The 72,089-nt window shown below is 41.0% G+C and overlaps 3 protein-coding genes across 4 annotated transcripts in view; 1 reads left to right on the top strand and 2 right to left on the bottom strand.

Moving 5' to 3' along the window:
* Positions 1-423: 423 nt before the first annotated feature.
* Positions 424-10,499, bottom strand: TIMM17A (translocase of inner mitochondrial membrane 17A). 2 transcript variants are annotated; one of them, XM_042465729.1, is made up of 6 exons: positions 10,392-10,499; positions 8,009-8,108; positions 6,133-6,196; positions 4,251-4,379; positions 2,542-2,652; positions 424-2,011 (listed from the first exon to the last, which is right to left on the bottom strand). In XM_042465729.1, the coding sequence occupies exons 1-6, from the start codon at positions 10,415-10,417 to the stop codon at positions 1,941-1,943; spliced, it is 501 nt and encodes a 166-aa protein (XP_042321663.1). In that variant the 5' UTR covers positions 10,418-10,499; the 3' UTR covers positions 424-1,940. The 2 variants fall into 2 exon arrangements, with proteins under 2 accessions (XP_042321663.1, XP_042321664.1); XM_042465730.1 differs by lacking the exon at positions 10,392-10,499 and adding an exon at positions 8,422-8,811 and having other exon boundaries at positions 8,009-8,166.
* Positions 10,500-19,611: 9,112 nt separating this feature from the next.
* Positions 19,612-54,139, top strand: LMOD1 (leiomodin 1). Its single transcript, XM_042465447.1, has 3 exons — positions 19,612-20,026; positions 47,531-49,060; positions 51,414-54,139. The coding sequence occupies exons 1-3, from the start codon at positions 19,766-19,768 to the stop codon at positions 51,438-51,440; spliced, it is 1,818 nt and encodes a 605-aa protein (XP_042321381.1). The 5' UTR covers positions 19,612-19,765; the 3' UTR covers positions 51,441-54,139.
* A 10,444-nt stretch (positions 54,140-64,583) lies between these two features.
* SHISA4 (shisa family member 4) overlaps positions 64,584-72,089 on the bottom strand; it is a 34,809-nt gene continuing 27,303 nt past the window's right edge. Inside the window, exons 4-6 of the mRNA XM_042464275.1 lie at positions 71,352-71,485; positions 68,985-69,164; positions 64,584-67,780 (exon numbers count right to left, since the gene is read on the bottom strand). Coding sequence (XP_042320209.1) covers positions 67,734-67,780; positions 68,985-69,164; positions 71,352-71,485 — 361 coding nt within the window. The 3' untranslated portion in view covers positions 64,584-67,733. The remainder of the gene's footprint in view (positions 67,781-68,984; positions 69,165-71,351; positions 71,486-72,089) is intronic.

The following is a 72,089-nucleotide window of genomic DNA, read 5'->3' as shown; positions in this document are numbered from 1 at the left end:
ACTTATAAGAGCAAGCTACGTAGTACAAATAGCTTATCCTAAAAGAGATCTCTTCCAGGTAACTGAATCCTACTGTGTTGAGAGCATATAAATATTCCATGCAAAACTAAAGCTGAGCTCTTACTTAGGTAATAAACTATCTGGGCTGTACTACTTCAGAGTACAGGAACCTCAATCCATTAACCTCCATCCATTCCTGTCATACAGAAAACCAATGTCAATGTTCCAAAGCAGAGAAATACACAGTTCTACCACTTCCCACCTGCAGTTTGAAGTGGTTCAATCCAGATACAGATTCACCACTTCAGAACTAGGCAGGCAGCCAACAAAGTTGTTTCAGTCCTCTCTCTTGCTCTCTATGTGTGTAACTTTAAATAACCTCCCTGAAAATCACTATCTAAAAAATAAAATGACAGGCAGATGTCACTGGATGACTCTAGTTTAATTTTAGCTTCACAAACAGAATATGTACATTTTGTTTTGTTGAATGGGCTTGTGCAAATATGATGTCCACTTTTTTTTGGTTCACATACCTAATAAATTGCCAAAACCTATACAGCCACTCAGCTTGTAAATAAATTTCTCTCTTCATTCACATAGGTTATAAACAAACGGTACATACATGCTTTGTACAAATGGAAAATGATAGTCAAGAATTTAAAAACACTATAACCAAGTGCCTGGACTAGCATGTGTATTCAAGCTAGTTCAATTCTGCACTATTATACAGGTAACTATCTATAAAGTTAGATTCTTCGTTCACATCACGAGGTGGGCAAAGTGCCACCTACCCAAGGATGTTTTTGCAGCTGTCAACTGCTTCAGATTCCCTTTTCCTGGGCAAAAAAATATGACCCCTCTCTCTTGAGAACAGCAACTTAACTTTTAAATAAAAAGTGCAAGGCCTCCTGAAATTTTGTATTAACAATTTTGGAAGTGCCCTTCTGGTTTTGAAATATATATATATATATATATATATATATCTTTCCCTTTCCCCTGTCATTTCAGGTAGTGTATGTTGACACCAGGGGCAAAAAAATAAAACAAAATAAAGCCAACACCACTCTGGATCCACTACTATCTGAAAAAGTATAAATACATTGCTAATTCATATTCAGGAATGGAAAGTTCACTTCAAACACCTCAAAATTAAAGAAACAGAGCCCTGAAAGCCTAGCATAACATTGCCATGGAGGTTAATATGTTTGTTTGCAGATGTGTCAGATTTATAACCAGTAGATTTTACAGGTGTGAATTACACTATATCACTGTCCACAATTCCCTTTACATTACTATGTAATTCATATACAAAACCTAATTGTAAGGACTCAAAATGGTCAGACATTAAATTGGGCAGCATTCTACCAAAGCACAACTTGGAAGAAAGCCTAAGCAAATCTTTAAATAAACAGATGAAAGACTCCCTTCATAATTTGTTGGGACTTCTACAGTAGTTTATGCCAACAGAAGAATCCATCAAGTGATAACATTAGAGCACTGTTATGATTTTCCTTAATATCCAGCCTCATATCTCATCAATGGTATCCCCTATACTCATCCGATATAAAACAAAACACAGTCCACTTCAACTACACATTGTCCTCTGATATACAGGATAGGCAACTCTTGGCAATGCATGGTTGTTCTGTTCCTTAAAATTTATGGCAGCAGTGTGGTCAGCACTATACTGTAAAGGCCACAGTTTCAGGTCTTTCTGTAACAGTACATTGCTTTTTCCTCTTAAGAAAAATAAGGAGTTTTTCAGGCATCTCATATCCACTTTACAATTATTGAGTTCTATGATTCATAACTTAAGCACTGTGAAAAATACAGAGGTGTATAGATCCAATGAAAAGTCTTCAAGTGATATTGTGTCTTGCTTGTCCATGAAAGGATGAAAAATTGCTTGTACAATATGGAGCAGAAAAAAATACTAACAATCATTGATACTGCCTATAGTCTCCAAATGGAGAGGGTTGTAACTGGGAGGGGTCTTCTGAAAACTGAGGTCCTGAAATTAAAAACAACAGCATGTTAAACATTCTGATCTCTTCAGCATATCACAACAGATATATTTTAAAATTAAACATTTCAGTTATTTATAGTTTATTCTATGTATGTGTTTTGAGAACTCATTAGCAGACTAGACACAAACTACAAGCACAGACTGAGGAATATGTTAGTAATACTTCCAGCAGTACGCAGATGTTGGAGGAGATTTTTTAAAAGACTAAACTCCTTAGTACTATAAAATTGTACTGGAGGCTGAGAGGAAAGCGACAGAGCCAGAGCAGCAAATCAGGACAAGATCCAGCAGAGAACCTCTTCTTTGCTTCACAGATTTGGTCCCAGGGGCCTTTAACTTTTTCTCACAGCTCACTAGTATTTTTCTTATAGTACACTAGAGTCTTCTGACATGTTTAGAATGATCTTCACTTATATCAAAACAAGTTAAACAGTTGACTAGTGACTCAGAGTAATACCTCATGAAACCATTATTAAATTTTGCATTGTGCCCTGAACTATGATAAGTAATCTTACCATTTGGAAACTGTGCAGATGCAAATCTTGTTAATAGGATACCTGCTCCTTCAATTAAAGCCAAAAGAATTCCTCCCATGGCTGCTGACCCAACCATGGCAACTGGTCCATCTGAAAGAGGTAAAACAGAAAAAAGCTGGTTTTTAAAAACTGCTTATAAGAGTGTTTCAAATTACATACCATTTCATTAAATAAAAATATCAAATGGATTACCAACTTTACACATCCTTGGGTGACAACTGTATGAGTAAAATATACTGCAAAGAAAAAGGTTTGGATGATTTACACCAAGGATGTGCAACTGTCAGGGGCTGGGGATCTGCACTGCCTCCCCCCACAAACGTTGGAGTGCCACAACCTCCTGAAACCCAAAATGATTTTTCATCAGTTTTTTGCAATGTCTTTCAAACTGATTGCCTTTCATTCCCTTAGGGCTCATGAGAAATTGCACAACAGGTAAAAGTATTATTTAAAAACCAATAAAAATAATACTTTAAAAACAAGTTGTAAACATGTACAATTAAAACCAAAGGACATACAAAACAGTAATACCTTGGCTGCCAGGGCAGTGTAAGACACTACTTCTAGCCCACAAATGTTTTTCCAACACCCCCCCCCCCCAAAACAAAACAAACAAACAAACACCAGTATTTTGGAGTGTGCTGGAAGCTCTCAGAGACATAAATACAGCTTTGGAGCCAAATGAGACCTATACAGTGCATTTCCCCCCACCACTGATTTACAGGAAAAACTGGAATTCTATGCATCTGTTCCTGAGTGAATTTACAAAACGGCATAGCTTGTAAGGGCCAATTTAGAGTAGTCGTTTGAGTGTTCACCCATAACTCTGGGATACCAGGATTTGAATCCCTGGCTGGCCATGGAAACCCACTGGGTGACCATGAGCAATGCAGACTCTCTCAGCCTCAGATGAAGGCAAATGCAAGACCTCTCTGAAGAAATCTTGCCAAGAAAATCCCATGATAGGGTCACTTTGGAGTTGTTATAAGTTGAAAACGACTTGAAGTCACACAACAACAACAACAACAGGTTATAAATATCCTCTTGACTGTAATGTAATATTGTTAGATTTCCATACAATTTGTTTTGTCTCTGTCTAAGATGTAATCCTGTTGCATTCATTATGTGCTACAGATTTTATTATACCTTAAATACCACATATACTCGACTATAAGTCAATCTATACAGTGCATTAAGTCGAGGGCAGGTTTAGGGGCCAAAATTATAGATTTTGCCATGACCCATCGATAAGTTGAGGGTAAAACTTGGAGGTTTCAAGTAAACTTCAGTGTGTGTATGTGTGCACACAGGAAGAGGGACTCTTAATTGAGTCTTTTTGTTTTAGCATTTCAGCCTTGGCTTCAGCCTTCACTCCCCAGACAGCAGTGGCGCAGGCGAGAGATGGACTATGTTTGTTTAACAGCAATCAATTATCCAGGACTCTTTCAAGAGAGAAAGAGCTATCACATTACCATACTGACCCATAAATAAGTCGACATGGGATTTGGGGGTCAACTTTTGGGCTTACATTTTTCAATTTAATAGATGAGTATATACTTCACTAGAAAAGAATAGTCAGAGATTTAAGACAGGGAATTCCCCTTATTTCAGTAATTTGACATACATTAAAAGAGTATTCAATTTTAATGAAGTTCTTTTAAAAGTTCTTTTTCAACTCAAATCCTTACTTCTTGCAGCTAATATGGCACCAGTTAGAGCTCCACTGGTGATGGAATTCCAAGGATCTTCTTTTCCTCTTGCTTTCACCATACTACAGTCAATCATGGAGAAGAGACCACCCCAGATAGCAAAGCTACCTGTTTGAAGGAGAAAGCTGTTTAGAATTAAGGACTGCTGGCTGAAATATAAACAGAAGTTTTCTAATTTGAAACTACTGGGTATTAGCGTCACATTCCTAATACAAGTAGAAGTTACTGCATTTCAAACTCACTGAAAAAAGAAAGGCAGTAATTGCAGAGAAACAAGAAATTAAAAAATGAAACAGATGTGTTTGCAAACAACCATTCTTATCATATTAATAAGTACAGACCTTGGGATAACATTTAACTCTCTCACCATATTCTTTTGCAAACAGAATCTCCAAACACACCTAATTTCCTCATAGAATTGCTGTCACTCCCCAGGAACCCCTTATTTATATTCCATTGTATTTGGGCACCACTATAACAATTATTTTAGTTAACTGCTTGTATGCTGCTTAAGTCCTCCACCACCTCCACAGTATTAATAAAATCCAATTTACTAATTCATAATGTTGTACACATAAAAAAGGGGAGTAGGCCACATTTTTTCTTGTAGGCTACATTCTCCTAAATTGAATTTGTCAGACGCTACATAGTGGCAATGCTTGGGGCCAGATCCAGTCCATGCATTCCCCCTCCCTCTAATTTGGAAACCAAAATGATGAGGAGCTGGAATAGTTCCCCTATTTTGACAGGTTACAATCATAGAATCACAGAGTTGGAAGAGACCACAAGGGCCATCTAATCCAACCCCTGCCATGCAGGAACTCACAATCAAAGCACCCCCAACAGATGGCTATCCAGCCTCTGTTTAAAAACCTCCAAAAAAGGAGACTCCACCACTCTCCAAGGGAGTGTGAACCATAGTCAAACAGCTCTTACTGTCAGGAAGTTCCTCCTAATGTTTAGGTGGAATCTCTTTTCCTGCAACTTGCATCCACTGTAGCAGAATACAAGCTTGCTCTATCCTCAATATGACATCTCTTCAAATAGTTAAAGAAATATTTAAATATGCAGAAGACTGGTCAGCATCCACTGCAGGAGAAGACTGGTCAACATCCAGATGACACCTGTAGTTAGCAGCAGTCATTGTTGAAACAAAGCTGAGTGAATTGGCAAGCCCTGAGTACTGAAGGCCTTGAAACTGAAATGCCGGATATTCAGCTTGGAAAAAATGACACGATAGAGGTGTATATTATGAATGATCTGGAGAAAGTGGATAAAGCCCCTCTTATAACCTACTGAAACTGAATATGGGAGCTTTAGGATAGATAAAAGGAAGTAAGTCTTCACACCGCACACTGTTACACTACTAGAATTTGTTACCTTATTGTGTATGATGGCTGACAACTTAAGATAGCTTTACAAGGACAAGTTCATGGAGGACAGGGCTATCAGCAGCTTCTGGCCATGGTGACTATCACTTCTAGTTTCAAAGTCAGTATCCCCATGTATATTCCTTTGCTGGACAGCATGAGTAGGACTGCACTGGTGTCCTGGCTTGCAGACATTCCACAGCAAACTGGCTGACCACTGTGTAACTAGATCAGTCCTTTGTCTGATCCAGCAAGATCCTTCTTAACTTCTCTCTTAGCATCACTACCACCCCACACTTCTCATACTTTTTCTCATATAAGAATTTACCTCATACACACACTCCTATCTGCCCCCACTGCTAGCACATATACACAGGGAGAATGTCTTCTGAAAGAACAGAGTAGATCCCTGCTTTCAAAGTACTCTTCTCTCCCTGCTCAAAGTAGGGAAAATAGAGTGTGAAAAGATAATATAGAAATAACATAATTACCTCCCAACTGTGGTGCTCTGGTTTTAATAGCTGTCAAACTACCCCGCAACCGGTAATTGACACCCTGCAAAAGATAACAGTACACAGTCAAAGCAATGTCAATGATTAATCTAGTTACACATCCTACTTACAATGCATTCAGCTTAATCTGCAATCTGTCTGAGCTAATGTGTTTCAGACATTAGCTCTCCCAACTTTGGCAGTCTCATGGGTAAAAGAGCCTGAAAGATCTCCCATGGCAACTACGTATATGAGGCACTGTATTTAGAATTTCTGATGAGACTCCTGTTCCAAATACAGTAATGCAGAAAACATGAAAAGTTGCCAAGGCTAGTGAAAGTGAATGAAAAAGATTGGGACACTAAGAGGATACCCACCAAGCAATCGTCTCACAGGTAATAAACAACAGATCACATTCATACACTAAGGGCATAGTGATATATAACTAGCCACTACTAAAAACAGAACTTTACTGTAGAGATAGACATGATACCCAACAATCAGGAATTAGAAATGAATATAGTCTGTTCACAATGCTTGGTAAAGTGGATAAAACTTGGTAAAGAGAAAGGCAGCAGGAAATGAGGAAGATTCACTAAAGGAAGTCACCATCCAGAAGTTGCAAGACCTGAGCTGGGCAGCTGATGATCAGGGATACTGGAGATCTCTCATTCATACAGGCATCATAAATCAAATCCAACTTGATGGCCAAGAAGAACATTCTGCTTGAGATGTTCCACATCCTTGCATGTGTGAAATCTGATCATCCCTCGCTTCCATGGTGACACTGCACTGTGTCTAGACACAAACTGCTGCAATAATATTTTAATCTCATTCTTATAGTTATCCTGCTCTCTTCTCTCCCCACTCAGAAGTCTTAGGAGATTATCAGATGGGCAGAAGTGATGGGAGAGAAGCGGGATGCTCTCTCGTTAATAAAGTAACAGGACATTCCACTTCACTGACGGGAGAAGCACGGGATGAACATGACATCGCATAACGTCGTTTGATATTCTTCGTGGCAATAGTGACGGGAGCATCCCGCTTCTCTCCCATCATTTTTGCCCATCCAATAATCTCCTTAGAATCCCAATTTCTTTGGCCCTAACCCTTGTAGCTCCTCAGGGAAAAAAAAAAGACAAAACAGTCCCATGTCCCCACATCACCTTCACACAGCCATCACCAGCTAAGCTACCCTTAGTTTAAACATTGAGTGCACTGACAGCAACAGGAAGGCTACAAAATCTGGCAGCTATTAACATGTTCCACTCTTCATTTGATTGACAGAAATTTCCATTTAGTTGCTTCAGCCCATTCCTGTTTAAAGTGTGTAAGATTGTGTGTGTGTGCCTTCACATTGCCTGTCGACTTATGGTGACCTCATTAATTTTATTGGGTCTTCTTAGACAAGGAATGTTTAAATTACTTCATAGCAAACTAGGATTAAAAAAATAAGCGTAGGCCATAAAATGTTACACTTATACAATTTTCTCATATTTGAGCAAAAACTAACATCCTATATTTTCTCTCTAAGAATGCTCTCATCCTGTAGTGCCCCAATATGTAGCATCAGGCCTTTAACAGGTCAGTAAAAGAAACTGTATGACGTTTTTCTCCATCTCGCTGTCTTGAACCAAAAAAAAAAAAAAAAAAATATATTGATTTTGACACGGTACATCTCCCCCCCCCCCCCCCCCCCGGAAAAATGGAAATTTGCAGACATTTAAGCCCCATTGGCTTGAATGGTCATGGGCACATGCACCATTTTAACTCTCCCATCTTGTCAGTCCGTGAAGGACTGAAACCACGGACTCAAAGTCCGCAAAAATGGAGAGACGACTGTATAATCTTATTAACAAGTAATTTTTTAACTCACCACTGGGGCATTTCTGAATCCTTTCACTGCTTGAAAGATGCCACCACCAATAGCTCCCATTGTGAAGGCACCGCCGCAGTCGTCCACTATTCTCCATGGGCTGAAAGAATGAAGACACGCTTTAATGTATCCAGTCTTGCAAGCATAATATCAGAGTACAGTGGTACCCCGGGTTACGAATTTAATTCGTTCTGCCGCCGCGTTCGTAACCCGAAAATCTTCGTAAGCCGAAAAAGCCATAGGCGCTAATAGCGAAAGCCGCGATTTCGTGCGAAAAAGCACCAAAAAGCACCAAAAAATTTTTCGTAACCCGAAATAACCTTCGTAACCCGGAACAGTTTTTTTCAATGGATTTTTTTCGTAACCCGGAAATTTCATAAGGCGGCGCATTCGTATCCCGGGGTACCACTGTAAACAAATTCTTAACTTTTCATTTCTTAACATGACTCTTTTCTTTCCTATGACTGAATGCAAATAATTTCATTTTAAGTATGTCCAGGAATCTGTTTTGCAATTATTTGAAGTTTTATCTTTACATCCAGTCTGCTTGCCCCACTTGATTGACAGCAGAAATGTATGTCTACCTCGAATTCCCACTGAGTTCAATTGGATTTACTCATAGGTAACTGGGTTCAGAATGGTAACCTAACTTCCAGCAATGATCTGATTAATCCTGCATTAAATCTATCCCTGTATCTCTCTTTTCTAAAGGTAACACTATTTATAATGTATATGTAAACATGAATCTGTTATAGAAGCAATGTGCCGAACAAGCTAAAAAGTTTACTCAGTCCAGTACATACCTGGTAGATTCACAACAACTTGGTTGCTTTAAAAAGTTCTATAAATCTCTGGGGATATGAAATATTTTGGAAGACCTGACTCATAAAACAATCTCTAGAGAGCAACAGGAGATAGGACACAGCGACATATTATATGGGCCAGGTAAGTCAGGGAACTATCTTCCCTCACTCTGCTAAAATTACAATCTACATTCATTTGGAACCAGTATGCGACATTTTCCTCCATAAAACCTTGCGAAGAACCAGAGTGCTTTATAAGTATAGGCTAATGTTAAAATCTTCAGTACTGCCCTCTTTATATTCTTGAATCAACATAGCATAATGCTATGGAATTCTGGGAACTGAATTTTGCTCTGTTCTGGTGCCACAATAAACTACCATTCCCAGAATTCCATAGCATGGAGCCATGGCAGTTAAAGTGGCGTCAGATTGGATCATTTCTGCAGTGCGGATGAAGCCCAAGAAATATGAATTTATATCCAGATTTATGGGGTTTTTAAAAACATTTTATTAGGTCGTGTCCTTCCATTTTCTGGAAGGTCCTTCATTTTGCAGTGTCTTGTTATGCTTTGCGGGCAGGACTTTGTCATCATGTCCTCCCTTTTTCTTTGCAGTTAGGACATCCTGGCCATGTCTCCAATGGAATGGTGTGTAGAGAGATCTTGTAGCACCTTTGAGACTAAGGGCCCATACAGACAGGCCAGAATAAAGCTGCTTCAGGTCACTTTGGAGGTATGCTGTTTAAATGACACACACATCTTAAGAGGCCAGAAGCTGCGCCAAAGCAGCACTCCAGTGCTTAGGACTGGAGTGTGACTCTGGCACGGGTTCTGGTCACTTTGGATGCAGGCGTCATTTAAACAGCATACCTCCAAAGTGACCCAAAGCAGCTTTATTCTGGCCTGTCTGTATGAGCCTAACTGAAAGAAAGAAGTTGGCAGCATGAGTTTCATAAACTTCCGTCTGCTTCCACAGATGCTGAACTGAAGGCTAAGAAAGCACATGCTGCCAACTTCTTCCTTTCGGTTAGTCTCCAAGGTGCTCCAAGAGCTCTCTCCATGCTGAGTCTACAGACTAACACAGCTGTAGCTTTGAATTCCAATGGAATGGTTAAGCGCAAAGGAGGACGAGGCTCTGCAAAATGTAGGCCCTTCAAGAATAAAGGCAGGACATGAGCAAACAAAAGCTCAAAGCACTCATAGCGACAATAAATCCATGCTTCTTAGTCCTGCTCAGAATGGAAGGCCTTTTGACAAGAAGGCTGGAATGGAGGACACGTCTGGAAAGAGGAGGACGCCTGGCCACCCTGTTCTTGGTCCTACTCAAAATGGAGGACGTTTCGGAATCCTCCTGGACAGACGGTGGAAATGGAGGCTATATCCTAGAACAGGAGCACCTCTGGCCAGAATGGAGGGCATTTTGGCCTCCCTTTGGACTGAAGGTTGAAATGAAGGACATGAATGGGGAAAGGAGGGCTCCTGGGCCAAGGTCACGGCTGTCCTCTCGGAGGAGAAGAGCAAGGGGCCCCCGCGGAAGGACACGCCTCTCCCCGCCCCTGAGACAGGAGAAAAGAGGCTCACCAAGGCTCGCGCGCGTACTCCTCCATCTTGGCTCCCGGCTTCTTCTTCTTCTCCTACACGCTGCCGGCATCAGGGTCACGTGGCCCAGGGCCCCCTCGCCCCGATTGGACGCCCAGGAGGAAAGGGGCGGAGTCGAAGGGGAAGGAGGAGAAGGAGAAAAAGATCCGGTTGCCTAGCTCGCAAAGCGCGGCGGAGTGATACTCCGTACCTGAGAGGAACGTTTGAGAATCTCTGAGGAACTATTTTGCAAATGAAATTAAAGATTCTGGTCCAAGCTACACTGCAGAAATAATCCAGTTTGAGACCACTTTAACTGCCCTGGCTCAGTACTAGGGAATTCTGGGAACTGTAGTTTATTGTGGCATTAGAGGTCTTTGACAAATAAGGCTAATAAATATCTCACAAAACTACAGTTCCCAAAATTCCCTAGCACTTGAGCCAGGGCGGTTCTTAAAGCAGCTTCAAACTGGATTATTTCTGCAGTGTGTTTGGGACCTCTGTTCCTTGGCGGGAAAAGTCGACGTTCATGTGGAAAACCTGTTTAGATTTAGGCTGCATCCGCACTGGAGAAATACAGTAATCCAGTTTGAGGTCGGTTTAACTGCCGTGGCTTCTGGGAATTGTAGTTTGTTGGGGGCACCAGCGAAGCCTCTGACAGAGAAGGCTAAATCCCTTCCAAAACTACAGTTCCCAGAGTTCCATAGCATCGAGCCGTGTGGGTTGTTTCTGCAGTCTCAGACTAGAAATACAGGGATCTTAAGGATGCTGGGAAACAAACTGGAGTTGGTTGTAAACTGGGCGATGCCTAAATAATGTAGTTTTACAAGGTCTTTAGCCTTCTCTGGCAAAGAATGCTGGCGCCTCACAAAACTTCAAATCCCAGGATTCTGTAGGATGAAGCCGTGGCAGTTAAAGTGGTGTCAAACTGCATTGTTTCTACAGTGTAGATGCACAAATAAACAAGGGGAGACTGGTACCCTGGACCAAGCTGTTATAGAACAGACTGAAGACAGAAAATGACCCATTAGTGCTCACATACAACTCCCAGTTGAGATCAGACATATCATCAATGAACTACAGCCTTTTCTACTCAAGGGTCCAAAACACACTGCAGAAATAATCCAGTCTGAGACGACTTTCACTGCCCTGGCTGAATGCTAGGAAACTCTGGGAAGTGGAGTTTTGTGAGACATTTAGCCTTCTCTGTCAGAGAGCTCTGGTGCCACGATAAACTACAATTCCCAGGATTCCCTAGCATTGAGCCAGGGCAGTTAAAGTGGTCTCAGACTGGATTATTTCTGGTGGCAGACCTTACTCACCTACAGACAGCTTTCGAAGCTCAAACAGTTATTTGCTCACAGGAGGACACAGAACGCAGGTATGGACACGGGTACAAAGCCTTGCTACAAACCCAGATGCCAACTCTGCCCACACATCTATTCAGGAAATATGAGCGGGCCTTTAATTTACTCATCCTCCTGTGTGATTTATGCCATACTATGGAGTTTATCACACGGGAGGCATCCCATGCAAAAATGGGATTTAAAATCTGTAAAAAACCTAAGAAGATACACAAAAGCGCAATTGATTTTCAGACACATTGGGGTTAGCGCAACATTGAACCGGCTAGAAAGTTGACAAAATGCAATATTTTTTTACTTTTGGGATTTTCTGGAAGTGAAAAAGAATAATGTTTTGTCTACTTTCTAGCCAGGTTAATGTTGCATTAATGCACCTTAACAGTGACGTTGTCTGAAAATCAATTGTGCTTTTGCGTGTCTTTTCTATTTTCTGCCCAGATAGGAAAGAAATAGCAGAATTGGAATATATCCACAAACTCCAGTCCATTAATAATGGAGACAATAATTTCCTGGCACACTTCACACATTATAACACTAGCTAACACCCCTCCCAGCCTCATGGACATGCTCTCAGCCAGTTCATCGCATCTGTTTTTCGGTTCCCACACTGCATTCCCAAACTCATATGGTTATCGACTCACCTTCACTTTAGGCAACATCCTTCCTCCTGCCTTGTCCCACTTAACCATCCAGTTAAAACTGAACTTGTCACCTCATCTCCATACCCACAAGGTTCTGCATTACTATGGACATTGGAGATTTTCACATGGGGACAGGATAGGAAAGGGGTCGCTCCCCTGTCCTTATCCCATCCTTGACCCGTCTGTGACTGCAATGGCGTGAAAGGCTTTCAAATCATAGTGCCAGTCCTGCCATTAACTTGTCATTAAAGTGGCATTGCATTAACGCAAACTTCTGTTAATGCAAAATGCTGGCCAATGTCGCTTTAATGGCAGATTAATGGCAGGATAATGAGGGGATCTGCGCGAGTTCATTCAAAAGCCTGTGGCGTGGTTGCCGTCATTCACACTTTCCAGCTGGGATTAGTATGAATCCCATCTGAAAGTCCTTCCCACAATCACATGGGAAGGACGGGAACATGACAGGAATGGAACATCCCTCATCTGATAATTTCCAGTCTCACACACACCTTGCATATATAGGCCTGTCCCTAGACTTTCTACTCCACCCCATGCATCTGAGGAAGTAGGCTCAAGTCCACAAAAGCTCATGCTACTACCTTCTTTCTTTCAGTTAGTCTCAAAGGTGCTACAAGATCCCTTTGCATATTATACTATGCAGTAACAGAGGCTACCAGAAGATGGGGCACTTAGAGTGTAAAATTTATACATTTAAAAAGAGATTGTGGCTCTTCTGGGGCCACAAGTCTATGGCGGGATATAGACCGCCGCTCCCGCCGGCGCCATTTGCTCCGTGAGGGAGCTGCAGCAGCCAAACCGCGCGGCTCCCGCGCGGAGCAAAAAAGAAGCTCCATTTCGGAGCTTCTTTTTGCGGCGCCTCTATGACGTCGCGAGGCGCCGCTGGCGTATTCGTGACATCATAGGCGCCACGACACGTCTGGACGCTATGCGTCCAGTACGTAAACATGGCGGCCCCTATGTGGAAGGGGCGCCGCCATGTTGTACGTATTCTATACGTACTAGGGTTAGGGGGGTGCGGAAGCACTGCCCCTTCCTAACCCTAGTACGTATAGAATACGTACTATATGGCGGTCTATATCCCGCCTAAGTGAAGAATAAATAAATGTCCATATTGTTGTTAAGACTTCAACGGTGATAGGGAACTCCTGAATGATCAGACAATATTTGGAAAAGTTAGGCTTTGTTTTGTTTTTCAATCACAGCTCCCACAGGGAAGTTGCAGTGAAAAAAGAGGGAGGGGGAAAACACTTCTCTTTACTTTCCCAGCTTTTATGTTTAGACAGGTCCAAAATTCACAAGAGTCTACCTATTTAAGACTGGTGCCACATACAGTACCTTGCACCTTTATTACAGGCAAGAAAATTACATTTTCTCTGCTGCGCAGTACTAGACAGGCATAAGTTGGAAATGACTTGAAGGCGCACAACAACAACAGTTTAAAACAGTGCTACTCAAAGTGGTCATCCATGGACTGGTGCCAGTCTGAAAGCTATTGGTTGCTTGTCTGTAGTGAATTTCCAGGAAAGAAGCAGCTGTAGCCAATGTGAATAAATATGATACCAGTCCCTGGCTTATTAGAAAAAAAGAATGCTGGTCCCGCACAACAGATAATCTGATAAGTACTGGTTGAAAGAATGGTAATTATTGAAAATATCACAGTGAGGAAGAAAACTGCATTCATTTTCAGCAGACCTATATATTTATTTAAATTATTGTGGAATACAGTAAAGGAAAAAGTGGAATCAGTAGCACTGATAAAAGCTGAATTGCAAATGCTATGTCTATTACTAAATTATCTAAAAATCACACCAAATTCTTATCAGCAAAAAACTAAAATATGTAACAACTACATAAATTTGCTATATTTTCTGGAAAAGTATATACTTGTACTAGCAGGCGGATCAGTTTTAAGTGAAGGAAAGAATGTAAGCAACAGACTAATAGTTTTTTTCACTGGACTTGAAGATTATTCACAAATATTGGAACAGTGGGGCTGTGCAGACAGCCTGGTAAGGGGCAGCTCTGTGCCACTCTGGAAGCGCTGGATTTGGAACACGGTAACCACACGCCATGCTCCCAAGCCCTGCAAGCCCCACCAGACCCAGAGAAGTGGCACAGGTGCGGAAGCAACTTGGAGGCCAGGCGGAGAGGAGGAGGCCAGGGGCAAGGCCGGGGGGGGAGGGAGTGCGTAGACTGGGGAAGGGGTCAAGGCAAGGCCGAGATGGAGCGCAGAGGCTGGGGGAGAGAGCCTGGAGGAGGAGGAGAAGGAGGATGGGGGGCTTTTTTTAAAAATCAAAATTAATCGCAAAATTGGTAGAATGGCTTAGCAGCTACTTGTCTTGCCAATCTATCAATTTTGCGATTGGTTTTTTTTTTTTTTTTTAAGGACCCAAAACAGTGGCACTGGGTGTCTGTGTAACATCTCTGGTGATGGATGGCACACACCCCTCTGCCATTTGTCCTTCCCCTTTGTCCCCAGAATCGATTGTGATCTGGCGGGTCCCACTGTTGGGAATTGAGTCAGAATCGATTCTTCCCAAAAGAACCTCTAAAAAGCTGCTATCAAATTAACCCAGGTTTTTGGCATTTGCTCCGAATTATCCCCACTGGAATCGATCAAATGAGGATCAGAATTGATTTCCAGTGGAAACTAGGGGCATATAGCTCAAATCAGGATTTGGAGCTTTTGGTAGTGGGAATAACCCCCTAGTCTCCCTTCTCTTTCTTGTTCTCAGCATCAGCATTGGGAGGATGGTGAAGGAGGGCTGGAGAAACACAGTCTTTGTGTGTTGCTTTACAGAAGCATGAGCATAGTAAACAATGCAATAAAGCTTGAGTGGGGAATGAGGAGGATTCTGCTCTAGCCAATCCAACTGTAGCCACATGTGTCTGCTTGCAACAGGTAAGGCAAACACTCAGCATCTACCATTGGAATCCCTTACTGAACATGTGTGAACTGCAAACAAAGAAAAGGGGAAACAGCAGTATTGCAAAGTACTTCAGCTCTTTCCCCACAATAGCAGATAAAAGTTGAAGGTTGGTGAGAGTAAACATGGAAAAATAAGACAAGAATTATAGTTCCTCTACCCTGTTTTGCTTTTAAAGGCATTTTAACAGTGATGGACTCCACATGAGCCTGCAGGACCTGAGCAGAGAAATAGAGGATAGGGGGGCTTGGAGATGCCTCATTCACAAAGTTGCTATGAATTGAGATCAATTTGAAGGCAGTTAACCACAACAACATTCAAGTCTTTTACTCCAAGTCTCAAGTCAAATCTCAAGTCTCTACCTTCAGGTCTCAAGACCTTGCAAGATACTTTCAGGCCCTATTCCCACTGGCGGTTTTGCACTGGAAGGAACTGGGCAGATTTGGGGGGGGCCCTCCCGAATCTCTCCATTAGCAAGTGCCCACTACAAAAATTGGGGCATTTTAACCCGAATGCCTTCTTACAGAAATCGGCTTTAACATGAAGGCGCCTGCTGTCAATCAAGCGATCATCATAGGTGACATTTGCAGCACTCTTTGGGGCATCAGAAGTATGCTTTCCCCCTCCTTTTTTTAAAAAACCAGGCACAAAATGCACCAAAATGCACACATTTTGTCAGATTTAAAAACCTTGTGTGTGTGTGCATGTGTGTGTGTGCGTGTGTGTGTGTTGTGGGCATTTGGGTCAGTGCAGGTTATGATCTGCCCTTGGCCCCATTTTCAACCCCAAAATGCAAGCTAATGCATCCTGTATACCCAGCTCCTTGCCACACCAGAATGCCTCTTACACATGTAATAATAATAATAATAATAATAATAATAATAATAAAATCCTCACCTCGGAAATGCCAGAAAAGGATGCGATTGCCTTGCATTCTTTTTTGCTCTTAAAAGCAATTCAGGGCTACCCCTGAATTCCTTGGAGACAGTAGCAAAAACATGTATCATTTTGCCAATTGGCCAAATTGACAAGAGCAACAAATGTAACATTCGAATTGTAGCATTCCATTCGCAAGTCTTGCCCCTTGTAACATTTCCCATTTGCTGGGAGCAAGCAAATGAAAGGGAAAGGGAACAGGCCGCTGCTAGCCACGTTCTATCCATCTATATATCTGCCTCAAGAAAAAAACATGTGCACATTTTGTCAAAAATAATTTTAAAATATATAAAAGGGGGGGAAGGTGCCTGATGCGAGCTCCATTCATGCTCTGCCTTTGACCTGAATTGAACTGACCCCTTTCCTCCTGCTTACATTCTCTTCAGAGGAGGTTTGCCATTGCCTTCCACTGAGGCTGAGAGAGAGAGTGACCTGTCAGTTCCAACTGACCCATGGAATCAATTGGAAATAAAAGGGAAATGCAGCGCAGGCATTCTGACTGTAGCATCCGCATATAACACTACTACTACTACTACTACTACTAATAATAATAATAATAATCCAGGAGCAAGAGGAAATGAAAGTAGCGCAAGCAAGCACACAGACATGTCACCCAAAAAATAATGTGCATAGATTGTCAAAAATAAAAGAGGCTCCTTCTACAGACTGAGTTCCCTACATCCCTCCTCTGGCTTGGCCCCGCAGCCCAATTTCCCTTGGCAATCCTCCTCCTCCTCTTTCCTCCCGACCCTCCCCTCTCTCTGAGCTGCCCTGGCTCCTTCATCCTCCTCCTCCTGCTCCGTTATAGAATGCCCTCCATGGCTCCTTTCTTCCTGCGGCTCCTTCATCCTCCTCCTCCTCCTCCATCACTTTCTCCAGTCCCCCCCCCGCCCTCCCTCTGACAGTCCTTTGCAGCCCCGTCAGTCACCCTGATTTCCCCTTTAGCCTCCTCACACCCAAGCCTCCTGTCAAATTCCCCCTTTTTGCATCCAGGCCCCCCTCCTCCTCCACCCCCTCCATCACTTTCTCCACTCTCCCCCCTCCCTCTGACAGCCCTTTGCAGCCCTGTCAGTCACCCAGATTTCCCCTTTTAGCCTCTTGTCACCCTTTTGCCTCCTGTCAGATTCCCCTTTTTCCTTTGGCTATTTCTTCCTCCTCCTCCTCCTCCCCCTCGCCTCGGATGAGGGGAGGGAATGCTCTGACCTCTGCTCACCCTATGACCTTAATCCTTCCCTGAATTTGTCCTGCTCATGATCGGGGGCAAGTTCATATTTCATGGAACCTGAGTCTTTTCAGAAAAGACGGATTTTAGCCCGAAGGGGCATTTCCTTGTGCAAGTCTCGACATGGATTGTGACAGAATCAGGCCCAATATGAACTTCACGTGGAAAAATCGATTTCAAAACCGGGATAAAATGTAGTGTGAATGGGCCCTCAAGTCAAGTCTGGGAACTTTAACAGAAAAAGAGGATGAGGAGTGGACTTGAGGCAGAAAGATCCTGTTAAAGCCTTTGAAAGCTTTAGAAGGCTCCTCCATTGTGCAGCAGGAAAGGCTGCTGAGTCGACCTGACATTTGCTGTTCCCTTGAAAGAAATGTGCCCTGTGCTCTGGGCTTGAGACAAGGATTTAGGTTTACTCCGCAGCCAGTCCCCACTGCATATCTGAGGATCTTTCTAAAACTTCCTAAAAGCCACAGAAAAGACCTATCCCTATAAAGTAGGGTGGGTTTCTCAGAGGTGAACAGCAAACGCATTAGGCAGTGGGCTTGAGGTGGAGTCTACAGTACGGCAGATGTTATAAATTGCTTGTGTTACATGCGTGGTAGGCAAAAAACAGTGAGATGGAAGCATTGTTCAAAAGGTAAACTGTTTTCCATTCTGTAATGCTTCTGGATGAAGATAGAACAGCAAATCAGTCGCTAAAAATATACAAGTTGTGAGAAGAGTTGAGTTGAGTCAATGAGGCCCGTTACAGATGGGCTCTTGAGGTGCCCCCATCATGTGCTAGGGGTTGGCCGGGGACCTAGCGTCCACACCAGCCTCACTCCTAGCACGTGACGGGGGCGTAATAATGGCGGCGCCCTATACACACAGACGCCGCCATTATTACGTTCCGGATGCATAGCGTCTGCACGTCGCGCGGCGCTTATGACATCGCAAGTGCGCCATTGGCGCCTTGCGGCGTCATAACCACACTGTGGGAAGAAGCGCCATTTTGGGGCTTCTTTTTTGCTCTGCGTGGGAGCCGCGCGGTTTGGCTGCTGCGGCTCCCTCGCGGAGCAACCAGCAGCGCCGGCACACCGCTGCTTTTAGGTAGTCTGTAATGCACCTAAGTCATTTACTGTGGAGTCAAGTCACTGAAGCAACGTGATTCTGAGGCAATTGGCTTGAGTCTAAATCTCTGATTTTAATGTAAAAACTGACAACCCTATTACCAACAGGATAGAAGATGCCATTTTGTTTGCTCTTTGACAGAAATAGTGAGAAGACACTCTTGTAGGCCCAAGAAGCTATTGGGGTGAGGTGTCTTGGCCCTTTAGATGTTGGGGCTACAAGAACTATAACCCCTTATTACTGGTCATGCTTTGTGGAGGTGATTAGAGTTGTAGATCAAAACATCTGGAGGGCACAGGTTTCCCACTTGATGTGAAATAAATTGCAGACAGAAAAAGTAAAAGCTCTACATTGTATGTTCGATGATCAAACCACTACTCCACACTGGCTCTCTGTTAATCTTTAGCACATACACATATGATAGTGCTAACCTGCATGCTTATAATTTGCATATGTGTGTTTAATTAGTTGCACTTTGTATGTGTACCATAGTTTTTGGAAGCAACATGTATGCTGCTTTAAAAAATAAGCAAGTCAAAACTACAAGCATGTCCCAATCTTCTATGCATTTATTGTTAAACAAACAACGGAGAGAATGCTGAGCACCAACAATACTCTTTCAGTGAGAAGATGAAGCAGGCAATGCATTAGGAACAGTTCAGATGCATTTGTAATTAGAACTACAAGCATTATAGGAACATCCTAGATCTTGGGATCCTCACTCCCAGCCAGCAGATATTTGGGTTTTGTTTTCTTTTGGATTTTTTCCCCTTCATGTTTCTCTCTTCCATTGCCTTTAAAAAGCTAAATGTTCAGGACTAAATTTGGTCATGCAGCACTTCAAGATTCCCTGGAATGTCCTCAAGTTTCAAACTCCTCTGATAGACACCAGCCCCACCTCCTATCTTGTCTAATTGGCCAGACTGAGCCAGGCAGCACAGCTGTGATCTCTCATTGGCCAGCTGTTCTTCATCTGCCTAACTATTATATTCCATGCTGGAGGGAAGTTAGTTCTTTCTATGTAACATTTCAGCACCTCTGAAAAAGAACGTGGTTTCCTTAGATTGGTCTTACAGACATCCTGCAATTTGCTCCCTATATTTTTTTTCATTTTTTAAAAAATATAACATAAGTGCTTGACCTGCAAACTGCAAAGATGTCCAAGGTAGCAAAATACAGAAGGCAAGTCAGTGAGGATCCAGATATTGACAGTTTATTATCCACTTTGTCTGCAGAGGAGATGGAAGAGCTGGAAAAAGAACTGGATGCATCTGATTCAGACGGAAGCATTCCTGTGGGGCTCCGGCAAAAAGACCTAACTGAAAAGCATCCAAGTGGCAAGTACAACCGAGAGGCAATGCTGGACTATTGTGAGAAAGAGACCAGGAAACTTATTCAGAGGGAGCAGTCACTGGATGTAAGTTATTATATGTTGGGGCGGGGGGGGGGGGGGGGGGAGAGAAAATTATATTTTTGTGCTACAAAGCAACAACAAGCAGGCCCACCCTGATTTGCAATGAAACCCACTTCATGGACTGAACAAGATAAATCAGTTGTGAGTCAGAAGGTGAGATCTGCCCTTCTAAAATAAAGATGCCAAATGTGATAAGGTTCAAAAGTTTTAAATGTATCCATGTTGAATATTCCAAAGAGGAACATCAAGGGGGTAAACAGGGAATCAGGGAATGTTACTTTGTCAATTTATTGTCCTCCATTGTCATAAATACATTCTGAGAAATCTAAAAAATAAAAATCACCATTACAATGAACAGTGATTTTTGCCACTTTGTCAGATTGGGCATCTGCTGTCCTTTGCCCTAATACCCAACAGGGGACATGTTTCAGCCACCTTCTTACTCCAACTTCCCAAAGGTAGCAAAGTTGACTGTAGGAATCCTGCCTCTCATCCTCTGTGCATTGTAGATCTGGCACTGTTGCTCCAAGTGAGGCAGAAAAGAGGCTGAGGGGAGATGATGGTTACAAGGGGTGCTAACAACTAACATGTTGGATAGGGTGGGAGGCTTTGCTTATTTGGCATCAGCTCGGAAATGTGGTTGGTGAAGCTGTTCCAGTGATCTTCATGCTATGTAAATTTTCACATACTAACTTTCTGTGTTTTGAAAGTCAGGACTGGGATGAGAAAAATATGGTGGCAACCATAATCTAGTACCACCTGACCAGCAGAGATGTACTATGTAATATTGTATTATTCATCTTCATAGTGGGGAGACTAAGCCAACAAGTGTCTCTCTTCAGTAACAACATCTGTAGCCTGTCAGTATCTAGCAAGCAACACAGACAGAAATGCCCCAAATCTGTTTGCTACTCAGAACACTCTTGTGAGCTTGCTACTCACAACAAATTCACAGTAAGGCCAAAACCTGTCCCTAACACCAAAAGGTCTAAACTATGCTAAAAGGGCTAGCCAGGAGAGAATAAGACTTCATGGCAGGGCAGCCCAAGACATTTTGTTGCCAGAGGTGAAAGTTGAGAGCTTGCACATACACACAGATAGGACAAATTGGAGCTTACTTCAGCATTGGTGTTGGAACACAGTTCCCACCATTCTTGAGAATAGCAGGCTAATGTAAGGAGATGCAGCGCAGCCAAATGGCACACAAATGGTTCTCTCCTTCAGCTTCTAAATGCTGCTCCACACACTCCATCATCTGCTGCCTGAGGTAATCAGTTCACTCTGTCCAATAGTGTGACTGGGGCTGGATTAAGATATTTTGTCTCTGATGGATGGACACAATGATGACCCTCCAGTTTGCCTACAGAAGTTAGTCAGACCAGTGGTTGACCCTTAGTTCAACACTGGGATAGCTTAAAGGGCACAAGGATGCCTTGAACACATAACTCTGTCCTCTGAAAGAAGAGAGCAGCCAGAGTGCTATCACAATTTCCTCTTCCACACAATCCAGTGTTTAGTGCCCAAGGCAATTCAGCACCTAATGATAGAGTGGGTTGCACTTCATTTCTACCTGAAGTCCTTAGAAGCCTGCTCATGACCTCTGCTTGTCTGCCTGCCTCTATGCCTCTCTTCTGTTTCTCATGTACACAAACACACATGCAATCAGTTTTACTGGATTCTTTCTTTCTGCCTTCCTTTTTCCTTCTTGTGGGATGTCCCCCCCACAACTTTTCTCTTCCTCTCCCTTCCTCCCTCCCTAAAAAAAAAAAAAAAAAAAAAAGCCTGGATGTGAAATATTTTCAAGGACTGGCTAAACATCTCTGTCCTGCTTGTCTTCCTAGATGAGACAATGTTGCAGAATAATCTCTGGTTCTGCCACAATTAATACTGGAGGAATAGGAATGGGCTCTTTGTTGACTGTACAAAAGAGAAATTTTCTCATTGATATGATAAAAGCAAATATTGAAAAGTTGGATTTGATTTCTTCCCCCTCCCCAGGAGTACAGTTAGCTCTCCATATAATGGATTCTTTACCCATGGATTCAACCATCCACAGCTTGAAAATCCCAAAAAGATATAAATTCCAAAAGGCAAATCTTGAATTTGCTGTTTTATATAAGGGACATCATTTCACTATGCCAGTGATGGTGAGCCTTTTACATACTGAGTGCCCAAACTGCAACCCAAAACCCACTTATTTATCACAAAGTGCCATGTTCCTCTGGCTTTCTAGTAACAAACTCTGGTGAACTCTGTGGTGGGATGACAGAGTGTGTGCCCACAAAAAGGGATCTGAGTGCCACCTCTGGCATGCGATTTGAGCTTCCATGGATTTTTGTAGAACCAAACTCCAGCAGATACCAAGGGCCCGCTGTATATTAGAAACTTCACATTGATCAGAAATATACCAAATCGTTCTCCCCTTATGCCTCCACTGTCTGTTGTAAGGCTAATGCCCTTTGGAAAAGTTTTATTGTATGAAGTTTTTTTATCTTAGTGTCATGAACAGACTCCAACACTGGTCCTCTTAGGCCATTAGTGTATAGTCCAGCTAGCAGCTGTTCTCCAACATCTCAGGTGAGCTCCAGAGGCCTTTCCTGCCCCTTCTATCTGATGTCCTTTTAACTGGAAGTGCCATGAATCAATCATATCTTGCACTTTCTGTAAGCAAAGTGTATGCACTTCCACTGACTGATGGCCTGTCTGTTTTCTCAGGGCATCATATATACACAACTCCCATCATCAGTAAGATTTTTACTTTTCATTATCTGTGCACTGAGTGTTCAGGGTCCATTCCACTTAAATGCAGAGTATGCATACACATTTTGTTTTGAACAAATTAGGTCATAATAATAATGATGATGATGATGATGATGATGATGATGATGATGATGATTTATTTATAGCCCGCCCAATCACAAGGAATCCAGGCGGGTTACAATAGTAAAAATAAAGATAATAAAATAAAATACAATAAATAAATAAAATGCAATAAAATTAAAGAGAGCAAAGTGAGTACATTCACAGTTAGGCCTAATGGAAGTTGGGCCTCTCTTTTTAATTTCCTCCCAGGTCTGATGATGATGTCATGGAGGGAGGGCTCTTCTTCTTGAGACAAGGATTTTATTTTAATTAATTTTAATTTAATTCTTCTCATTAAATTTAAGAGAAGAATTGGTGGGCAGAGTGACATAAGTCACAGTCATGACTTTTATTGGTTACAGCTGCACATAGGTTTACAACCACAGCAGCTCAGATGCGGGCACCAATCAGCTTGTGTGCCAATCAATTCACTGCAATTCATTGTAGGGTGACTACCAGGATGAGAGAGATGGGATTCCACATGTGTAGATGCCACTGTATCCCCCGTCACCAGGGTGTATGGCAAAGACAGACCCCATCCATCTGGATCTGTCCCTATCTGCCTATATTCCCCCAAGTTTCATAAGGGGACACGCCCTCCTAATTATTGATGAACACATCAACCCTGAATATCTCCCTCAGGGGTCCAGGTCTCATAACAAACTGTCCCAAGGAGCACACAGTCAGTGCCACACAACTGTATACAAACTGATTCTTGGGAATAAAACAGGCTAGGGGAGGATGGAGAGAATGAAGCTTTGAAACCAACTGAGAGTGGAGTGTTAGGGACCCACTTTATATGGGCCGATACTTGTTTGGAATTAATCCTACGTCTAGGCCATTTTGTTTCTCATCCACTAGCCAAATAATGCACATTCATTGGCTGGGACTTCCTGCTTTTTTCAAAAAAACAGGAAAAATTGCCTAAATCTGGGAAGAAGGTGTATTGTGTGGTGCACACATGGCCATGGACATGTCACCCTGAAGAACAAACCTGCCCTGTAGGAAGTCACGGAGTGCTTTTCCTTGCAGTTCTTCACATCTTGAATTTCAGTAGTGCACTCTAAGCATTGACTGTGTTGGTACTTTGTACACCATCCATCCTTTTCACATCCTCTTGGATGATCTTGAAACACAAATATAGTGGCTAGCATTTCTTAGTTCCTGAAGCCAAAATATATGTTTCTTTGCATTTCCTGTGCTCTACGTTTTTAAAACATGCACATGCATGTGGAAGTAACAAACATCATATGACTTTTGAATTGCAGGTTCTGGTTTTGCTTTAATTTAGAATTCAATTCTGTCCCAGACGAAAGGCTGAGGGAAAGCAACAGCACTTTTAAAAAATAATTTTAAAAAAGTTTCTGTTCTGGGCTGTACTTCAAGAAAGCCAGGACAACAACAAACATTCTGGTATTTTAATGGAATAGCCATTTGTGCCAGTTTATTTTTCTGTCCCATTCTAGGTCAACAGGAAACATTCTAAAGTTCAAGGTTATTGAAAACTTAGGAGATAAACAGGAAATGAGGCAGACTAATACACCAGGCCAGCGCAACTTGCAAACAAACCACCAGGCTGAACGGACTGAGCCTGTTAGCCATTCCTTATGGCCAGCCACGAACTTGATAGTTCCCGTGTTTTTGCAAACTAGGTAACAGTAATGAAATCTTTGTTGAGCCCCTGGTCTCAATAGCTGTGGAACTGTCTTTGATCTGATTCTTATGTGGGTCAAGCCTTCTAATAGTGTTCTAGTCCTACAAGCAATTGTGCAGTGATGTTTTTTACCCCTCTGATTTTCTACTGGGCAAAGTGAAGCACATTGGCTGTAAATCTTTGCAAGCATAGAGTCAAAGTGTCTACAACAGCATTGCCCAACCTGCTGCCTTCCAGGAATGTTGGGTGACAGCTCATAACATCAGCACAAGCCAGCATTGGCTTTGCTATGGTTTGTTGACTAATCAAAATAGATAACCATGGAGAGTACCAGGTTATGGAAAGCTGGTCTAAACCATGAGCAGTGGTTTGGTTAAAGATCTGACTGGGGCCTATAAACACACATGGAATGCTGAATACCAACATGATAAACAAACAGACCATCAGAATAGACAAAATGTCAGGATATTTTTGTCATTTCTGGTTAAAGATGACTTGAAAGAAACGGTGAATTTTACAGCTCTCCAAATAGTATGGAGAAGCCCTCTCTTTTTACAGGATGTTCCTTAAATACTGGCAAGGTCACTCTGCCATAGTGGCACTGAATTTGGCAGTGGAAGAGAGTTTAGTCCCTAGTGGATTTAGGGGTAGGCGCAGTGGCATCATTAGGGTTGGCATCCCCCCCCCCCCCCCCATTGACCTCCTCTTATAACACATCGTATAGAATCCTTAGTAATGTTTTTGTACTATTAGTTGTAAATTGTAATTCCTATATATCACTGAATGTAATGACAATAGTTGTGACATAAACAACTAGCAAAATTAAATTTACACCTTTAAATTGCAATATCATGCACACAGCCTAAATGTATTTCCATGTACATTGTTTCATGTGGTTAAAATGGAAATTTAATAAGATGTGATGTTTTAAAAGAGAAATTTAAAAGAATTTAAAAAATAACAAAAAAACTAAAATTTAAAAATTTTAAATACCTGGGTCCTCTCCTTCCTCTTTCCACTGACCCTCACCCCACTCACGCCATCTCTTCAGTGTGTTAAAGGGAAGCAGGCAAACATCACTGCCCATTTCTGCCCAAAAGCATGTTTGAGGAACAGAGGTGTCACCCGCCGTTAGGGAATCATCTGGTGAGATCCTATCTCCAGCATCCCCCTAATAACACCCTGACTATGTTCAGTGCACCTCTCCAGTCCTCTGAAGTTGTCCAGTCTTGTCTAGAACATAAGGAAATTACTCCCGTTTAAAACTAAAGGCCCGCTTTATGCAAAAATGGGGAAACTGCAGCTGTCCAAATATTGTTGGACTCCAGCTGCCATCAGCCACAGACAGATAAGGGCCTTTTTGGTGGCGGTAGTCTAGTTGTAGAATGTTTTTCCCAAAGAGGCACTTTCTCTGGTTTCTACTTTGTGATTTTCCCCCCATTCCAAGTAAAAACCTATTAATTTCTCCAGACCTTTTAATTGTTAATGTTAAGCTTCTAATATTTTTAAACTGGTAGACCTCTGATTCAAATGTGCCAAAATGATTTCCATGCTTTCTGAGAATGTTGATATATTACAGACTGGGCAACTGCTATAGGGACTAATTTTTATCTTTGCAGCAGGCTGCACTACCAATTTTAAGCTGGAAATCACAATCAGAAGATACTTATTAGGTTTGGTGTTTGGATTGTGGTATTTGGTTGCAGGATTGTAAACCACCATTCCAGGGGCTGCACTTTCTTGATCTTGAGTCATTTCTTTAGACGGTCCTACCTAAAATAAACACCTGGGGTCTGCATGTGGTCCATAGTCACACTTTTCACACCCAAATATATAGGTTTTATTCTTTACAGCAGAGACTTCATGCTATTTTTCTTTTTATGCTTTATTTTTAACAATTGTGTTTTAATGGTTTTCAGTGTTGTGTTGCAAGCCATGCAGAGACGGTTACTGGGTGGGATATACAGCCACCGCTGATAGAGCAATGACATAAATAGGAGCCAGTGTGTGTAAAAGATGCACCAACTATAATTGATTGGGTAATTTTTTTAGTTAATTCATTCAGCTGGTCAACCTCCCTACTATTTTTATTGTTCAGAAGGACAAGTTGTTTACCTGTAACTGTGGTTCTTTGAGTGGTCATCTGTGAATACACACAAATGGGTCTTTCTGTGCAGGTGCAGAAGACCCATTCACAGAGAACATTAAGAAGTTAGCTTTCAGTGAGATCATTTTCATCTATGATGTGAAAGTTTTTAAATGATTCTGTGAACCGCTTTGATCGTCTCGGAAGAGCGGTATATAAATAAAGCATATTATTATTATTATTATTATTATTATTATTATTATTATTATTATTATTATTATCATCTATAGAAGTGCTAATATTTTTTATTTATTTGTTTGCTTTACGGAGATTTTTATTTTTTACAGTAGTATTAATGTTTCATAAGATTAGTGGTGGAAGAAATGTGTCATAATATCAGACTGGAGATTCTTGCAAAACTTCCATTGCTGTACATCTTTAAAGTATGACATTAGTTTTCAGCGCGCCCAACCAGGGACGTAGCCAAGGGGGGGGGATCTTGGGGTCCGGACCCCCCCCTTCCATTAGAAAAATGAATGGTGTATGCTGCTGCGCCGCCGCACCCAAGCCCCATTATAATGGTGGCACTTAGTCTGGCCTCCCCCCCTTCCTAAAATCCTGGCTATGTCCCTGGCCCAACTATCTTTATTATTATTATTATTATTATTATTATTAACCTTTATTTATGAAGCGCTGTAAATTTACACAGCGCTGTACATGCAATCTTTTTAGTTAGACGGTTCCCTGCCCTTGGGCTTACAATCTAAAAAGACATGACACAGAAGGAGAAGGGAGTGGTGGAGGGAAAGGGTAAGAGGTCCAGCAGTTCCTCTCAACCTCCGAGGCCTGGACCAAGGCAGATGGACTGGAGGGAGGGCTTGGCTTCATAATGGATGGTTAATCATTTTCCAGGGAAAATACATACTCTCAAGTAGGATAATGCATATACAGTACATAGCAATACAGGAAATGGTTTGATAAACAGGCACCAAAAGAACATCAAATAGTAAGCAACAATTATGCAATGCTTGGGAAGGCTACTCTGAACAGGATGGTTTTCAACTCTGTTGAAAACCATCTTAGCGTATTGACCATGGTGACAGTTCAGCATGGGTTAATGAAAGAATGGAGGCATTTTGAAAAGTCTGACCTTTGAAAAATTTGACTTGTTTTGAAAAGTATACACTTGCAAAGGCCATCTGTACTTTATTAAGAGGAGTACAATGTGTTAACTTTTGTTAACCTTAAAATATGGCAACTTGAAATGTCTCCATGGTTTGCTTTTACATCCATTTAATAGGGATCTTAAATTATTTCAAGATACCATACAGCTTCACTAATCTGGCTTTCATAATGCTGCAAAGCAAGTAAATACTTGATCAAAGGACTTCTTCATATTGGCCTGTTGTCCTGCCACAATCACGCTAGTTTAAGAATGGATGCATACTGGTTTGGCATAATTTCTTATCACAGTTTTCTGCATTATAGCATTTTTGGTGATCCATGGTAATGTAATCTGTTTTTGCACTGCCAAACACCATCACCTGGGAGGAAGGGGGGGGGGAGAGGAATTGATTGTGGCTACCAACCACCTCCCTAAGTTGGCTGCTGTGTGAATGTGCACAGAGCAGCCAGCTTTGGAAAGCTGTTGGCAGCCATGATCAGTGTGAGAATGGGAGATGGGGAAAGGAGCAGAAGTACACCCACTCACATCACATAACTGCCTGAGAAGTAGAACTGCAATAGAAGGGATCTATCCCACAAAGGTGGTAATGAAATAGTAGCAAGATTGAGAGCCTATTGATGAGTTTTGCCTGCCAGTGAAAAGGTGCACTATAGTAATGAATGGAATTCAGTGCAACAGCAGGATGGACATGCTGTTGTGTGATAAGTACCAGCCAAGGAGGCTTTTATCCTGTTAAGATTCCACTTTTATAGCCTCATGTGATAAAGTCCAGAGTATTATCATTGTGATGAAAAGTAGAATTTTTTCAAGTTAGAGGTCTTAAATTTTAAAACACATTTTTTCCATGTTGATAGACATTTTCAGATAAGGGGTATTTTCACACTTAATTTAATTTTTCTGCAGTGTTGAATTGTAGAAAACAAATCATTTTGGTTGGTGGTGAAATTGTCTCATAAACTTGGCCCTTTAGATGGCATTGCAGTAATAAGATGCTGAGCTGACTCTTCTTTGTCCATCCCTGGAGAGAAAGTGAAAAAATATCCTGTCCGTTCCCTTTCACCTTCTCCCTCAGCTTGTTAGTAACAAGTGAGATTAACACTTCTGAAGTCCAGAGTCCAGCAACAGCGCAGGCTGCACTGGGGTCAAATATATTATGACATGGAGCTCTGTTGCACACTGGGGGGGAGATAATCACCTGATCACAGCTTTCCTCTTGTCCCCGTCCTCCTTCCATAAGTAGTCTGAGGACTTACCATTCTCTCTTATCATTATATAGTTTTAGAACATGGGATATGACTGAAAACTTGTGGGGATTAGGAGTTCTGTGTTAGTTGTGTATAACGTTGTTCTGAGTTGCACGGAGCTGTCCATTGCTCAGATTAGGGCTCCTAAACCTCAGAACCTGTCCTAGACTATTTTTTCAGGAAAAGAGAGAGGAATTTCCAGGAACTCTTTGAAAATACTTAGTGTGTATATTCTGAATTACTTAAACGTTGTGTTCTAGTTTTAATGGAATATTTATTGTAATTGTGATTGATTATTAATTGATCATGTTTAATGGCGTCACTAGGGGCTGTCCCTTGTAATATTGCCAAGGCCCCATCTCCTAAGACATCAGAAGCAGGTCAGCCCTAGATCTTAGCTTTTGGCCCCACTATCTCCATACCTGGGATAGTCCTAATCTGGCAGGGCTAACTGGCACTGTTTTTTCATTTCCTTCCAAGTATCTGGTACTCTCCCTTCCCATCTTGGGTCATACAGAGTTATGAGAAATAAACGAACCAGTTTTTGTCAATATCCTAATAATTGCAGGATTGTGTCATGGTCATCTGACACACAGGACTGTATTTGGAGCTTTTTGTGCCTCAAAGGAATGCAACTCACAGGCTGCTGCTCACCATAACTGAATAATTTAATGAAAATAATGCCATAACAGATGTTGTAGTTCAAGGCTAACGGATGGTGTGAAGATGTTAGTAATGGACAGTAAAGGGAGCAGCAGTTGAGTTTGAGATTGCTGGCAATTTAGAACCAAACTAGACACACCAGAAGTAATCCTCCAGCAAGAAAGTGCTGTGCTATGTGATGTTCTGTATATTTTTCCTCATTGTGAAAGCCTAATGGGAAAAGCAAGACTCTGTCTCTACTTTCCTTTCCTTTGTGTTGCACTTTTGCACTTTCAACTCAGTTGGCAGCAACTGAAGCAATTTGAGGACAAAGGACCTTTCCACACAGGGCACAGAAGTAGGGTCAGTTTGCATTGGTCGATGCGTATTTACATTATATCGCATCGTTCATTCACACTCGCGCTCTCTGAATATGCTTTGCCGATTCGTATTCGCGTCATATCACGTTGTTTCACACCTGGGCGGCCTTCCGAATCAAGGTTTTGCGAATCAGCCAATGCGTATTCAGGCAAAGTGAGACAAGTGCAGATTGGATTACCACACCAGCCCAATACAATGTGTATTGGCCGATTCGCATCAGCAGCCTTGCGCATGCTCTGTGGGGCTCTGAACGGGGCGCAACATTTTTAACTTCCGGGGTGAAGAATGAGGTCACTGTTTAGCGCGTAATATCGCGAGAATTGCTGCCTTTAGCCACTTACAAAAGGGGTATGCACCATCTGTATATATGTGTGTGTGTGTGTGTGTATATATATATATATGCACACACATAAATACATACATACATACTTATATATATACATACATACTTATATATATACACACAGCCAAAAGTGAGATGCCTTTTTTATGTGTACACACACATTTGTCTGTATGAGTGTATATATATATATATATATACACACACACACACACACACACACACACACATACATACATATATATATAGATATACACACATATACACATAGTGGTACAGCCAAAAGTGTGATGCCTTTTTTATGCGTACACACACATCTGTCTGCTTGAGTGTTTGTATATATATGTGTGTGTGTGTGTGTGTGTGTATACACACACACACACACACACATATAGATATACACACATATACACATAGTGGTACTGCCAAAAGTGTGAAGCTGTATTTATAAGTGTACACACACAGCTGTCTGTGTGTGTACAGTCGGCCCTTCTTATACACGGATTTTTTATACACGGATTCAAGCATACACGGCTTGAAAATGTTCCAAAAAAGTATAAATTTACCTTGATGTTCCATTTTTTATAAGGGACACCATTTTGCTATGTCATTATATTTAATGGGACTTGAGCATACACAGATTTTGTTATACACGGGGGATCTTGGAACCAAACCCCAGCGTATAACAAGGGTCCACTGTGTATGTATACACACATATACATACACACACACACACACACACACACACATATATATACACACACACACAAACTGTGGAGCAGCCGAAAGTGTAATGCTGCATGTATATGCTTACACACACATCTGTGTGTGTGTGTATATATATATATATATATATATACACATACATACATACATATACATATATACACACATACATTCCCCACCACCACCACCACCAACACAAAAGGTTTCTGCTTTATCTCGTTCAGAGGAAAAATCGCTCCCCAGCCCTGGCGGTTGTCCTGAAAGGGGAAAGGGCCAACGGAAGGAGATGGGGGAAATTCCAGCGCAGCATCATGGGAAATTTGCAACCCAGTGGTCTTTAAGAGAACCAGCAGATTGGATGTACACACCAGCCAAAGCAGCAGAGGTTTCACACTGGCCATCAATACGGATCCTGTGAATCCACTATTTTTGCGGACTCGCAAAACGGAGGAGCCGGCTGCCTTCAGTTCGGAACCCAGCTGTGACTACGCATTGGCCAAAGCGTATTCACGTTATATCGCATTGGTCAATACGTATTCTGAGCTCACAACCTCTGGAGCTCCCTTCTGCATGAGGTTAGGCTGGCCTACTCCTTGTTTTCCTTTCTCCGGCAAGGAAAGATGTTTCTGTTTAAGTAAGCTTTTAATATGTAAGTAGTGAGACTTTTGACTGGGGATATTTTATTTCTCTTTTAAACTTTTGGTTGTTTTTTAAAATGATATTCATATTTTACGAGGTGATTTTAATTTTATTGTATAAGTTTTAAAGTTACAATTTTTGGAACATGCCTTGGGTCCCACTCTGGAGGAAAGGTGGCAAATAAATGAAATAAATAAATAATAAACAAACAAACAAACAAACCTGACTGTCCCTACCAAATAGGGACATTTGGTTTTAATATTTCTCTTCCTTTCCTCCCCAATACTCATCCGTGCTTTGCAACTACTTCATCTTTCCTGATACCTTTTAGCAAATTAAAAATAGCCTGGCAGTCCCATTTCTATGAAGTTTTGCATTTTAAACTCATAGCTTCATTACAGGAATAAAATTGAGTTTGTTTCAGCAGCCCTGATAAACTGACTTCAGAATAAACACAATTTTTGAAATTTAAAAATATATTATTTTATAAAGTAAAGATAATACAATGAAGGTTCATAGACATGTACAGCCCTAGCTGCCCCAGCCCTCTGTCTGTAACATATTTTTTGGGGGGAAAGGCCAGCTAGCTGCAAATGGCAGATCTCTTTCCTGCTGTTCTTTGGCTAGTCCTGTGCAGAAGAGGAGGGAAGGCCATTTGGCCCAATGGCCAGTCGTAACTGTCCCTCTGAATATGATAGAAAAGGAGTAGGTCTGTATAATCTTGGCTCTCTATTAAGTCTCAGAAGAGCAAGTTATATTTGGAAGAATTTTAACTACATAACAACACGTATTCTTTTTCTGTGCTGGTTAGGACAGCCATAGGTAACCAGGAAGCTGTTTATAAACAACCTAAAATAGAAATGAGTGTCCCTATGATTTCTTCATACTTAAGGAACCAAAAACTCAGATCAGATGACATTAATTAATCTTTATTTCCTATTTCTAGTGGGCTCCCCATTTGCTCCCCAACAGTAAGAATCCATCTCTGTAAAGGAGGGGTGTGAAACTGCACAGAGCCAGAGGCCAGTTTTTAATCCTGCCACAGAACACAGTTCCACCAGAAATCCATTGAAAATGCATCTGGAAGGGATTTCTAGCCTTTAGGACAGATTTTTCAGTCTTTATAAAAGTTTCAAGATCATGGAAGATGGGGTTGATTAGATGTTTGATGCTTCTCAATATGGCATTTGGGGGCATTTATTGGGTAATTTTTTTCAGATGGATTTTGTTTTAATTTATGGGGACCTGAAGGGTTCTAGAGATAGCATACAGGCAGCCTTTTCCCATTCCTGCTATAAAGGGATGATGACAGATCTCAGACCTGCAAAGAAAGTCATGGCCCTTGGGAAACCTGAGGATTAAACTACAGATTGCACTTCTTGGGCTTGGCAAGATTTATTCAGAGGAGATTTCCCATTCCCTTTTTCTAAGGCTGAGAGTGTAACTTGCCTAAGGTCATCTAATAGGTTTCCATGGCTGAACAGGGCTTCAAACCCTGTTCTTTCAGAGTCCTAGCCCAACATGCAAACTGCTATAATGAACAGGCTCTCTACTTCTTTACCAAAAGCACAAGTTAACTGACCGTCTTGTGAAACAGCAATAGCAGCAGCTCTAAGTCTTTTCTGTTTCACCTGCCTTACAGAAGCTCCATCTCTTGCTGTTGTGCACCTTCAAGTCATTTTTTACTTATTGTGACCATGGGGCTATAACTATATTTGCCTATCATAACTTGTATATCATGAGGCTTTTTTGGCAAGATTTGTCCGGGGGGGGGGGGTTGCCATTGCTTGTCCAAGGTCACTCAGTGAGTTTCCTTGGCTGAGCAAAGATTATGAACTCTGATCTCTAGGGTTCCAGTCCAACACCAAAACCACTACACCATGCGCTCTCTCTCTCTCTCTCTCTCTCTCTCGTGCTGTAACTCAAGGGAAGCAATGGGCTGTGCTACCTTCTTATTCTATTGCTTTCCATCTCTCTTCCTCATATGTTCTGCCCTTGATTTGAGATGCAAATAGACTGGCCACACACACTGGTTCATTTATGAAGAAACTGATAAGCAGCACTGTGAGTTGTCAATAAGGAGGCAATTCTATACAGTGTCTGTGGCTTGGTCTATCTTTGGGGTGTCCAGTGGTTTTATGAGATTTCTAGCATTTCACAGTTAACTATGAGTCTCCCAACCCTGCAGTCTCCCAGATGGACTTCCAGTGGATTAGAGTTAAGGGAGAGTTTAATTCCTGCCATATTAGGAATTGTGCTCTAAATTCCCTTGTGGTTGTCTCTTATCTTCAGGGCTTTTTTTCATTCTGAGTGTGCCTTTGACAAAAGAAAACATTGCTTTCCTCATTTTGCTTCTATGCTGAATGCATGCAACTCAGTAAATAGCAACCAGGGATCCCTTAAGAAGGGCATATTTTGCAGTCATAGACAGAGATATTTTATTTTATATTATTGCAAAGGTCATGTGAGGTGATGTCATCTTCTAATATGGCCTTCCCACCTATGAGGAAGATTTATCTCTTATGAGGTGGAACTCACCAGAAATTAGATATGCTATTCACAGTCTAGTGTTGTCAACATAAAAACTGGAGACATACTGGCTATGTAAGGGGAATTTCAACAGGTGTTACTTGGTGACATCACAAGCAACACCTGCTGAAATTTTGTCATCTGTACAATCATTAAAGAGACAAGAGCCATCTTCAGTTTTGCACCTAGCAAGCTTAATCCACACTATAAATTACAGCACTTTGATTCCATTTTAAATGCCATTGCTCTATCCTGTGGAATTGTGGGATCTGCAGTATGAGGAGGATTTAACATTCTCAGCCAGAGAACTCTAATGCCTCACCAAACCACAAATCCCAGAATCCTGTAGAATGGGACAATGGTGGCTAAAGTGATATTAATCTATTATAATTGTGCAGAATGCAAACACTCTTTCATTCATCTATTGATATAAATCTACTATAGGAAGAGACAGTCTAAGCAAGTAATTGAGTTTTGTATGGCTTCAGCTATTATTCTTTACCATTACATGATACTGAATAAAAAGATGTGTACATTCCCCACCACCACTCCCTTCTCCTTTTGTGTCATGTCTTCTTAGATTGTAAGCCTGAGGGCAGGGAACCGTCTAACTAAAAGATTATAAGTACAGTGCTGTGTAAATTTACAGCGCTATATAAATAAAGGTTAATAATAATAATAATACATAATTTACTTCCACCACCCCCCCCATCATAGCCTCACTGACAGAGAAATCCATTCACAATAAATATTTTTCTGTAGTCTCATCTGATATGTGGACCATTTCACCATGTTATATCTCATTACTAGCATTCCATCAATATTTGCAATTTATTTTTTTCCAGAAGGCTTTTTGACATCTCAGGTTTCCTGGTTTAGTATTCAGAGCTTTTTCACTCTGGTTGCTTTTTGCCAGATGAGAAACAGCAACACAGATGTATCTATTTAATTTGCAGCCTTGTAAAGTGGGAAGAACACAAGCTTGCAGAAAAAACATTTTATTACAGACACTGAAACTTCCTTTGCAAAACATGTAGAGAGCTAGTAGATTACAATGCTTGTTACTGTGCATGAGAAAGAGATCTAGGAGTCTTAGTGGACCACAAGCTGAACATGAATCAGGAATGCGAGGCAGCAGCTAGGAAAGCCTGTATGATCCTAGGCTGCATCAGTAGGAGTATAGTCTCTAGAGCAAGGAAAGTAAGAGTTCCACTCTATTTAACTTTGGTCAGACCTCGCCTGAAATACTGTGTCCAGTTCTGTGCATTACAATTTAAGAAGGATGTGGACAAGCTGGAACGTGTCCAGAGGAGGGCGACCAAAATGATGAAAGGTCTGGAAACCATGCCCTATGAGTAGCTTAGGCAACTGGGTATATATAGCCTGGAAAAAAGGTTAAGAGGTGATATCATAGCCCTCTTTAAATATTGAAAAGGGATGTTATACTGAAAAGGGAGCAAGCTTGTTTTCTGCAACTCCAGAGAACAGGACACAGAGCAATGGGTTCAAACTACAAGAGATTCCACCAAAACATTAGGAAGAACTTCTGATGGTGAGAGCTATTTGACAGTGGAATATGCTGCCTGAGAGTGTGGTGGAGTCTCCTTTTTTGGAAGTTTTTAAACAGAGTCTGGATGGCCATCTGTCAGGGGTGCTTTGATTGTGTGTTCCTGCATGGCAGAGAGTTGGACTGAATGGCCCTTGTGGTCTCTTCTAACTCTATGATTCTATGATATAAATTAGTATTAGTAAATGTACGTTAGTAAAGTGTGCAACACTTTCAACCTACACTGGAAAATTTATTCAAATTGTATCTTCTAATGTGTTAGTATAGCTACTAACACATACTAGCCAAAACAGAACCCACATAGTAGCCAGAAGAAAACTGCACTATGTCTGAGAACTAAAAAAAAATGTATGTATCAGGTTTAGGGAAATGTCAGGATTTGCAGAAATACCTTTTTTTAAAAAATGGAGGAGGTTGATTTCCAATCTCCCATCGCTCAATTATTCTGAGTATCATTTAGGAAAGAATAATGGAATGAGAAGGTATGACTCACTAGAAAAGACAATAATGCTGGGAAAGGTGAAGGGCAATAGAAAGAGAGGAAGACTGCATACCAAATGGTTACACACAATCAAGGAGGCCACGGATCTGAGCCTGTAGGATGTGGGCAGAGTGAGGACAGGGGGCTTGGTGGTTTCTCCTTTATGGGCTCACCATGAGCTGAAGTCAATTCATAGCCAGTTAACAACAATGGAAAATCAGGGAGAGGAGATGGAATGGAGTATCTGAGGTAGAGCATAACTATTAGGTTACAACTCAAGGCAGAAACAGTCCTTAATAGAAAGTAAGGATGTGCTGCAACGTTTCATTGGAGATCTGCTTTTCTATCTTCCTTTTTGCAAACAATGTTTGATTAGGAGTAGGGACAGAATTGCCCTTTACTTTGGGAAATAGCAACATATAAATTCTCTTTTCCTTGATGAAATTCAGACAAATATCCAAGGAGTACCAGAAGACTGATGTTCTGAAATTCATGTCTTCTTACTTTGTGATTCAGGGTCAGAAAGAGGAACAGAATCTAACAGCTTCAGTGGCATCTCTGGCAGATGTTGAAGTGACAATCAACATAGATTTGGCATTGCCAGAGTCACACTATGTCTCACCAGAAATTTCAAAGTAATGAGTCAGATGCAGCCTGGGAATCGCCTTCTGGGGGAAAAGAGTCCATAAAAGGAAACTTCTCTAAGAAACAGTAGAGTTAGGACTAATACTTTCAGAGTGATAGCAACAGCATATAGATCTTGGAGGACAGGGTCTATGTAGCTTGGATTAACTACTTTACCAACAGGTCAAGGGTGTGAATCTTTAGCCCTGGAGCTGAATCTAGCCTTCCTGAGGCCCCAGTCAGCCCTCTGGGTTCTCAAAATAGTCTCTGTAATATCATCATTTAGTGGTTTCTCAGATTCTGCATGGCTTTTGTTTCTATCCTAGAAGACCAACGTGCCTCATCTCTTAGATATTGGCACAATTGGCTTTACAGACTGCTCTTCACATTTGTGGCTTTGACTTTTACGGATCTGATTCTTTGCAGATTTGACTAATACATCATTTCTAGGAATCTCTAGCTCAAGCCTGTTGGATGCTGACCACAGAATCAAGCTGATTCCAAGAGAAAACACTTCTCTGGACATTTGTAGGTCCTCCAGCATGATTCCATGGTTAACCTCTGCTGGATGTCGACCATAGAGTTGTGCTGGAGGACCTAGAGATTCTGAGAGAAGTGTTCTCTCAGATCTAAAAAACAGCAGTTTTTTATTTTCTGTTTTTCAACTTTCACTGGGGTCTTGCACCCCTAATCCCAGCGAATGTGGAGGGCCCACTGTATACTAAAATGTGCTGGCATTTTTGGTCCCACTTTTTTTGCTTTTGATCCCACCCATGACTAAAATATGGCCTCCCCAAGAATCCCTCTGAAATTGAATTCAGCCCTTGGGCGGGACAGGGAAGAATGTAATAGGTAGGTTCATATGGGGAGATCCAGACATCTGATAAGGTGGACTAGAGTTCACAAAAGCTTATGCTAGAATGTCAGTCTCAAAGGTGCCGCAGGATCCCTTTATATTCCTTGGAAAGGAGTTCATGACAGTTGGCATTGCCATCAAGAATGAACTCAACAGACTCACCTGTTGAGCTTCAGATACCCCAAATTCCCAAAGAGAAGCTTCTTCAGATTTTCATAAGGCACATGCTACAAGTGTGAAATGGTACCCCAGACATCCAAGGCCCAAATAATGTTTTAAGCCTTCACTGCAGAAGTTTAGAGATCAAAAGAAGCACATCTTTGATTAGAGCCCCAAATCTAACTGGTAACCAATGCAGGTTTCTGAGGACAGGTATGACATTATCTCTAAAATCACCCTGATGATCAAATGTCTTCCAAAAGCAGTTCTACCTACATATTATTTACCTGTTAAATAATTTCAAAATATATTCCTTATTTTTCATTTCAAAATGTTTGAGGCAGCTTAAATAAAAGCTAAAAACAAACTTAAAATCCATATCACATGCACTTTTAGTTGCCCTTCAAATGTACTTCCATGTTCTCTTCTCCAAGAACTGTCAGTCATTCATTCACAGAAGATTCAGTGTCACTCTTGATGTTTGGCTAAAGTGTACAGCTCAATGGGCAAAAGATGCCTGGCAGCTAGGATCCTGATGTCCTGCATAATTTGTGGTTCGTTGGCCTGTATAACTGCTGAGGGCTAGATAGCCCTCTCATCTACTGTAGGAATACTTTCACCTCAGACAGTAAAGTTCCAGCAGCAGCAAAAATTGCCAATTTACTCGTCCCACCGCATCATACTTTGGCCAGACACACTTGCTTTGTGCAGTTCTCCAAAGCACACTGTTTCCTAAATGCCTGGCTCTGGGGGATCCTCAAAGAAAGACAGTTGGGAAACAACTGGTTCTATGCACAGAGCCATATAAAAGCTGACAGTGTACCAGAAAGCAGCAAGTGGTGCAAAGGGGAAAGCAGCAGCACTTTCTTCTTGTTGTAGGCACAAGAAAGCTTGGGACATCCACCCACCCACCCCAAATACTGCTACAGAATGCAAAGTTTAGGACCCAGACGACCCACAAGGGTAGCTTTAAATTGGTTGATGTAGAGATTTGGAAAGAAACCCAATCTAATCCTGATACATCCTTAATACAGGATATATCAGCACTTAAGGTATTACCTTGATCCAGTATTTAAAAAGCCATGGCATTAGATACTGGAGTGAACTGATACAAATGAACATTTTTATTGTTTAACAAACTGCAGTTTTCCAAATTTAATTTACAAAACCTATGAAATAAGTGCAAAAAAGGATCTATTAATAATTGTAAAAACAAAGTATCATAAGAGATTGTCACCCAACTCCCATTTTATCTGCTGGTCCAACTCAGAGGGTTCCTAGTTCAGGACTATCCCAGGCCCTGATGCCATAGGCTCTGATGATGTCACTGAGCACAATACACTAAGCATTCATTACAGTTGCATAGAGTATGCCATTCTGTGAAAAAGCAACAACACCAAGGGTAGGTTCCTGTTGGCTAGTCCCAACTAGAGAAGAACTATTTAATCAGTTGTTGAATAGTGAGTCATTACATAGGTGCATCCAATTGATCCAATGACTCTGCTATAGTTGGGACTAATAGTTGGGACTAATAATATAGGCACACTTTTCAAGACAGAACTCTTGACCTCAGATTATGAGAACCGATGAAGACTGGCCAGGCCCTGAGACCTGAAAACCCTAATCAGTTCCCAATAACTTTAAAGCTGCCGTTTTTATGTGGACGCCATCAAGCACAGTTGCAAACTGGATTTCACCACGTGTAGCTGGCATGGTCCACTGAAGTGATTTATAGTGGCAAAGAAAGACTGGCCCAGTGTAATAGCTGGTATCTGTCTCAGGTTCAGGTACTCTGTTACCATTTTTACTATATTCATTGCATGCAAAATTGTGATCATGGAATGAACAAGCTCTATCAACAGTGGTAAAGGCAGATTCAGAGAGTAGACAAAGAACAAGCCAGTTCTGCATAGTGTGAAATGACAAATGCATTTGATCATTTCCTCAAGTTTGTTCTTGGCCAACAGTGTCTCTCCATTATTTAGCCATATTTCTTTTTCACACTGTCTGAATGTTTTGCAGGATATATGTAACAATATCAGTTGACACTTCAGGAACTGTTGGCACCTTTGAATTAAGAGATGCAGCTGGCAATATATAGTAAGATGTTGCTAATTGCATAATCGTTCTGCAGTTTGACATCAACTGCCCTACAGTCTGAAAGGGAAAGAAGCACAATTTATTTATGCATTGATCTGGTATGATTTGTGTGCCATCTTTTTCCCAGAACTGGAATCCAAGATTTGGAATTGCTTGTCTAGTGGAATAGATTTTTTTTACTTGTGCAAAGCTACTACTATGGTCAGTATTATGTATAGTCACATTAATCAACACAACTTTTTCCAAAAATACTGCAGAATACTTTAAAGTCTCAAGTTGAGTCTCAAGTCTGGGAGGCACCATTAACGGGGGGGGGGGGGTGAGAATGGGATGGAGTTTCAATAACTAGAAAATCAAAAAGATGTGCACAAATTTAGGTAAAAATAATTAAATTATCATAGGCAAATTATCAAGCTGGCATTTTAGAAAAATGAAGTCTACTAAGCAGCCTGCCTCCACTATTCATAAGAGGAACCTTCTAAAGCTTATTATTTATTTATGTACTTACCTACTTTATTTATATGTTGTCTTTCTCCCAGGATAGAACCCAAGGTAGCTTCCAGAACAAATTAAAGATCTTTGCAGGAAACAGTTTTTTCTTTATAAAAGATATTATTTCTGTGCAAAAATATGATTTTCTCCTGAGAAAATGCTGTTTCCTCAGCAGAAAATACTGTTTTCTTTGCAAAAAAAAAAAAGTCCAAATTTTGCACAGAGTGAGTCCTGAAATTTAAAGATCATTGTCGGTCTAGGGAGATTATCAGATGGGGGGGGGGTAAACTGGGAGTAAAAGGCATGCTCCCGGCCTAATCATGTGATTACGCTGAAGATTTTCAGATACATTGTGCTTATCCAGGATTTATCTCCAGATCCAGGAATGCTCCTGAAACTAAACCATTCCTAGGACTTCCCCATGAATGGTTTGTTGCTAGAACATTCCTGGATCTTCACAGGATAGGTCTTGGATGAGTGCGACATTGTCTGAAAACCTTCAGCGTGATGCACGATTCTGTTGGGAGTATGCCTTATACTTCCAGCTTTCCCCCCTATCTGATAACCTAGGATTCTTTTCATCAGGGTTTCTTGATACTCAAAAATTTTGCTACTTGACCATTACCCCTAGTGATGCAAATACTCAACTATGTATTTATGCTTACTTAAGCTAAGCATAATGAAGGGAGGGGCTGATGGGGAAAAATACAGAAATTAGTAAAGCACAAAGCAGTTACTGTACAGTGATGAAAGACACTGAACTAAGAGTATTTCCAAATGGTGAACTCCTCTTGCTAGCATTCAGTACGTATTATAGAACTATTCCATAATTTTCCCTTTAATGGCTTATCCTTGGTGAGGGAAAGTATCGAAGAAATGTGGGGGGGGGGGGGAACAGGAGAGGATTATGCACCTGGTAGATAGTAACATCTGAAATGCCTACAAAATTCAGTGAATCAGGCAAGTTGTTTATGTAATTTAAAAAAAACGTTAATTTACTCTGGAATAGCTCAGTACCAACTCCTTGTATCTGTGTCTGTACCAGTTTACATAAAAAAAAACTGCCAATGTTGCTTTGCTCTTAGGAGTCATGTTCACACATGTAATTTTTGTTACTGATTATTTGCAAGGCCTCTTAGAGAGCAGAGGTTCTGTTTATTATGTTTTGGCTGTTAACAGTGCCTGAATCAAAGTTTACACATTATTTGTTGAACACCTCCTAGGTTTTGCAGTTGAGTTATGGTAATTAAATCTGTTGATACCTGTTGAATTGCACTTGTGCGCAATGACCCCAGGCAGAAATCCTGGAAGCCAGGTACACTAGAGAAAGGACCAAAAAGGGATCATTAGTATCTCAATGCCCAAATTCCAAAGCAGAAAGTTCCCAAGTCTCCTTTTCCTTTTAAGGAAACGTCTGAGTGGGGCTGAGGACAGCAATTGCCAGTGAACACCAGCAATACTCATTTTAGTATGTTTAGACAAACTAGCGGCGTTTTAGTTTGTCAAAACAATTGTGATTAATTGGCACAAGCAACCAGGCTGTTTCTTTTTAAAGAAAGGTCAGGGGCAGAGCGTCAAAAACCTGTGCCAATGCTGCAAGGCATGGGGACTTGGGGGACATTTTGTGCACTAGTGGAATGGTAACAGAAGGGTATTAGAGGCACAGCAAGTCCAGAACTAGAGGGGCTTCCCAAATCTTGAAGACATGGGTGCAGCTCTCCAGATATTAAAAACTATTGTTCCCATCCAGACACTGATGAAGTTACTTCTTTGTTTACCTACTCCAAGAAGTTGCCATCCAAATAATTACTTCTTCAAACTCTGTCATCCCTCCCATTGGCCAGGTTGGCTGTGGTTGATATAAATTTAAGTTCATTAGCATCTGGAAGGCCACAGGGGTTTGGATCTCTGCTTTAGGAGTTGCCAGATGCAAAGCGAAATGACAGCTCCTCCTGAATCTTTAATATCTGTATAAAAGAAGCTGAAGAAGAGCAACACAGCAAAGCTGTGTAGAAGAGGGATGATCAGCATCAGTTGTTCACAGGGATCATTCAGAGTTTTCGGCAATTCAACTTTCTCTTGCTCCAGTAAGGTACCTGTAGCAAAGTTGGCATAATTTCATCCCAGCAATAGGATGTTGAATGTTATGGAGTGCAAGTTTATTTTATCATACTGGTAAGTGGAAGTGCAAGTGTGTTTCCTTAATGGAGTGTTCACTTTTGAGCCACCCCTAAACAGAATTTGTGTCTTTCACAGAAGGATGCTGGATAGGAATTAGCAGATGACAAGTGTTATAATAGCTCCAAGACCTTTCTCTTCCAGTAGCGTTTGGACTGATCTCTCTCTCTTCTGCGGTTGTTTTACTCTTGTTCCACCATAAATTTTATTGTTCAGTTATTTTAATGTTGTGAACTGCTTTGAATTATTTGAAAAAAGTGCGATAAAAATTGATTTCACCTTGCGAAATCAAGGCAGATTACAAAGCAAAGGGAGCAAAATACAAAGTACACCCCCATACCAATTACATCACAGCAAATATAATACAATAAATGAATGATACAAGAAGTCAAAAATACATAGAAAACTACAAAGCAGAAAAAATCCAAAATACATGACATAGCGTAATAATTGAGCATAATAATCTAAATGACAATCCCCAACTCTCTCCTAGCAGCAAAACAACAATCTATTAACAATTACATGTCTAAAACAGTTATCCTCTAGGCTGGTGCAGCCAGGTGTTCCAGGGGCATTGGAGCCAGCATAAAATACTCTGCTGCTCTTGTCCTCATCCTTCTCTGGGCCAATGTAGCCAGGTGGTCCAGAGAGGGGGGCCAGGAACCAGCATTTTAAAGGTGCTGCTCTCCGAGGGTGTCTCCCAATTAGATGCCTCAGGTCCACTGGGCTTCAGGTGGTCTTTTAAAAAAAAAAAAAAAAGAATGTAAACATTTTTGTTTTGGAAGTCACATTGGATCCTGCCTTTCACTCTTCTCTTCCTCTCACAGCTGGAGCCAGAAGGTCTTTCTCCACTGGGGCTGCCTTGGCGTTGTTTTGGGAAGGAAGGACAGACTTTATACCTTCACCACTCTCTCTCACACACAGCTGGAGCCAGAAGGTCTTTCTCCACTGGCTCCACCTTCTGATCAAGTTACTAAAATTGTTAAAGATACAGCTCAGTTGAGATCAATTTTCCCTCAAGGCAACCCTTTCTGAAAGATTGCCTCCAGAATCTTTTGAAGAGAACAAAACTCTGAATTGTATATTCAGACTGTATATTTATGAAATATTGGTTTTGGCCAATAGACCACCATTTGGTTACCTGTGTGCATAAGAAGACACTTATTTCAGCAGATATAGCTCTTCGTTCTGAGGAGCAAGCTGTGCCTATCAAACCAACTGCACATTTCTACATATAGAAATATAATAGGATTGCTTTTCATCTGAACATGCCATTTCTACAAAATTATTTATCTGTTTGGCCAAGCATAGCTTTTCCCCACCACTGTCCTTGAGTAGCAAAGCAAACTGGGAGGGAAGTAATTACTTCTGTAAAGCATTTCAGCTGAATAGCTTTATATGTTAAATGTGTAATTGGCAGTCACATGCACATATGATTGCAAGTTAAAGTGTCTAGGTGTTTTCCATAGTTTTGGCTAAATAGCATAAACAAGGAGGCTTCCCAGGTCCTAGGGCCTCCCTCCTCTCAATTCTCCAGTCTTCAGGGTAAGGAGGAAAAAGCTCCTGTAGACTCTTTTCTGTTCCAAGTATAATCTGGAAAACGTAACCTCCTTATGCCCTTAAAACTGTGCTTGTAAAGATGTTAAAAATATTTCTGGGGAAAATATGTTTTTCTGTTCAGTGTAGACCTTGGAAATATTTTCTGATTTGTTAGATGTGAAACAGGAAAATTCCTTCTTCTATTCAACCATTAAAAGGACAGGAGCCCCGTCCCTTATTTTACCTGGCAACCCTACTCATTCCAGAGTACATGTTCATACAGTTTCTCGCATACTAGTGTTCTACACACTTGATGACAGGAAATAATTAGGAACTTTTTTCACTGTGCAGTTCCTTTCCTTTCTCTCTATCTGCTTCTATTTCCAGACACACCACACTCTGTGGAATAGGTGGTCATGAAATATTTGGAATTATGCCTCTTGTTTTAATTTAAAAGCTGTTTTCCAGAAAAGCTTGAATCCAGAATTTGCAATCTAAATTGCACATTAAAAATTATTTTATCTAAGAGAGTGAGAAAGTGATGTTTCTCCCTCTCCCCCCCCCTTGCCCCCAATTGACTTAGTGCACTGCCTTTATAATCAAGCATGAAATAATGCCCTGCCTGGCACAGTTGAATGTGGTTTTCCCTCATCATTTTGTTTGCATTCCTGACTAGGAAGAACAGCATTAGACAGTTAGGACTCAATTGATCCCAGTAATCTCTTAACTAAATACAGAGATATTTGCTTTCCTCAAATGGAGCCTGTTTATTTCCATGCATAAACAAAAATTTAAGGCAAAGACATTTCATCTCATGCTAGATCCCCACCCAACACACACATTATCTTAGAGCAAAGCCCTGTAAGAAGTTGCTTTTATGTGGGGGAAAGCTGGGGCATAACATGAATGAATAAATAAGAAATAACATTTAATTCTAAAACAAATTATGGTTATTTTTGAGAGACATTCGTTTTCCACACTTTAGGTCTTGATGTTATCAAGCAGGCATTATGTAACAAGATGAATGAGTTGGATACTGTCTTTCTGTTCCATCTAATCTCCATGAACCAGGGTTGTGGGCAGCCTTGTGCAGCCCCTATACAACCAGGGAAATGAACTGGGTGATGTTTTGTATAAATCTACATTAATTAAAATTAATTTCTTGAATTATCCCAGTATCGTGTACCTGGTAAGCATATTTCTTCTGCTTTCTTGAATTTTTTATTTCATTCTAAAATTTAAGTGCTCACCTTCCAGAACCAGATGAAAAAAATTGGATCTGGAATTTAAAAAACAACTGAGACCATTAGTTTGTGTTGAGTTCCAGAATTAAATGGGTCTCATAATCATTCCCCACAAAAATCCATTTGTCAGCATCTTTCTTCATTTCAGCAGTACAACTAGAACAGAGATGATTACACTAATGCCCTCGTACACCTTCTAAGCCTTGGAAGTTGCTTTCAAAACAAAGACTGAACTTAATTTAAACAAAAATCAATTTCTGCTTATCCCACGCTATCTTCATTTCATTAGGTTAGTTTATATGGGAAAAAATCATTTTGTTCTTGCTGCCATTAAACAACTGTAAGCCTGAAAGACTTGCCCATCTATTGCCAATAAACCTAGAAACCTAGTAGTAGATCCAAAGCTACCTTCAGCTCATCCTTGTGCTGGAGACATAGGACCTTATCACACTAACAGAATCTCACTAAGAAACGGGATTTAAAGTAGATAAAACCCACGAATAAGGGAAGTTCCAAAAGTAAAAAGGTGTCACTTTTGTCCCCTTTACATTAATACTAATGTATTATTATTAATGCATTTTAGCATTATTGTTTTAATGTTGTTGTTGTTTTGTTTCTTTTATGCTGGTCTTTGACCATAATAAAGTATATTCTATTCTAATTCTTTACATTCGCTTTATTTTCACGTTATTTCAGGTTTGCAGAAACGTTGTGTGATAAACCTCCCACATTTGCGGGTTTTTCTACTTTAAATCTACTTTAAATCCCATTTCTGAGTTAGTGTGATAAGGTTCATAGACATATGGAGTGCTTAGAAGGTGTCCAGAAACCCAGGCTCCTCCCTACTTTTTGCAGAAAAACATAGGAATTTTCAGCTTAAAGGTGAAATATGCAATGTTAACACCCTTTATAGCATGAAAGTCACTTTATTACTGTAAGATCGTAAAATGCATTGTATTTAACTTGTTGTGTCACAAAATTATCAAGTTTGATATGTTAAAATTTTAAAGTTTATTCAGAATATAATTACAAATGATACTTACTCTTTAAAATTGTTATTTTTTGTTACAAATAGAGCTAAAGGGTCCTGAACTGTAAGAAACACTTGAATTGCTTTTGAGAGTTTGAGGGGCAGGCAAAACACAAGCAAACAGATGTTAAAAACAGAAGAAACTGTCAACACTAGTAAAACAGAGGAAATGATTTTGTATCCACTAGTGCTCCCTAATGTCAATCAGACATATAATTTCCATTAAAAGGACTGAGAAAGGAAGCAAGACTAGGAATTGTAATTATCTATAATAAGTGCAAAGCCTTTACATCAAACTCTTCCTCTTACTTGGTTTTTAGAAATGATTTGGGGGCAGTATATTTGTGAACACCTTGTCTTAAACATTTTTTTGGTCATTCTAAGAGAAAATATTTCATAAACCAATTTTTTTCCATTTTCCAGAAGGAGGAGAAGGCATCAGGGAAGGGGCAGAACAGGAAAAACTTTATTCCAAAATTTCCTCCCCGATTTTCTCCCCCAGATCTTTATATCTCTAGAAGCACCATCTTTATTTTCAGTTATTGTCTCTGGGCCTGCATGGGATTCAGAAAACTTTTGGGGAAAACTGTGATGAATGTCACTCTACTTGTGGTACAGCTTAGCCAATTTTGCCTGTGTAAAAAAAATTTGTTTAATAAGGGAAATATTTTTAAGTGATGATTTTTAACCTTTTCCCTTCTGTAGGTTGCAGGGTCCCAGATTTCTGTCCTGACTTACAATGCCACTTGCATTTTCATTTTGTATTTGTTTTGGGTATGATTATAGTTATCAGATGAAAACTGTAACCACCTTTTCATTAATTATTGTCATTCTGCTTTAGTGAATATGAGGAATCTAAAATTATTCAAGAATAAACTGAGTTTGTTTCATTTTCACTGAGCTATGTCTCTAACGATCTTTTTTTCTCCTTCATATGTTTCCTCCCAGGAAGAGAAGGCAATAGAGAAGAAAAAAGAGAAAAAGTTTCTTGAAGAAAAACAGAAGGAAACTCATAGTAGAGATCTGAAAAAACCCAGAGCTTCTGATTTAGGAAAGGAAGATAAAAAGGAAGAAAGTGGCGGGAAAGCAAATCAGAAAGGGAAAGATGAGCCAGATAGCATTAAGAAAACTGGGCAAATCAAAGAGGACAAGACTTCCAAGAATGAAAGGATGGTCTCAAGGGAGAAAGACAAAGCTTCAACAGTCGATAAAAAAACAACAGCTAAAGTGAGAGAGGAAGAAAAGAATAAACCAAAGGACAAGGGAAAAGAAGAGAAGGAAGCTGAATTGAAAGGCAGGTTTGAGAAGGATAGAAAGAGTGGAGACAAAAAAGACTCTGAAAAAACAGAGGAGAAAAGTCCTGCATTAAAGCAAGGTTTGGACAGAAAGAGAGAAGATAAAAAAGAACTAGGAAAAAAAGAAGAAAAAGGTTCAGCTCTAAAGCAAGGTTCTAAAGATGGCAGTGGGGAGAAATCATCAAGAGACAGCAGGGAGGCTTCAGAGGGGAAAGCCTCAGTGTCAGAGGAAGAGAAGACAATAAAGGAGACTGCAGACAGCAGCCCTTCAAAAGCTGTAAACAATTCTTCTAACCAGAACAAGGAAGATGAGGCCACCAGCATCTTTGATGAACCATTAGAAAAAGTGAAGAACAATGACCCAGAGATGGTAGAAGTTAATGTCAATAACTCTGACTGCATCACCAATGAGATCCTGGTGCGCTTTGCTGAAGCCTTGGAGTTCAATACTGTGGTCAAGGTCTTTGCGCTGGCCAATACACGTGCTGATGATCATGTTGCTTTTGCCATTGCCATCATGCTGAAGGCAAACAAGACACTGACCAGCATAAATCTAGATTCTAATCACATCACAGGCAAAGGAATCCTGGCCATCTTCCGTGCACTCTTGCAGAACAACACCTTGACAGAGCTGCGCTTTCACAACCAGCGACATATCTGTGGAGGGAAGACTGAGATGGAGATAGCCAAGTTGCTGAAGGAGAACACCACCCTGCTGAAACTGGGTTACCACTTTGAGTTAGCTGGGCCCCGCATGACTGTCACTAACCTACTGAGCAGGAACATGGACAAACAGAGACAGAAACGCCTGCAGGAGCAGAAACAGGCTCAAGGAAAGGGAGAGAAGAAAGACTTGCTTGAGGTGCCCAAGCCAGGAGGCCTACCAGCTGGCTCACCTAAGGTTTCTCCAAAACCTTCCCCAAAAACCTCCCCTTGGTCTTCCCCTAAAGCTTCCCCTAAAGCTCCTCCTAAGAAAGATGGCACCTCAAATGTGCCTCCTCCACCCCCGCCTCCTTTGGCCCCTCCTTTGGCCCCTCCTCTGATCAATGAAAACCTACGGTTGTCCCTCTCCCCAGCCACTCAGAGGAAGATGGTGGAGAAGGCTCTTCCTCCCCAAGAAAAGAACTCCAGAGATCAGCTTCTGGCTGCTATTCGCTCCAGTAACCTCAAACAGCTGAAGAAGGCAAGTAAAGGGCAAGTTTGAACACAGCACAGGGGTGAATCTCTTGGAGCATGTTGCTAGTTTCTTAAAATTAGTTCTTCCTTTGATAGTGCCAGGCTAGCATTAATGCCAATGCATATGCTGAAAGGAGTATTTTCCCATCACTTATGTGGCAAAGTGATATGACTTTGGGGTGATGCAAAGGTCTACCTGCTAGTAGTGTTCCAGGACCAGAATGGCTATTTTTCACACCTAAATATTATTAATTATCTATTAACAATGTTTAAAACAGAGTTCCTGGGGGTTCTCATAAGAAGAAATAAAACAACCTTAAATCCAATAATATTAAAACAAATAACAATGAAAGTATACTACAGCGTATAAAGACAGTGCACAGACTTTAAAAATTCTCAAAGCTAGGTCAGAATAAAGGTCTGAGAAAATTAAGGTCTTTGGTGCTATAATGACAACAAAACAAAAGTCGAGCAAATATCTCTGGAAGTCAGTTCAGATAACTGGATTACCAGTTTCACAGTGGGAGCTGATTTTATGAGAATTTAAAAGATAAGGGAGGGAAAGAAGTAAGAACCAGAATTAGGCAAGAAATACATCCCAGAATTGGTAACTAATCCTTTCCTCCATTACATGCACAGACATCCGAATGCTATTTGGTGCACAACACATCTCTCTTGTAGTGAGAGAATCTATATAAAATATGTACACAGTCATCATATGTGAGAGACACATATGTCTGTTTTTTGACAGGTAATATAAATTGGAAAGCCTGATCAGCTGTCCAGTATGTGAACTCACAGCAAAGCAGATTATTTATTTACTTACTTCATTTCTGTGCTGCCTTTCTCCCAACAAGGGACCCAAGACAGCTCACAAGAGAACATTATTAAAACATGACATCAAAAATTGAATTGCACATCTTTTCAGTACAGTACACAGCATGCTTTATACCCATTGTCTCCTGCGTAGAGAATTTTAAAGGGGCCATTGGCTTAATTCACATATCACACCAAACCAAAGGAAGCTTGACTTTGGTTTGACTGGTGTCTGAATTAACATGTGTCCAGGGAAGCCAGTATTGGCAACCACAGTACATTTTGAATTTTTAAACTATGATTTGTGAAAACTGTTATTCTGAGTGATATCTGGATTGATAAATGATAGTTACAGCCATAGATTTGCTTCCAGAGACTTCAGTGTCATGGAAATGAGTGCAGTTTTAGACATGTACACTGACAATACAGGAGACAAAATAGGCTTTGTAGCTGAAACCATGGTTTGGGTCTAAACTACAGCTAATTGAAATCATTATTTGGTGTGACATCTCAGTTAAAGCAGTGTCCAAAATATATATTTCAAAATTATTTGACATTATTTTATCTATTTGCCCACTCCTATGTATGTGGAAAATGCATAGGAAAATACATTTTATCTGTTTTGTCCATGATATGCAATATATCATTTTGTTTCTGAAAACATTTCTCAGCCTAGTCTAGGTCCTGTTCCCAACTTCTAAAGCCCTAAATGGCTTGGAATGAGATATTATACATACAAAAAAAAATCATACAAAATGATTACCTATGTCTATATCAGGGGTAGGCAATCTTTTTGAGCCGGGGGCCGGGTTGCTGTCCCTCAGACAACTGGGGGGCCGAAGCCAAAAAATAAATAATTAAATTTTTTTTTAAAAAATTAAATATATAAATAAACCAGGACAAATGTAGGACAAAATTTTCAAATGGAAGACACTTTTTAAAAAAAAAATGGAGGACACGCGAAAAAATTTGCTGATTTTTAAAAAAAATGTTAATATAAATGCATGTTTCTGAGGCTTCTATAGACAATTGCCCCCCAAAGGCCCCAGCGGCAATCGGCAGCAGGACCGGGCTGGGGCCGGTCCCAAGGCCTCGCCGGGCCACATCTGGCCCGCGGGCCGCAGGTTGCCTACCCCTGGTCTATATAAACTTACCTAGTACCTGTAGTTAAGATCATACTTGAAGGCTCTTCTTCAAGCGATTCCAACTTTGGAGAGAAGGGTCAATTCAAGACAGGGCCTTTTACATTGTTGTACTTTGTCTCTGAAATGCACCGTCATATATACTAGAGAGAAAGATTTTAATGTCCAAGACAAATCCTTTTCAAAACAAAGTTTCAAAACAGTAAATGCATTCTTCAGCAGCTGTGATGAAAGGAAGGAAGCAGCATCAGAGTTCTGGAGGTGCAGAGGAGCAATTTTACCTGTTCTCCTATCATCCATGGCCCTGATGAAAGCTGCCTTCCTGGGACTTATCTTTGGATCACTAGGAGTTTCATTTAGTTTTAGATCTTGTATTAACAACCACACTTTTTTTTTTGGCAGGTGGAAGTTCCCAAGTTACTGCAATAGGAAAAGGAATTTAGATTCTTGGAAGGATGAAACTACCAAAGCTGAATCACTGTGTTTGTCTCTTGGGTGACTGTTTACATGAGAAGGACTTGGTGGAAGCAGCAGCCTACCCTGCACTAGTCCCAGATGAGCTATTGGGACTGAAATGGATGGATGGATTTGATGAGCTGTCGAGGAGGTGGTGGGTCAGGAAGAAGTAATATTTATTTTAAATGAAACTTTTGGTTCATGGAGAGAGCTCTAAATGTTGTGTACCCGGACTCTTTGTCCTATTTTCCTTGCAGGAGTTTAGAAAGCAAAATGACAGATAATGATTTAGTCTTGAAGAAGTCTGTATTAGGGGCATCCCTGCTTATCTTACCAGGCACCAGGTAGCACCATTGCAGTTACTTGTCGCTAGAAATATTCGCAACAACAAATGCTCACCAGAACAGCAGCACGACTGAAAACTGATGAAGCCCTTCTTCAGCACAAGATGACCTCAACAGAAGCACCACTTCATTCTTGCCATTTGCTACTAGATCTGACTGACAGCACCACCATCATTCACTGTGCCTGGGATAGAATAAATTTGGAGGATGGGGGAGAAGTCACTGGGCCAATGCCAATTTTCCAATGTGTCTGTGATCTCAAGGATCCCATTCCTCTGATAGTGCAAACACACATACCTCATACAGGCTTGAGTTTCTCAGAAGAAATGGAGACAGCATTGTGTGTATCTGTGGTGGGTGGGTGGAGGGCTCCTTGTGGTCCCATGAACCTGTTAGTAAGTCTGTGGGTGGGTAATGGAACTGAATGGAACACAGATTATATTGTTGATGGTAGGAGCTCCATAGAGCTTGTGCCTCTGATCAAATGAGCAGCACCTTTAAGACTAGTTTTGGAGCCCCTAATGTCAGAAGCCTGATGAGAGGGAAGTGAGTGAGACGTGGATAGGGAAAGGAAAATGGCAAGCAGCAACAATTCAGCCTCAATTCTTCCTCATGCCTCAGATTGCTACTTTCCAAGCAACAGAAGAATGGAACCCATTGATCACAGTGGCTGCTGACTGCGGGACTTTTCACAGTCCCTACATAGCTGCCTGTTACATGAATATGTAACAGTCACAAGTGCATAACTCCAAGTTACGCATTCCTAATCATGATACAGGATTCTGGCCTCAGTTCTGACATTTGGGCTCCTATAGCTAAGGCAACAATATCCTAATAGTCAAGATAAAATTGACAAGGCAGTCATTTGCTTATAGACACAACATAAGGCTTGTTTTGGGACCAGAAAGTTTCTGTTTCAGTCTCAAAAAAGTAAGTTGATTTAAAGGCCCAAGACATTTGAGACCAATAGGTGAGTGTCTTCTAAACCATGGTTGAATTTTTGAATACTTACCTTTTAGGACTGGAACTTCCGGAATTGAATTCTGATAGCAGTAGTCCAAAATAATAATTTGTACAAGCTCGGGTTGTTACAGCCCATGGCATGTGGGCAATGAACATGATATATCTGTCTACCAACCTGTGTGCCAGCTTCACCTCTTTATCATTCCTCTTTCCAAATAAGTGAAGAGCAATTCATACATTACCTTTGTAGCATTGTGGCTCCTCTCTGTCCGGCTCCCATGCTGTATTTGGCAATGCATGAATACGCTGTATCACATGGATAAGCTGGATCACAAGAGTATTTCTTACACTGGAAAATCTGGTGATGGAACACTACTATTGGAAGTGCCCACATAATTCAAAGTGTCCATGTGTTACAGGAGAATATCAACATCTTGTTGACTGAGCTTTTTGAGTCAACTATAGAGGAGCAGTTTTGAAATCACAAATAGGCCTCAAGGGGAATGCATGAAGTTGGGCTGAAAGTAGAAGAGTGACTATTTTCAGTCTCAATGCAAGGGAAAAGAGGCTGTTTTCTTTCAAGTTCAGTTCCATCTGCAAATCAGTGCATCTACCCAGGTATGGCCTCTTCATGTAGTGCCCTGCATGAAAATCAAAATGTCGTGCTTAAGTTGGTGGCTTGGGCTATAAAAAGTATATATACATATCTACGTATTCCTGTGCCTATAAGAGTTTAATATATAGATGGATAGAAATATCTAATATAACTCTCAATGGAGGAAGGTTTATTTTTTTATGAAAGCTGCCCAAGCATGCCTGCACTGAAATAATGCCAAGTGGTGCAGCTGCGAGAGGCTGAAAAGATTCACTTTCTAGTCCGTTTATCTCAGCTATCAAACCAGGAGATGGACTCCAGAGATCCTCTGCAACATGATAGAAAATAGCAAGAATCCATGCCTTAGGAACTGATAGGTACCATCTTCTCCCAGGTCACCCACATCAACGTCCATCCTTCCATAAAAAACAAACAGGACAGCAGAGCATTGTGGAGATCCTTGTCATGCTCAATCCTTCGTATTTTCTCCACCCATCAAGCAGGCAAATTGCAGGTGAATGGGTTGTCATTAGTGTCCATAAAATGCTAAAAGGGGATGGGGTTTAATCTCTTACCTGAGAATTCACTTAAGAAAATAGCAGGGATGTAGGGTGGGGAGGAACCATGCAGGAGACAGATCACTTGAGCAAGAGACCTCAGATGCAAAAGCTGCTGCAGTTTTCTGCTCTGTAACTCATGAATGTAAATCCTCTTTGCATAATGTACAAAATCACCCACACTTTTATTAATAAAGCTCACAAAAGACTGTTGATTGTGAGTAATGGAACATGTTGGGGATGGGGACAGTGAGAGGGAATGAATACTTTTACATCTGCTGTAGCAAGTCTAGGCAGAAAGGGGTGGCTTTGTAAGCGTGTCAGCCAAAGGACATCCTATGCACCTGGTATCCCCCATCAGAATCATGTTTCAAATACCCCACAAACTAATTCATAACTCTGGCTCCTTTGCAGGTGGGCAAGTGAGACCAAACAAGGAACCACTGTGCTTAGAGTTGCCCCAGCCACAGAAACCAAGTTTCTTAGCTTCAGGTATCTCATCTATTACCATCTATAGTTGCTGAGAAAAATCAGTGGAGATCTAATTTCTATAAGCGCTACCCAGAGTACAGCAGAAATTTAAGATTTGCAGCTGGGATGGAACATTTCTGTTTGTGTACAAACATAAGCCCACTCTGCAGCCTGAGTGTGCTGGGCAGTGTGCCAGGGAAGAGTATCTTCATTCTCTCTTGTGCTGCTGCCAATTCAATGGGTTGCATGCCAGCTTGGTGTGAAGTCAGTCACTGCTGAGGATCTGGCTGACTCCAAAGGCAGCTGAACTGTTTGTCAGAGGAGTCCAGAGAAATGTCTATATTTGGGCATTTTGCATAGACTGGCCCAAGCAAAACTTCATTCCTTTGCTCTCCCTAATACCCCGAAGCCTTCCAGCTACCCAGAACTGCCAAAAAGAGGTGAAATCGGGATCTAGTTCCCTTATACTGCTCTCTCTGCTGGAGTTGGAAAAGTTACTTTCTTAGGTTTGAGTCCTATTGGTTAGTCTCAACTAGATTAGACTTATTCAATCAATTGCTGAATGGCACCAACATATAGGTAAAACCCATATAATCATGATTATTAGTTTCAATCAAGCCTTTATTACATTTAACAAACCATAAGGCAGAATAATATTTATTTCCTACTCGCCTCTACCCATGGATTGGGTGGGGAACAACATCAAATCAGCAGTAAACAACATGAATTAAAACTCATTAATTTAAACACATAATAGTTTAAAAGAACAAACAAGACATTCTGTAGTGGTTTGAGTGCTGGACTAAGATTCTGGAGTCCAGGGTTTGAATCCTGGCTCAGCCTTGTAAACACACTGGGTCACTTTGGTCAAGTCATGATCTCTCCGCCTCAGAGGATGACAATGGCAAAACTCTTCTGAATAAATCTTGCCAAGAAAACCCCATAATATGATCACCATAAGTCACAAATGACTTGAAGGTAAACAACAGCAACAAGAAATTCACATTTTAAAACTCATCTGAATAAGTCTGCCATAAGAGACTGGTCTTCAGTGCTGTTTTAAATTTGGACAGTGTAGTCACACCTGTCAATCCTCCTCTGGCAGGTTGTTCCACAATCTAAGGGTGGCTGAAGAAAAAGTCCTCTGGCTGACAGTTGTCAACCTAGTCCTGGCTGACTGGAGTAAATGCCCCTAGAAGAGCTGAGTGTACAGGACAGATTATACATGTGAGGCGATTCCATAAGTAATCTGGCTCCAAGTCATATAGGGCTGTCAAGGTAGTAACCAACACTTTGTACCTTGCCTGGAAACTAATTGGCAGCCATTAATCAATGGGTCTACTCTCAGTAGGACTAACAATAGGATTTAAGCTTTGGATTGCAACCCTAGAATCTCCCAGTCAGTGTGGCCAGTAGGATTCTGAAAATGTTAATCCAAAACGTAATGTTTCCCAAGCTCTGTGCTATACTACATTCACAGACAGACAGACAGACAGTCCTTGCCTTAGCTGGCACTCCTTCCACCTGTGGTCCTCTTGTCATTGCCACAATGTTATTTACCATCTAACAGCACATAGGCAGCTGTCTTCTGTTATGAGAACACCCAGTGGACCTTCTGCTATCACCAGATGCCCCTCGGTTCTTGAAAGGCAGTGCCACATTTCAAACTGTCCCACAGGCGGCACTTGAAAATAGAAAAGCTAGCTGTATTACTTTCATAATATCAGGTTGCATGACCCGGCTAAAACTATTCAATGATTATGTTCAAACACTTCAATTTTTTGACTATGCAAAAACAATGTTTAGCCTCAATCCTGTTGGTGTGCTATGCTAGCCATTGCACTTTCCCCCCAGAATTTTGCAGTAGTGGTAAGGGAAGGCAGACAAAATCCCTTCACTTTCTCAGTTTTGTTGTTAACTGCTCTCAAGTCATCCCTGTGTCATGGCAACCCTATGGATGAGACATCTCCAAGACTCCTGGTCCTCCACTGCTCTGATTAGGTCCTGTAAATTCATTCCATTGATCTCCCTGATTGAATCTATCCATCTGATGCACAGTCTTCCTCTCTTTCTACTTCCTTTTGCCTTTCCTAGCAATATTGTCTTTTCTAGTGAGCCATGTCAACTCGTGATGTGGTCAAAATACAACAGCCTCTTAGCTTCCAGGGAGAGTTCAGGCTTGATCTGTTCCAGGACCCATTTGTTTGTCTTTTTTTGACCATCCATGGTATCCTCAGCACTCTTCTCCAACACCACATTGCAAAGCAGTTGGTTTTCTTTCTGTCAGCACTGTTCACACTTGCGCTGGTTTTTCCTGCCCTAAAATCAGGGGGGGGGGGCAGGACAAATCCCCCTTAATCCAGTTCTTTTGGGAATGAGAATTTCCCCGCTGCTTTTCCAAAACACTGGGTTTTATTGGGTGCCACCAATGGGAACTTGCTCCCGATCCCATTCGGGGCATCCAGGAGGGAGGGGTTAATGTGCAGGGGACAGATCATGCCCACTCCTTTGCTCTCTCCCTGCAAGCCAAGCGCCATTGTTTTTCCATCTCGGCACTCGGTTGCAGGAGTGAAAAAAGCACAAATACAGTGGATTCAAACTTCCCGCGCTTTGGAAAGTGATCTCTTTAAAGTGCAGCCTGTCTTTTTTTTTCTTTTCTGCCCTTATCTGCACGGATGTCTGATTTCCAGCCCAGAGCTCACCTAAGCCAGGGAGGGGGTTCTCCTGGGAACAACATTAGACATTTTTTTTAAAAATAAATAAATAAATAAAATAAATAAATAAATAAAATTTGTCAGCTTATGCACATCTTTGCTATTGCATGACCACAGTAGACAGCACCTTTAAATACTCATGTCATCCGTATGACAAAAGTGTGCGTGATTTGCTTGACACTTTAAAAAAACAAAAACCTAACAGCGGTGCTGTGGGTTAGAGCTTGTTTTTTCCTATTTCCAAAGAAATAAAACCACAACAGACTCTGCTCCCAAGTTGGTGCACAGACATATTATATTGCATTTCTACCCTACATTTAAACTCACAGGGGTTTCTTGGCTGAGAGAGTGTGACTCCCCTCAAGGCTAACCTAGCCCAGGGTTTCTTGCTAAGGGTTGTTGTGCGGCTTGCCATTGCCATCCTCTGAGGCTGACGGGGGGGGGGGGGGGGGGCGAAGCAAAGTGAAAAAAAAAAACATCATTTTTTTTTGAGTGTAAAAAAAAAAAAAAACCGAGAACAATTGAAATGGCAGCTCTATTTTAAATCGATACAGATGGTAATGTGAACTTCATCAGGGTAAAGATAATGGAAACTTTGATTCGGTATCGCATCATTGAATCTCCCTGGATCGACTCATTACAAAAACGCTAGTGTGAATGGGGCCCAAGTCTGTGATGTTTTCCACTAGTATTATGGAGTCGTCCACTTACATTAAATTGTTGCTGTTCCTTCCATCTTCACTCCCCGTTCTTCTGAGTCTAAACCTGGTCTTCTTATGACATTTTCTACATGCAGTTGGCCCTCCTTATCCACAGATTTTTTATACACAGATTCAAGCATCCACGGCTTGAAAATATTCCAAAAAAGTATAATTTCCCAATAGTAAATATTGATTTTTCATTTTATATAAGGGACACTATATTGCTCTGCCATTATATTTAATGGGACTTGAGCATCCACGGATTTTGTTATCCACAGGGGACCGTGGAACCAAATTCCAGTGGATAACAAGGTCCCATATTTCTGCTGCTGCTGCTATCTACACTGATGCAGGGTTTGCTGGTTTAAACCAGGTTGATTTAATCAATTACTTTTGAAAAAACACTCCTTTTTAAAAAATATTATTATTTATTTTTATTGGCTATTCTTAATATTTTCTGTTTTCCTTACTGGAACAGCAATGTCTGAATTCAAACATGTTAACTTTAACAATTCATTGGCAGTTGTTCATTGTTAGACCAGTATCCAGTGTTGGTTGCCTCTTTTTAATCACTTTATTTTATAGTGCAAGAAATGCCATTCAGAAACAAATATTTCAATTCCCATAAGTTCAACCAAAACAACTTGCTTTGAAAGAGCACTTTTTAAAGGACAATTATTATTTCAGCTAGTAGCCATAACGTCTGAACTGCAGCTTGTTAATTTTCTGATTTAGTCCTATATTGATGTATTTTGGTGTGGTGTGGTCCTATATGCCTATGTATAGGCTACTAACTTGTCAATGTAATTCCCAAAGTTTTATTGAAAGATGCAAATCATATCAAAACCCAACAGCCATGGATTGTTAATGTTGGAAAGTATTAAAACGTTTGTTCCAGGGTATGGGAACTCTTTACTTCAATTTCCTCATTGTTTAGGTTTCTATCTTCCTAATACATAAAGCTTTCTAATACATAACATTTCTAGCTTTCTAACACATTAGATCAAGCTGTCGAATACATAAAATATTTTTTCACAGTAGTACTATAAAAAGCAGGATTCAATTTTTTCATTAAAGCATTAATGCAAAAAAAAAATCACCAAACAAACCAGTATAAACAACAACAAAAACCCAGGTTTTAAGGGTTTTATTTATTTATTTATTTATGCAGACAAAAAATTGTCACGATTGATTAATATCTGGAGAAACTTTATAATTTGAACTGAACTCAAACTGTACATTTTACAATCACACTCTGTTTGTAAACAGTTGGAAAGCCACTGATGACACAATAGTTAGAATTAAGGCAATGAAATCAAGCCAGTTTAACAAGCTTCAGGTAGTATGTAAAGTTTTCAATGGTTTGGATTACAGAAAGGTTTCTCTGCTCTTTGTCCTTTTGTTGTTTGTTATTGTATGCCTTCAAGTCGTTTTTGACTTATGGCAACCCGAACGTGAACCTATCCTAGGGTTTTCTTGGCACATTTCTTCAGAGGGAGTTTGCCATTGTCATCCTTAAACCACTTCACCACAGTGGCCTCATGTTCCTTGAAATATTTTCCTTGAAAATATTTAATTGCTACAAAATCTACTGTGGACAGACCCCTCTAGGTAAGAGAGAAGGTTTGTTGCCCTGCTCTCCAAACCATTATGCAAAAAGAGATGATCTCAGAGGATAACAAAACCAAAAAGCCCTCCCCGTCCCCAATGTACCATCTCATTTTTCTATCCCACAGCATGAAAAACAGTCACCTTCATTCTGCAACAGGGCTGCAGGATTTTCACTATCCTGCTTTGGATCTTTTGGATCTTAGGAAAGACAGCAAGTCATCCTGAGACACCTTAGAGACTAACAGATTGATTACCATAAGGTTTTGTGGGCTACTAGATGATGGAGAATGGCAAGCAGTCTCTGGTTTTTGACTGTGCCTTGGTAAATCATTTTGCATCCAAACAATGATATCTTTATTGGACCAACCAAAATGCACAATTACATGTTGCAAGCTTTCCAAGTCACACTGGCTTCTTCATCAGGCAAACAGGAGAAAAAAATTTGAAGATGTTAGTCATCTTAGGCCTGCGTTTTTCTGTTTCTGGTCTTAGTTCAGACAGTAGGAAGGCTATCTGCAGGCTGGCACCTTGCCCTTTATTTGGCCATGCGGTCACTGGTAGATTTTCAAAGTCAAAGAAATTCAATGTCCATTTGCAATTCAAGGGAGATGTTTCCTTGGAATCCAGCATGTCTTTACTAATCCAGCATTGGTAAAGCTGTTAAACTTTTAAAGTGCCACAAGACTCTGGACACATCATTCATCTTTAAGCATCCCATGTTTTTCCACTACTGCTGCTGCTTTTATTCTATGTTGCCACACATGAAAATCCATCAAGGGGGAAAGATAATATAGGTGTACAATGAATGCACTAGCAGCAGAAGCACCCTTAGCTTTAGGCTCACCTAATGCAGCAATGCCCCCATGTGGTGGATTCTTACCTCTCATGCTCAAGTGAAAACAGAAACATCAAAAATCTACCAAACAATGATACCTTTATTGGGCCAACCAAAATCTCCATATACAGTACATGTTGCAAACTTTTTTTTTCACATGTCACATGTTGCAAATTTTTGAAGCTCCACTGGCTTCTTCATCAGGCCATACAGGAGAAACCCATTTCCTGGACCTTGAGAATCTCCCATGGCCAGAAGGAGGTGCCAGCCTACAAAGGATACCACTCCATACCATCTGAACTAAGAACAAAGCAACAGAATGCAGGCCTATGACTAAAATATTCATTTTTTTCCTCCTGTATGGTTTTTAACACCTTGCCTGATGAAGAAGCCAGTGGAACTTCGAAGACTTGCAACACGTAAATTCTGCATTTTGATTGTTCCAATAAAGGTATCGCTGTTTGGTGAATTTTTGATGTTACTGAATTGGCTATATGGCCAACGTAGCTATCCCCTGGATGTGCTCAAGTGAAGAAACACTGTCAGTTCATCCTGACTGCCCAAATGTGGGAGGACATGGCAGTTTTCATTGCTGTACTGTTTTTCTGTCTTTTGTAACTTGATTGGGGGAGTAAAGTTTAATTTTTTAATGAAATGATTTGATCATAGATAAGTATGGTGAAGCACTTTGTTGTTCTTGTGTGCCTTCAAGTTGTTTCCAACGTATGGCAATCCTAAAGCAAACCAATCATGGAGTTCTCATGGCAAGATTTATTCAGAGGTTTGCTATTGCCTTCCTCTGAGGCTGAGAGCGTGTGACTTGCTCATGGCCATTCAATGGGTTTAATGGCTGAGCAGAGAATCGTACTCTGGTCTCCAGAGGCATAGTCCAAGTGCATCACTCAGGCTCTCTATAATAAGCACATATTTAACTCTTCTTTTGAAATCAGTGAAATTTTAAGTCAGCAATTTTTTATTTACAAGTTGGGAGAATTGTATATACTCATGCATAAGTCTAGAAATTTTAATTAAAAAAGTGACACCAAAAGCCTGAGTCAACTTATCCATGGGTCAATGTAGGTACTGGAAGTATATATTCATGTATAAGTCTAGAAATTTAGGTCAAAAAATTGATTTAAAAAATGGGTCAACTTATCCATAGGTCAATGTAAGTATTGTATCTTAACTCTTATTTAAAAGACGGAACTATCCCCTGGTGAAAGGAATGAGTATAATCTGTCCTGGAAGCACCGACCCCCCTACTCTCTCATCCATCCAGCCTTAAAAGAAAACAGAAAGAGGGCCGGTACAGAACGCTGGAAAATGGTAGTCTGCAGGTGCCTATTTTATCTGTAGAGGGACACCACAGCCACTAGACCACACAACATCCCTCTGGAGTTAAAAGAACCCGGTTTTTCTGGGTTCTTTTACTGGCGCCTGGGTTACGTTGCGAGTGTGCCAATGGCACACTCGTGAATAACTGTTGTGCCACAACGTGCGGACACTATGCATCTGTTACATGAAAATGGTGGCAGCTGTGCGGCCGGGATGAAACCATCAGGCCACTGCCATTACATACTAGGGGTCCAGACTGTACGGTTGCTGCATGGTCTGGAACCCTAGTATCGCCACAGCCACGCCCCTTTTGCCCCGTCTCTCTCAGGCCAGAGTTATATCTGCTGGAATTTTCTAAGTTCTTTGACATCATTTTGCTTTGCTTCATCCTTTAGATCCTTTACTATATGCTCCTAAGTCTTAACCTCAGCTTATCCACAGGTCATATCAAAATTCATAATTTTGGCCCTCAAACCTGCCCTCAACTTATACATGAAGTCGACTTATAGTTCACTATACTGTATACTGTATGGTATTTTAAAAAGGAAGCATCCCCTAGTGAAAGGCAAGAGTGTAATCAGGCAGGACTTGGCTATGGGACTATTGTCCCATCTTACTTTACATGAAATTCATTCTTTACTTTCCTCATCCAACAAAAAGAGGGCATTACCTCTCCTGTAAGCCTCTTGGAGTGGCTTTTAAATAACCTTTTAAATAGTTGCAGGGAAGTCCTGCAGTGCTTCACATTAAACAGCTGTGTGTGTTCCCCCCCCCCAAAAAAAAACAGCCGTGGACTTCTGACCACTTGTGTCTCTCCCCACTTTTTGCCAGTCAGTGTGGCCCCTGAAGGGTCCCAGAGATGGAAAAAAATTAGCTCCTTCACACACAACAGTTTCTCATAGTGTTAGCATGAAATACTTAAATTGTTGGGATAGAAAAATCCTGTTAGGCTTCTTTGCCTGGACAAAATCCATTCAGTGGTAAAAGGAAAGTTTCTTGTGGCAAACATTAGAAAACTGTCTTTTTTATTTCAAATTAAAAAAAAAACACCTCTGTGTATGTGTGTGTGAGAGAGAGAGAGATTGTGAAAAAAACATCCCTGTTAATGACAAACACATTTTGGGACATTAAGATCACTCAATAGTGATCCAAGAACATATGATCCGTATAACACTAGTTAGGTTGTAGGCTTCCTAAATATATATGGAGAGAGAGAGAGTTGTCTCGTAATGGGATTATTGTTAACTGCCCTCGAGTCGATCTCGACCCATGGCGACCCAGCTGATGAGATATCTCCAAGACCCTCTGTCCTCCACTGCCCTGCTCAGCTCCTGCAAACTCATACTCTATAAGAGTCCATCCATCTTGCATGCAGCCTTCCTCTCTTTCTACTTCCCTCTACCTTTCCTAGCATTACTGTTTTTTCCAATGATTCATGCCTTCTCGTGATATGTCCAAAGTACGACAGCCTATGTTTTGTCATCCTGGCTTCTAGGGAGATTTCTGACTTCATCAGATAAACAGTTGCAAAGGAAGTCAAGAGCAGGAGATGCTTCTTTTGATCTAGATTGGGGGACAGCCTCTTGAAAGAACTATGTATTTCAAAGACAGAGAGGAAGATCTGAAGTGCTGTAATGTGGAAGAAGAGAACAAACCTGTAAATAAAACACTGGACTTCAGGAAGGGAAAAAGCTGAAGGTTTTTTTTTCTTTTATATCAAGGCTGCAGATCCAAATTGAAGCTTGGTTGCCATGGGGATCAGCTACTTAAAGATACTTTGGCTAGAATCATTTGGTCTAGATTTTTTTAAAAAAAAACAATTTCTTCCTTTACAAAGCAAGTCTGTGTACAGTTATCTGCAAATAAGTCCCATTGACTTCAAGGGGCCTTACTTCTAACTAGGCATGTATACAATTGTACTAACTTGTATACTGAGAATTTCCATTTTAAGTATGAGTGAAGCTTTCCAGTGTTTGGAAAATATTGCTGTAATATTGTTTTCCGGATCTCTCAATTGCCTTTGGGTGCTTTTCGCACAAGCAAAGGCGGCCTCACTCACATTCTCTCCCACCTCCTTATTCTCATTTTTCCCTACAAAGTTCTTTATTATTCCAAAATAAGAAAAAGGAAGCTTTTTCCTGCTACAGCACTATTGTCTAAGGTCTAAAACACAGCAGAAATAATCCAGGTCTTTAAACAGAGGCTTGATGGCCATCTGACGGGGCTGCTTTGATTGAGAGTTCCTGTATGACAGGCGGGTTGGACTGGATGGCCCTTGTGATCTCTTCCAACTCTATGATTCTATGAGTTTGAGACCACTTTAACTGCCCTGACTCAGTGCAGGAAAACTAGGGAATCCTGGAAATTGTAGTTTATTGTGACACCAGAGCTCTCTGACAGTGAAGACTAAATGTCTCATAAAACTACAGTTCCCAGAATTCCCTAGCAGTTAAAGCCGTCTCAAATTGGATTATTTCTGCAGTGTTTTGGACCTAGGACTATCTGTCTACTATGCCAGAGGCAAGGAACCTTTGGTTGTCCAGATCGTCTGTCTGAAAAAGTCCAAACCAGATGTCCAAAGCTAGTGGAGGGTTAATAACCAATACATCTGGAGGACTAAAGTCATCTTAGCCTGGGTTGCCCACCTCATTCTACCCACTTGGTATGAGGCCAAAGAAGTAGAATGCATAGCACAGACACATGCACCCTTATTTTCATGGGCCTGGGCTCATCCCCCCAAACTTGTTAGAATCAAAAATATTGCTAGAAGTCTGAAGGAAGAGTCATTCTCTTACTTTGTGAAACCTTCCTTTATGAAAGGGTCCTTATTTTGCATAACCACCCTCCAGAAAATGAACACCTGGCCACTTCTGGTATTAAAAAATACAATTTTAGAAGGAGTGCATCTTGCAACAGATCCTATAGTGATGTGTGTCAAAATTAAGTGACCTACATTGGTAGAACAATACACAGAGAGAGAAAGCAATAGCTTTAGTATTTACTTGTTTAATCCACATTTTAGCAAACATTTTGTGATGCAAACACCTGCCATTCTAACTGTTACATGACACAGCAGTGGTAAGTGCTGCTGGAACACAGACAGGTCATCCCCACACAGTGGGGGGGAAAGGCTTGAGCTCAGGGGTTTGAGGCTATAAATCCCTCCTGCCTCCAATTCAGATATTTTCTTACAGTACTCAAAGACATCAAAGCGCAAGAAAAGAGAGACACCCAGAGGATGTTCTCAACACTTAGGTAATAAAGCTCTGGGTCTGCAAGATTGTGCTTTATTTGAGAGACAAAGCCCAAAGCAAAAAAACATAAAAACCCACATGCACAGTGCATTGCCTTTCTTCACAATGGGGCCATTGACTTCCCTAGTTGCTAAGTGTCGTGAACCCCTGGTGAATTGCTTCACTGCTGGGAGATCATCATGCAAATGTATTCCCCCACCCTACCTTGCACAAGGACTGCCTTTGTACCCTGCATGGTGCCTTTGTTCCCCAAACCCACCCACACTGCTTTCTCCTGGGGCCTTAATTTTGCTTTAAGAAAATTAAACACAGTTTGCAATACTATCTGGAGAAAAGGCAAAGTATCCCTGCAGCAGGTGAAACATTACCTTGCATTCTCATCTCCACAGACAGAATACTGCCCTTGTCTGAGAGGAAGGACAAGATTGAGTGGCAGACTGGTGAGCTATAGGGCAGCAAGAATACACACAAAGCACTGGGAAGCTCTACAGCAAATGTGGCTTTGCTACAAAGGAGAGAGAACTTCATTTTCAAGATCTTAGTGGACATGCTCCATCCCTACTGACCACAAACAAAGCTGAGACAGCTGAAGTAATCAATGTTATATAAAGGTGCAGATCAAGGAAACAAAGAGAATGGATTAACTGGCTGAGTTAGAATCAGAACTAGTTCTATCCTTGGGTAGAATGAGATGAGCAACTGTTTTAGGCAGTAAATGCAAGAGGTAGCAGTGACAGTCCCTTGACTGCTCCTCCTGAGCTGAACCCAGGTATTCCACTACTGGAATAGACCTGCATGTACTACACAGCCTGTCTTGATCCTCTTATTCTGCTGTTTGCAAGATTTAACTGGCAATGCTATCAGCTTCTATACAGGGGAGTACACTATCTTTTACACATATTTTTACATCAGTGGCTATTTGGATGGAAAGAAAGCTATACTCAGGTGCCATCTGACAGCGACTGAACTACTGGGCAAACAACTCATGTAAAGGGGTACTGGATACCTACTTACCATAACATCATACAAAGCAGATCCACTACTGCAACTCCTAGCTATGCTAGCACAAAGCCTGAACAGGATTCTGGCTACTGGCTATTCTCAAAAGGAACTGAAGTAGGAAGGAAAGGCAATAGGAGCCTGAAAAAGACTCTAAAGGACAGGGAAAGAAAACAGCTGACTGAGTTTATTTGCATTTGACTATCTGATTTTAATCAATGCCATACTCCTATCTCCAATTTCCTCTCAGCCATATGGTCAGGGTATCCTCATTTATGTGAGGACTTTGTTGCTAAGCTAGTTTCAATCAAGCCACCCTTCCACCATTAAGTGCAAGATCCAGCCAGAGTCTGAAAAAGTTTTATTTTGGTGACTCCCACCTCACAGAATGCCCCAGCTGGTACAGTCAGTGGTCATGCTTGCTGGAAGGATTTCTGGAGCGGTAGTCCAAACAAGTAACATTTCTAGGCTCCTGAATCTTCCAGGTACTTTTTGCATTCAGCTTCACTGGTAAAAAATGGGCAATGCCAGTACTTTTAGCTGAATTAACATGTACAAACTAGCAAAACAGGGCTACCGCTTGTCTCATCATGGTTAAAGACTTCATATCCCTGCACACATCAACAGTTGTTTTTCACTTCCAGATATCCAAGCTTCATTTTATTCTACAAAACAGATGCAACATTTTCAGTGTAGCTTTCATCTGAAACCACAACATGACAACCAGCTTTTTGTGCTCCCTGAAAATTTGAAGTATTCCCATCTACCGTACCTTCATTGCCTTTTTTTCCCTTGTCAGTGCCCAAGGAAAACACAGCCTCAGTTTGCAAAAGAACTTCAGAAATGTCCCTTCAAATTTGCAAAAGAAGGACAGAAGGGACACTTGGCCTCAAAATCCTCAAATCCTACAAAGACACTGAAACTTCCTCAGTTTGTGCTAAGCACCACGTAAGACAACACTTTGCCTGCTCCTCCCAGAATCTCATCCCATCTCTTGCAAGGGTTCTGCTCTAGGTATGGAATTAAGTAGGAGGCTCCAGATATTGCACTAGTATTCCCACATTCCCTCATTGTCTATGCTGGCTAGAAATCATAGGAGTTGCAATCCAACAACAATTGGAAAGCCTCATCATCCCCACCCATGTTCTAGGCTCATACACCCTTTCCAATTTATACTTTATGTTAATATTTTCCTTTTGGATAGCTCAGAGTAGGCTACATAGGACTTCCATATTGTATCCATTCCATACACCAACCACGTTGATACCCATGTGGTTCAATGATGTGTAACAGTATAAAGTTCCTCTGGAATTTTGACATATTCTAGCACTCTCGCATCCATCTTTTTAAAGGATCAGGTCTTTCTGAAGACACCAAACCACAAATGGGCAGAAGTGTACAACATGCCACATGACTGAGCCTCATGCTTTATCAGGAAAAAGGGAGAAGCAATGTCCCTATGTGAGAAAGGCTGTCTTCTTGCCAGGTGAAAAGTTGTCTCCCCTTGTTGTCTTGAGACTGCTGCTTTACCAGCTCCCACTGAAGAAGCTGAGGTGGATTTGGGATGGGGGAACATTGATGGCATTTGTACCAGCCTTGGTCATCTGCGTTGGTGCCATAACTTACTGAGCCTGGGTGGGAAATGAAGAGGACTGGGTGCTTCCCTCAGTGACAGTGGCACGAAGTGTGGGGAATGCTGGCAGCAAAGAAGTAGTCATAATGCTTCCTACCATGCAGAGCATAAAGGCAGCTAGTAAGGAAATTGGCCAATACTGAAGCTTGTGCTGGAATTCCAGTGCATCAGGAAGTCCATACAAATTCTGCGGAGATGGATCTGACAGGCCCAGAGAGAAAAGCTTTCATTGCATAGTCTCTGCAAGATTCTCCTCAGGTGCTAGCCTGTGATGTCTGTGGTGGGAGATAGGGTGGAGGAGCTGAAAGCAAAAGTAAAACACCAATATGTCAATATGTATGCTGTGTAAATAATGTATATTTTTATAAACATTATTCAATACAACCTTAATAAAAATTATTTGGGGGGGAAAAGTAAAACACCAATATTCAGAATATATCTTGGAGGCACCGACCTGTATGTTGCGCAGGGGTGGACAAAACATGGCCTTCCAGATATTTTTGGAATGCAGCTCCCAGCATTCCTACTAGGCTGGTCCAAACAAATGGGAGTTGCAGTGCAACAATAGCTGCAAGGCTGCATATTTGCCTATCTCTGGTGCAATTTATATCTTTATTTATTTTGCACTGCAACACCCAGAATTCATCCAGTAAGCCTAGCAGGCTGACAGGGAGTTCTTGGAGTTATCCTCAAAAAAGTAACTTTTGCAAGATCGTCACAAAGGTTTCTGAGATATAAGTAGGTAGTAACACAGTGTAGAACACACATAAGACCCCCCCCCCAATTAGAACCAGCCAAAAGAACGTTTCTCAACTAACCTCTATCCTGGAAATATTGGTCTAAAACCAAAATTATTCAATTAATGCTACAATGCTCCCTTTCCCACTTGGTAGCTGGTCCTCTTGTAATACTTTCACCTCTAGGGTGGGTCTTCTGCCCAATAATGGGGATTAGATGCTTTTAAGACCCATTTATTAGGAAAAAGTCTGGTATAGTGTTTTGAGTATTGGACTACAGAGATTATTGCACCAGACTTTGAATTGTGGTGTCCAGAGTCTAAGGAGATTATTGTACTACCTTTCCTCCTGTGCTAGATACAGGATGTAAACTTAAATAGGCGCATTTTGTCATACACCTCTGTGCCCAGGCAGCAGGCATCCTGCAGGAGAAGCCCGGATCGGATATGGGATGCCCGCTGCCTGGGCACGGGTGTGCGTGATAAAATCCACCTATTTAAATGTACATCCCACATCCAGCTTGGGAGGAAAAATGGTGCGTTAATCGCTGGACACCAGGGTTCGAAGCCTGGCTCAGCCATGTCACCCACTGGGTGACCTCGGAAAAGTCACACTCTCTCAGCCTCAGGATGGCAATGGCAAACCCCCTCTGAAGAAACTTGCCAAGAAAATCCCATGATAGGTTCACGTTAGGGTCACTGTAAGTCAGAAACAACTTGAAGGCACACAGCAACAACGATAAATTGCTGCTTCACACTTTTTTCTTACCTGAAGGGTTGTAATAGGGTGGCCCAGGTGGGTATAGAGGATACTGTGCAGCTGGGGCTGTAGGGGGGTATGCAGCCACAGGTGCATATCCAGGATGAAATGGTGCTGGTCCTGCCTTGGGATCCATAGGGTAAGGGCCTGGAGGCTGAGGAGGGTAGCCAGACAATGGGATCTCCTGACCTGGAACCAAAATAAAAATAAAAACACAATTACCTTGAGCGTTTGCTGAGCTGCTGCTCTAAGTGAAGCCCTGAGCATTGCAACTCCACCCAGTGCAAGCATACTTCAGAAATGCCACTTTAAAATCACTCCATCACAGAAAACAGGAGGGCCGAGACTACAAAATTTGAAATCCATTTTTATTTTTAGTAGAACAGCAAGTTCTCAAACCAGAGTCTGGTATGAAACAAACATACACTTGGAATTCAAGAATTCTAAATCTTGAATTTGTTTTGAGTACCAGAACTGAAAACTGCTCATAGTCCTTCCTTCTTATTTTATAGTGTCCTTCATTTCATCAATATAACTGGGGATGGACATCATTTTATTTCTGCTTCCCTAAGTAATTAGGGGAAGACATCCTTCCAGTTTACTGCTGAACACTTTGATACGGACTTGACTGACTGATTCAATATCCTTCCTTCCCTTCTCCTAGGCAACTTACAACATGAAAACAGAACAGAACTAAAAACTGATTAGTTATAACAATGAAAAACAATTTAACAATTAAATAAACTGTCATATTAAAAAAAAAAACAAGTGCTGAAACAAAACAGTTTAAAAGCATTTTAAAAATATAACAAAGAAGGGGACATCTAACAGAATCTGCGGTCTGTCAGAAGATCCGGATCTATCTACTGGCCACTGTCAAATGGTAAATATAAAAGCTGCTCCTGGTTGTTGCAGGATCTTTCAGAGCAACATTGCAGAGGATAGTGCAGAGGACTGCAGTCAGCAGAAGTACTGGCAAAGACAGGGTGACCAAACCTGCACAAATCTTTTTCATGATAAATAGACTGCACTTATTCTTTGACAACAAAAGTCAATCTCTGACCTTCAGCTTCCAGAGACTGCAAAAGTAGAGATCTGGGCCTTGGGTACATGAGATTAGATTTCTGAAATATCTCTGGTTATGTCTGTACAAGCACATATCTTTTGGGAAAAGGCAGATTATTGATCTTTGTAAATCTCACTAATGATCTTTCAACATTGCTTTCAGATAATGCTGCAAATTCTCAATGGACCAGGTAAAGATGGATGTTCGCAGAAGAGCTACAGAGCACATACAGCTGAAAACACACAGTAACCTGGAGACCCACATCTTATAATGTCTTTGAGGAGATTAGTGGCTTAGAATTGTAAAGGAGACAGTGTCAAGACCTGAACAAAATATTATATGAGGATTGCCTTCCTGCATCAGACCAAGGATCACTCAAGTACAGTATTTGCACAACAACTAAGTCAGATGCCTCTGGAAAGATTCTCCATCGGAAAGCTCATCTGCGCAATTTAAGCCCTGCTATAAAATATAGATGTATTAATATGTATGAAATTGGCTTCATGTCCATCACATTCCATAATTAAAGTACTCTCTATATGATTTAAACTCCATTGTGAGAGACAGATGTATCATAATATCTAGAGCAGGAGCAATCTGTGAGTAAAGATAAAAGCATAATTCCCCTCTCATCTGTGTTCCCAATGGAGAATTTGGCTGGAGACAGAAACAGGATTCCTGAGCAACAGATTGGATTTCCCCAGTCTGAGACTGGAGATAGCAAGGACATTCACTCTGCAGAAAGAAGCAAGAATTCCATATTTCTCTCTGCATGGAGAAGGGGGAAAAGGAGGGGAAGACTTGATGACCTCAGAAGAGGGGGAAGGGATTTGGGGCAATTCAGCTCACTGGCTTGATCCCAAGGAGTAACCCAGCCATCCCCTTGGAGCAATCTATTTCTCCATCTGTGCTTCATGGACCAGTGCCAGTCCCTTAACCACAGTCTACTAGTCCCTGGTGAGTTCCATGAAAGAAAGATTGTAGCTAATGAGAATTAACATGGTACTAAACCCTGGCACACGGGAAAAAACTATTGCTGGTCACCCACACCAGACAGCTTGAGATGCTCTATTGCTGAGTTCAGAAATTTTGGAGGACCTCTGCAGTCTTTTATAGTTATTTACCGCTATACATGGCTGGCACATCCTGCAGCAATTCTTTTTTGATTGCCCCAAGCACAGATAATAATCCTAAACACAAAGGCAAATATACAGTATGTGCATTAGACTGTGTCAACTATGGATATTCACAGCATCTTCAGTTTTGGCCTAGAAGAAAGGTATTGTCCACAACAGTAAGAACTTTCTTACCTTGATAAGGTGTCTGGATGTGATGCCGTCGCTGGTACAGGTAGCAACAGGAGCACAGAAAGCAGCAGACAATGGTGGCAACAATGGCCACGAAGAGTATCACAGCTGAAGCAATGCCAGCAATGGTTCTTGGGCTATGGGGAACATATAGAGATGGTAACTGGGCTGTGCATGCAGCAGCATTTGATTACAAATGAAACATTAGTGACTACAGTATTCCAATACATTAACTTTTCTGAAATATTTACTCTGCATTTTACAAGTAAACTAGATACCAGATTACTTTTGACTCTGCTTAAAAACAGACTCAGCCCTGCTCTTATACTCAAAATTAGAAAGCATAAGAATTCACATTTAATTTAAGATTCAGCACTGAAAGACTGGATTAGATCCTCCAACTATCCTTTAATTATCCTGATGATAGGTGAAAGAACATAAAGGCCTGAATCCTCTTGGTAGCTTACACATGCGTAAGATTCCCTACAAAAAAGGTTGGATATTTTTGTCCAATACAGAATGAACATATTCAGTTCAAGGTAACACAAGTTGAGTTGCAGATGTGCTACCACTGCACATTGTGCATTGCTGGGACTGCAAACTGATGTGCATACATGCTGCACATAGATGCACAGTGTTCAGCGTGCATACAAATGTGTGTGAATATTTGGTTGTGCATTCAGTTGCACAACATTGCAATTCACTAGCAAGACAGAGTTGTGCAACTGTTGCATAACTCAT

The sequence above is a fragment of the Sceloporus undulatus genome, chromosome 4 (genome assembly GCF_019175285.1).
Source record: "Sceloporus undulatus isolate JIND9_A2432 ecotype Alabama chromosome 4, SceUnd_v1.1, whole genome shotgun sequence".
Taxonomy (NCBI): domain Eukaryota; kingdom Metazoa; phylum Chordata; class Lepidosauria; order Squamata; family Phrynosomatidae; genus Sceloporus; species Sceloporus undulatus.
Note: the sequence above shows the minus strand (reverse complement) of the source record. Positions and strands in the feature narration are given on the sequence as shown.

Bases quoted from the DNA above. Each gene is read 5' to 3' on its own strand.
- TIMM17A (XM_042465729.1), bottom strand. From the start codon at position 10,417: ATGGAGGAGTACGCGCGCGAGCCTTG. The intron at 2,653-4,250 runs GTAAGGATTTGA...TACCTCTTTCAG, and splicing joins TGCCATATTAGCTGCAAGAA to ATGGACCAGTTGCCATGGTT. The intron at 2,012-2,541 runs GTAAGATTACTT...TTTTAATTTCAG, and splicing joins ATCTGCACAGTTTCCAAATG to GACCTCAGTTTTCAGAAGAC.
- LMOD1 (XM_042465447.1), top strand. From the start codon at position 19,766: ATGTCCAAGGTAGCAAAATACAGAAGGCAAGTCAGTGAGGATCCAGAT. The intron at 20,027-47,530 runs GTAAGTTATTAT...GTTTCCTCCCAG, and splicing joins AGAGGGAGCAGTCACTGGAT to GAAGAGAAGGCAATAGAGAA. The intron at 49,061-51,413 runs GCAAGTAAAGGG...TTTTTTTGGCAG, and splicing joins ACCTCAAACAGCTGAAGAAG to GTGGAAGTTCCCAAGTTACT.